Genomic DNA, 58,524 nt, shown 5'->3' with positions numbered 1-58,524 from the left:
TCCTTGACATGCCGAAGGCTAGAGACTAGTACGTCACTCTTGTCTGTTCACCCATCCTTGCTCTTACAAGTTAAGCTATTCCAAACCTGCTTATGCTAGCTCTTATTAATATAAGTTCTTAATTTAAATACTATATAAACCAATAAAATATGAATGTGAATGAACGTGAAATGTAAATACAAATGTGAAAAATGGTGGTTATTTCTAGAAAACTAGTTGAATACTTTGTACAGATTCAGTGAGGATAAGTCACTATGAAAATTTGCTGTCAGACAGCAAAGTGTGAGCAAGACAGCTGTAAAAAAAAAAAAAAAAATTGGATGCAAATCCTAGGAAACTTGAATGCTTCTCAAGTTTCTCTACATTTGCATTCCACTATAAAGAACCCAAAATGGAAATTATAGGCAATGGAGTCAGTAGTGATTTATACAAGAGAGGCCACTGAACTCCAATCAGTGTATCTAGACTTAAGGAAAAGGCCTTGGCCCTGCTTCAAAAGATTGGCAAATGAATGTATATTAATGTTTATTTAATTAAAATGAAATGCATACATTGTAATTTCTATTTTTCAAATGACTCCCCCTTCTGACTTTTTTGATTTACAAATCTTGTCAGCTTAGAGAGCATTTTGTAAAGACAGAATTTTGAAACAGAGAAAATAAGTGCTTTTCCAACATGAATGGAACCATTATGAAAGTTGGGAAAAGAAACCCTCAGGCAAACACCATGCGTGCATCACATAGTGCAGGATGGAGCTCACAGGCAGGAAGGCCAGCCAAGGATGATGGGTGTGGTTCCAGGTTCCCTCAGCAACCTCTGGAGACGTAAGCTTGGGCCATGGGGTCAGCCCTGCTAGCTCATTGCCAGACAACCTACAAAAATCCTGTGATCATCCAGTTAATGATCTGGTTTGTCTCTCTATAAGTTTTTATGACATTGGGCACATTCTCCACATGGCTAGAAAATTAGAAGTCACTATAGAAGAACGGAGAAAAAAGTCATTTAGAAATAAAACAAATCTAAATAACTCAAATTAGAAAAATCAAGACTAAAAATACGAACCATTTAAAATGAAGAATGTGCAACCAAAAGAAGTCAGTGTAGCCACACTTACATCATACAAAATAGACTTCAAGCCAAAAAGTGAAGCAAGAGACAAAGATGGATATTATATAATGATAAAGGGGAGAAGCCAACAAGAAGACATAACATTTATTAATATATATGCACCCCAAATAGGAGCACCAAAATATATAAGGCAACTATTAACATACTAAAGGAAGAAATTGAAAGCAATATAATAATAGTAGGGGACTTTAACATCCCACTTACATCAATGAATGGATCATCTAAACAGAAAGACAATAAGGAAACATTGGCCTTAAATGACACATTAAACCAGGTAAACTTAATAAATATACACAGAACATTCTATCCCAAAACAGCAGAATACATGTTCTTCTCAAGTGCACATGGAATTCTCAAGGACAGACCACATGTTGGGACACAAAACAAGTCTCAAAAATTTAAGAAGATTGAAATAATATCAAGCATCCTTTCCGACCACCACAGTATAAAACTAGAAATCAACTATGGGAAGAAAACTGGAAAAATCACAAATATGTGGAGATTAAACAACACACTACTAAACAACTACTGGATCAATGAAGAAATCAAAGGAGAAATAAAAAAATAAATGGATACAAATGAAAATGAAAATATGGCATACCAAAATCTTTGGTATGTAGCAAAAGTGGTACTAAGAGGGAAGTTGATAGTAATACAGGCCTACCTCAAGAAACAAGAAAAGTCTCAAACAAACAATCTAATCTTATACCTAAAGGAACTAGAAAAAGAAGAACAAATGAAACCTAAGTCAGTAGAAGGAAGGAAATAATAAAAATCAGAGCAGAAATAAATGAAACAGAGACTAAAAAGACAATAGAAAAAAAAATCAATGAAACTAAGAGTTTGTTCTTTGAAAAACTAAACAAAATTGATAAACCTTTAGCTAGACTCACTAGGAAAAGTGAAAGAAGGCTCAAATAAATAAAGTCAGGAAGAAAAGGGGGGAAGTTACAATGGATACCACAGAAACACAAAGGATAATTAAGAGACTACTGCAAACAGCTATCTACCAAGAAGCTAGAAAATCTAGAAGAAATGGATAAATTTTTAGACTCAAACAACCTTTCAAGAGTGAGCCATAAAGAAATAGAAAATCTGAATAGACTAATTAGAGTAATCAAAAACCTCCCAAAAAACAAAAGTCCAGGACTAGATGGCTTCACTAGTGAATTCTACCAAACATTCAAAAAAGATTTAATACCTATCCTTCTCAAACTCCTCCAAAAGACTGAAGAGGAGGGAAGACTTCCTAACTCATTTTACAAGGCCAACATTACTCTGATACAAAACCCAGACAAAGACAACAGAAAAAAGAAAATAACAGGCCAATATCTTACATGAACACAGATGCAAAAATTCTCAACAAAGTATTAGTAAACCAAATACAACAATAATTAAAAGGATCATCCACCATGACCAAGTGGGACTCATTCCAGGGATAAAAGGATGGTTCAACATCCTCAAATCAATCAACCTGATACACTACATTAACAAATTAAAGGATAAAAATCGTATGATCATCTCAATAGATGCAGAAAAAGCATTTGATAAGATTCAGCATCCATTTATGATAAAAACTTTCAATGAAATGGGTATAGAAGGAAAGTACCTCAACATAATAAAGGCTGTATATGACAAACCCACGGCCAACATCATACTCAGCAGTGAAAAACTGAAAGCTTTTCCTCTAAGATCAGGAAAAAAGATAAGGGTGCCCACTCTCGCCACTTTTATTCAAAACAATACCAGAAATGCTAGCCAGAGCAATTAGGCAAAAAGGAAAAATCAAAGGCATCCAAGTTAGAAATGAAGAAGTAAAACTGTCATTATTTGCAGATAACATGATTTTAGAGATAGAGAACCCTAATACTACACCAAAAATCTATTGGAAATAATAAACAAATACAGTAAAGTTGCAGGGTACAAAACCAGAATACAAAAATCTATTGCATTTCTATATACTAACAACAAACTATAAGAGAAATTTAAAAAACAATCCCATTTACAATCACAACAAAAAGAATAAAATACCTAGAAATAAATTTAACCAAGGACGTGAAAGACCTATACACTGAAAATATAAGCCATTATTGAAAGAAATTGAAAAAGACACAAAGAAATGGAAAGATACTCCATGCTCATGGATTGGAAAAATTAACATAGTTAAAATGTCCATATTAGCTAAAGCAAGCTACAGATTCAATGTAATCCCTATCAAAATCCCAAAAGCAATTTTCACAACAATAGAACAAAAAATCCTAAAATTTATATGGAACAACAAGACTCCAAATGGCCAAAGCAATCTTGAGAAAAAAGAATAAAGCCAAAGGTATCACACTCCCTTATTTCAAACTACACTAAAAAGTCATAGTAACCAAAACAGTATGGTATTGGCAGCAGACAGACACACATCAATGGAACAGAGTTGAGAGCCCAGAGATAAACCCACACATATATGGACAACTAATTTATGACAAAGGATCCAAGAATATACAGTGGAGAAAGGAAAGTCTCTTCAATAAATGGTGCTGGGAAAACTGAATAGCCACATGCAAAAGAATGAAAGAAGACCATTATCTTACACGGTACACAAAAATTAACTAAAACAGATTAAAGACTTACATGTAAGACATGAAACCTAAAACTCCTTGAAGAAAACCTAGACAGTATGCTCTTTCACTTCGGTCTTAGCAATATCTTTTGGGTATGTCTCCAAAAGGAAGACAAAAGTGAAAATAAACAAATGAGACTATATGAAACTAAAAAGCTTATGCACGGCAAAGGAAACCATCAATAAAACAAAAAGACTACCTACTGAATGGGAGAAAATATTTGCAAATCGCATATCTGATAAGAGGTTAATATCCAAAATATATAAAGAACTCATACAACTCAACAACAACAAAAAACGATTAAAAAGCAGGCAGAGGATCTGAATAGAGATTTTCCCAAAAAAGACATACAGATGGCCAATAGGCACATAAAAAGATGTTCAACATCACTAATTATTAGGGAAATGCAAATAAAAACCACAATGAGATATCACCTCATGCCCACTAGAACAGCTATTATCAAAAAGACAAGAAATAAAGAATGTTGGAGAGGGTGTGGAGTAAAGGTAACCCACATGCACGGTTGGTGGGAATTGGGAAGGTAAATTGGGGCAGCCATTATGGAAAACAGCATGGAGATTCCTCAAAAAATTAAGAATAGATCCAGCTATTCCACTTCTGAATATTTATCCAAAGAAAATGAAAACACTAACTTGAAAACATTTAAGCACCTCTATGTTCATTTCAGTGTTATTTACAATAGCCAAGATATGGACACAACAAAAGTGCCCACTGATGATGAATTGATAAAGAAGATGTGGTATATGCATATGCAGTGGAATACTACTTAGCCATTAAAAAGATGAAATCTTGCCATTTGTAACAACACGGACGAACCCTGAACATATTATGCTAAGCAAAATAAGTCAGACGGAGAAAGACAAATACCATGTGGTTTCACTCATGTGGAATATAAAAAACAAATGAACAAACAAAACAAAAACAAACTCATAGAAGCAGACAACAGACTGGTGATTACCAGAGGAAAAGGAGGATGAAGGAAGGGAGAAATAGGTAAAGGGGGTCAATTACATGGTGACAGATGGCAACTACACTTTTAGTGGTAAGCACGTTGTAGTATATACAGATGTCAAGTTATAATGTTGTACACCTGAAATCTATACAATATTATAAACCAACGTTACCTGAATAAAAAAATTGAAAAGATAAAAATACTCTTAAAATTCGATATTGTAGAATCTATTATGACTATAACAAAAACAAAAAAATAAAAAAGATAAAATGAAGAACGGTGAGTGCACTACGTATCAAAATTCACGGATTAACTTCCACTTCCAGTCAAGATGGAATAACAAGGATTAGATGTACCCTCCTGTCTGGAACAACCAGTACACATACAAGACAACAGACGTCAAGTACAAAGGACAGTGACCCCTAAGAAACAGGAAACTAATGAGGTGCGCCCTACAATTGCCTCAGTTTACTGCCTTGGGGGAATCTTCAGGATGCAGTGTGGTGGGGAGCAGGGCAGGCAGAGCCTGGCAAACTCCCTGATTTGAGGAGATAAAACTGGAAACCAAGAGAGTCCAGGAAACCAAGGCAGCTAGAATGTCCAGTGCACAGTGTTGAAGAGGATTGAGTTGCACAGGGAGAAAACACGCATCTGCACCTTTCCTCCAGTATTCATGACAGTATTGATCAGCATATAGATTTGAAGAAACTACCCAGGGCTGGGGAACGAATTGCCCCAAAGAATTAGAGGGAATACTACTCAGCACTCACACAGAACCCTCAACAGTATCTGTTCCCACTAGACAGACTGAAAAACTTCATAATTCATGAAGCACCTGTTAGAGTCTCCATGAGTCTTGCCTCAGTAATGAGGTGAATTAACCCTAGGCTAAATAGTTCTCAAATCCTGCCTAACAAATCTTTAAAGCATGTCCTGAAGGCATACAACTGTTTATAAGTAACTTAACTGTGCTCCAGAAGAAAGCTCAAGAATATTTATAGAAACACAAAATATCAAGCATCCAATAAGGTAAAATTCACAATGCCTGGCATCCAATCAAAATTACGAGGCATGCAAAGAGGCAGGAAAATACACCCAATAATAAGAGAGTGAACCGATAGAAACCAACCCAGAACTGACAAAAATATCAGAATTAGCAGACAAGGGCACTAGAATTACTATGACTTTATAGGTTGAAAATTTAAGTAAATACAGTGAAGATATAAAAAAGATCAAATTATGTGTTAACTCAATGAGGGAATCCTTTCACAATGTATATCAAATCATCATGTTGTATACTTTAAATGTTACAATTTTGTCAATTGTACCTCCTTAAAGCTGGGGGAGGGGCAGGAAATAATCAGAAAAAAAGAGACCCAAATAAAACTTCTAGAGAAAAAAACTACAACGTCTAGCATGAAGATTATATTGGAATTAATTGCTGATTAGGGGCTGCAGAAAAAAAAATTAGTGGACTTCAAGACATAGCAATAAAACTATCCAAAATGAAACAGAGGAAAATAATTTTAAAAATAAGCAGCACACCAGCGAGCTATGGGACAATAGCAAGCAGCCTCACGTAAGTGTAACTGGAGTTTCCAAGGAAGAAGAAAGTGAGGACAAAAAAATTATTTTTGAATAATGGCCAGAATTTTTCCAAATTTGATGAAAACTATGAACCCACAGATCCATGCAGCTCAATGAACCCCAAGCAAAAGGAACACGAAGAAAACTACATTAAGGCACATTAAAATCAAATCGCCCAAAACCACCCAGAGAAAAATGGCACATTATGTACATGACAGCAGATTTCTTACAATAAAAAAATGTGAGGACAAAGGAGTCACATTTTTAAAGTATTGAAAGAAAAGAAACTGTCAACTTAGAATTCTCTAGCCAGCAAAAAAAAAAAATTCAAAACTGGTGAGAAATTTTCAGACATACGAAAGCTAAAAGAATTTATCACCAGCACTGTAAGAAATATCAAAAGAAGTTCTCCAAGCAGAATAACAGATGGCTAAACGGATCTACAAAAAGGAACAAAGAGCTCCAGAAATGGTAACTATGGGAAAAATATGTAAATTTTTTTCTTACTTAAATCTCCTTAAAAGAGAACCTGTTTTAACCAAAACAGCAAGAAAACAAACAAAAAAAAAACAATGCAGTCTGGGGCTTATACAGATACAAATTAAAATACCTAACAGCACAGCCTCTAGAAGGTCTGAACAGAGTGTGGGAGGGAAGGTAAAATGTATGAGGAACTAAAACTGGACTATAACCAGAGAATTTTAGAAAAATTATAAGAAATCCATGTACAACAGTATAGCAATAAATTTGGAAAGACAGAGAGAATGATCTTTTAGAAAAGTATCAATTGTTCAAATTGACTTCTGAGAAAGTAGAAAGCCTGAATAGATCAGTAAGTAACCATAAAAGAAATTGAGAAGGTAATCAGTTACTTCTAAGACCCAGATAGTTTTATAAATGAGTTTAACAAGTCTTTGAAAAAACAGATAATTCCTATGTTATTCAAATTTTTTCGAGGGCATAGAAAAAGGTAAGCATACTAATTCTACAAAACTAGAACCATTAATTCCAAAACCAAACTGAGATATTTAAGAAAACCTCATGAATACAGATCCAAAACTTGTTAAAAATTTGAAAAATAGAATTCTAGGATGTATTAAAGGCACAATACATTGTAGTTGTCTTTATAATAGGATGCAATGATGGTTCAGGGTTAGGAAATCTATTTAAAAAGAAGTTTCCTTTGTTGAAGTCTCCTTTTTAATTCAATCATTTGCTAAGTGTTGCTTTGTTTATTCATCAAAAATTTAGCATGTATTATATATATGCCAGGCACTGGATACTGAGAATTCAATGATGTATAAGATTTGGTCCCATACAAATAAAATGACAATACAGTATAAAGGCTATGACAAGAGAAATACAGGGTACCATGAGAATAGATAAATTGGTACTTCAACATTACGATGCTGTTGGAATAATCTTGTTGAGGTGACAATTGTCCCTTCAAGGATAGTGGCAGTTGGTAGGGGGAACATGGGCCTACACAACATAATCAGAAAGCAGTACAAAAAATTCTGATGGTTGATTGGATGAAAAAGTGTAGAGTCAAAGATTCTTTGGGGTCTCAATATGTGTTATGTATAAAAGGGTAAACTAAAGGTCAATTAAATTTTGAAAATACTAGGTTAAGTATAAACAGACTTCTTCACTGTAGTACTTGTCAACAGCTTTATGGTGCTCTCTGTCATTCTCTAAGAGCAAGTCACACAGCGTTAGTATGTAATGTTTAGGAAACATTTGATTACAGAACCCTTATTTTGCAGAACACCTTGTGTTCTTGTGTTTGGTGCCCCAAAAGCCATTTAGAAAATTATTCTGAACCAGGATCACCTGTGAATCAATAGGAACGGCTCTGACCCATAGATAACTTGCAATAAAGCAGTATTAATCTTTGTTAATATCTGCAAATATTACCGGATAAATTTTCAACCTAAAAATAACAGGCTCATTAGAAACAAATACTTCTACTACTAAACTAACTGCTTAAGCAAACAGAAACTTTGACCTTAACTCTCTATTCTGAGTAATTAGACAGCTCACTTATCTAGACACAGAAAAACTACAAGCATTTAGAAACAGAGAAAACCTGAATGCACACAAACTCCTAGAGACCAGGGAGAGTCACTAAATTAGATTAGTGTTCAGAACCATAATCCATGTATCACTGAAACTTTGATTCTAAAATTAACATTTTGTACATATTAAGTTTGATATGTACAAAAGGTACACTTCAGCATGCACTAAGTAGCGGCCTTCTTAACACCAGGTGATCACTGATTAAAGCGCGTTGCTAACTTTGTGTACAATGTCTCTAAAGTTAGTGATGTCAAAAAAATAAGACACATCTTTCCTTTTCATGTTTTCAATATATTAAAAAGCAACATAGTACAAATGCTGTGGTTAATATTACAAAGGATCCAGATTTTTCAAGGAATGAATCTTTATAAACAATTTTTATAAACAAGTTGTACAATAAAAGGGAAACACTGTCTTGATAGATAAAAGTTTTTAAAATCAGAAAATGTTTAAGACTAAATTCTTTCAAATGTTCAAACAAAAGAGCAACCTGTACAATCTCCAAAATAAAATGTGTCAAGTTTGAGTGACAGAGGCAGCACCTAAAGGCTTTGTGAACCTTTTTTCCAAAAGAGTATACTTTCAGTAAAACATTTTACCATTTATCTATGTATTTACGTTTTTGTTACTCTTGAAAAGGGGATTTACACTAACACTGTATTTTTAATGTAAAAAAATACATTTAGAGATATTTAACTTCCTGAGTGAATTCAATCATACATCAAACATGATTTAATGAGCAATTCTAAAATTTTAGAATGAAATAGCATGTGTAGATTGATTACTTACATGTTCAATTTGAGTAAAACTCAAAAAAAGCATGTCACAGAACTTACACTTAAATTCTCTAAGAGGTTAAACAATATGATTTATCCCCAAACTTTACCAATAAGCTTTCTCAAATAAAATGTTAGTAAAATGAATCACTGAAATTACATTTTCTCATTTATTAACAAAATACTGACAGTCATTTCAGACTATCACCTTGAATGTTTTCTGATACACTAAAATCTGATTTGCTAACAAGAAACATCTTGCAATACAAAAAGATGACAGATAATTAAAATATTTGCTTTATAATACAACCAATCCATATAATATATCCCTTCCTCAACTGTCTAAAATGATTACGAATTGCGGCATTTTCTTTTGCATAAAACCCTTTCCTCTACACAAAACCCTGAGGTGAAAGGTTATTAATGTAATAAAACTGGAACCACAATTCTTCTCATTTCTTATTAGACTGTAACTATAGGTTTAAAAATCTTTATAAAGAAATGTGGCAACTTGTAAAGGCGCTCTGTACAGTTTTAACAAAACAGTCCCACACCAACTTAGCCAAAAGGGCCTAAAATGACCCTATAAAAACAACGTCCTTTCAACACTTGTTAGTGTCGAGATGAGCGCCATTTTCCATCTCTACCACTGTCTCTTCTGCTATCATAGTCATGGCTCCAGCCATCGTGATTCCTATCTTCATAGAAGAAATCATCTCTGCTTCCTCTGTAATAGTGGTCAGAGGAGGGATCAGAGTAACGCTTTTCACGGCTATAATGTCTATCTGCTACATAGGGATGAGAATTTTGTCTGACTTTACGCTGTGATGATGGCGTATCCTGGCGCCACTGGGAGCTTGAAGACTGGTTAAAAGTATGATTATGTGACTGAACTGATGGGGAAAATCCTGATTGATCCAGATGTGGAGAACCGAATTTCCCGCCATATGACACATGTCTCATAACACTGTTCATCTGAGGAAAGGGAAAAAGAAGGAAATGTTAACCACAAATATTTCCGATATCAAAGCCAACAGATATTTGGTCATGGTTAACCAAATAGATAATGACAGAAAAGCAAAATCACTCCTTCCTAGGCGGATCTTAAGTTAAACATAACTAAAAGTACAATAGCTTCATTCATTCTAATGTATACCTAAAAGATATCTGTACATAAGTACTACTCCTTGCCCTGAAGAATACAACTCAGAAGGGAAGAAGTTACACAAAATGACTATACTGTGAGTCACTGTGATGAACATATAAAGTCATGAGCTCAGTATAATTAGGAAAGGCTTCATGAGGTGGCATATGATCTGAGTATTAAAAGTATGGATGGAATATTTTAAGGAAAATATTTTAAGGGGTAAGTATGCCAAGGAAAGGAAATTGAGGATAGATACTAGCCAACGATGATTTTTTTAATGGCCTACAGCAAAATGAGGAAAATGAATACTACGTATATAAAAGTTGATATGCCTTTATATTGCTCTCAACTTTACTTCATTTCACTCATATTTTCACTCTGCAGACCTGTGAAATACAAAAGCCTAGGGACTGTAAGCCAAGATTATACACAAAGAAAATAAAAAGAAATGAATGTAAGAAAAAGAAAAAAATGAGGGACTTGGCAACTGATTAGAGACAGAAATGATACAGTAAAAGATACTTAAGATTTTAAGCCTAGTCTCATGGTGATATTATTACAGAAAGATGGAAAGTTCAAGAGGGAGCTGGTCTAGAAGACTCCCGTATATTAAAGTACTAATATTAAGTATTAAAGAGAGTATATAAGTCACTCAGCATAGGTTGCGAGAACATCAGAGAATGAATTTCCAGTATTTGAAAACACATCAATGATGGTAAAGAAAAATACAGATGTGAACTGTACTTCTATCTATTTTCAATCTTTTATATATATATTTCAGGCCAGTGAAACTAAAATGAGTGACCAATCTAGCTAAAATTTAAGTTAATTTATGAATTATCAGAACATTTTAACTAAGTAAGATTTTTTTTTTAGCAACTCAAGTTGAAAAATTATCCTACCACTGCTTGTCTCTGAAAATTTTCCGGAGAAGAGAAAGATCTCTGAATTTGCTGCGCTGATGGAGTCATGTTATCCACCGTCCTTTCATACCTGTGAAAAACAAGAAAACCAACATATAACCATTCATTCAACAAATATTTACTGCATACCAATCATGAGCAAGACACAGCTCTCAAAGGTAGGAATGAACAAGACAAGATATCTGACCTTGTGGAGCTGGGGTGAGGATTCAGAGAATAAGACAATTTCACGTGCTTATAAGGGATATAATGAATGAGTAAAGAACAAATAGAGATGAGAGAAAGAGAGTTCTATTTTGTCTTGGCTGGTCAGGGATGGCCTTTCTAAAAGGGAGACAATTGAAGTGAGAGCTGAATAACAAGATTACTTAGAGGCAAAACATTCCAGCTAAGGGAAGGACCAGCACAGGGGTGAGCTAACTATAGCCTGTGGGCTAAATCCAGTTTTTGTAAACAAAGTTTTAATGGAGCATAGCCAGTTCTTTTGTTTCGGTATTATCTACGAAGTGTTACAACGCAGAGGAAGAAAGTGCATGGCCTACAAAGTCTAAAATATTAACTATCTGGTCCTTTACAGAAAAAATTTTGTCAATCCCTGGGGTAGTGCAAAGGCCTAGACTGAAAACTAAAATGAAAAGGATTTCATCAATTAGATATACAAGATGAGGGAAACAGAAGAAATAAAAGATAAAACCTAGATTTTTGGCTTGAGCCAACAGGTAGACATTTACTGAGACAGGAAAGAGGAACAGGTTTCGGGGAGCAAGGAATTGAGAGTTCTGTAACATAAGGAGAATATTAATTTTAAGGACTTACACCTTATTCCTCACTTCCTAAAGAGGTAAGTTGCTCTACAGAAATACTCAGAAAATGTTTTAAATTAATTTTATTTTAGAATATGCCTTTGGAATCAAATCATCAGCTGATTTGTCTTATACTTTAGATCTTTTTACTTTAGGTTTTCTTACATCAGGCAATATATCTGTATGCTAAGGGGGTAAAAAGTATAATTTTACTTATAAAAACAGTATAAAAATGATGTACGCTCTTGCATTCGATTAAAATTATTTACTTGTATTTTCTTTTTTTCCACAAGAAATTCTAAGGGGGATGAAACTCTTTTTTCGCTCCACCTAAGATACCTTTGAAGGTTCTATAAAAGCGGTTGGAGATGCTTCAAGTTCCAGCTGCACTGAGAAGTATTTAAACACGATTACTTTCAGCTGGCACAAAAGGATGCTAAGAGGATACTTTTTTTTATACTATTGCTTTCTTACAATTTCGCCTTCCAATATCTGTTCACATCCAACCACTTCTCTCCAGCTCTTGGCACCACCCTCATCCAAACCATCAACCTCACCCCAATACTTCCTTGCTATCTTGCTACTAATACCAAAACCTTGCTACCAATAACTTTCGAATTGGTCTATTTTCACCCTTGTCCCCTCCAATCCATTCTGTCATTACAATCAAACACTTCTTTAAAATACAAACCTGTTCCTATTACTATCCTACTGAAAACATTTCAATGTCTTCCCACTGTTCTTAGGGTAAAATCCCAAAATCATAATATGGCCTATAAGATAGAGCCTCTATCATCCCTCCTCTCTCTACTTCATCAATATCATCCACTACTCTCCATTTTTCATTCATTATGATCTAGGTGCACTGGCCTCTTTCAGGTCCTCACTCATTTACATTGTCTGTCCTTGCTAAAACTTTCTCCAAGCACTTTGTACTCCTTCTTTAGAGAACTTAATATAGTCATTAAACAGGTAGTCACAAAATATATATAGTATGTGTCTTCAAATCAACTTTAAGCTCCACTAGGCAGCATATCACAGGGGCTGGGCTTGATCACACTGCCTGGGTTGGAATCTCAGCCCATTGCTTATGAGCAGTTGAAACACGAGCAAGTTAACTTCCAATCCTCATTTTCTTCATATGCACAGTAGAGATAATAATAACCCCCACCTTGTAAGACTGCTCTGAGGAATAAATGAGAGCATCAGTGCAAAAGACTTGGTTAAGAACCTGACAAATGATAGGGGCTGGCCTGGTGGTGCAGCAGTTAAGTGCACACGTTCCACTTCGGCGGCCCAAGGTTCGCCGGTTGGATCCCAGGTGTGGACATGGCACCGCTCAGCAAGCCATGCTGTGGTAGGTGTACCACACAGAAAGTAGAGGAAGATGGGCACGGATGTTAGCTCAGGGCCAGCCTTCCTCAGCCAAAAGAGGAGGACTGGCAGCAGTTAACTCAGGACTAACCTTACACACACACACACTTACACACACACACACACACACGAACCTGACACGTGATAGGCATTTGTTAACTCTTTCTTGAATGAAGCCCATTATGAGTGATAAATAGCTCTACGGATATACCAGGAAAAAACTGTCCCTGGTAAAACATCAGCTTCCCCAAAGCAAATAAAATTATTTAAGTAAATATATGGCAACTTTTCTAACCCACAGTAGCTGGAAGAGATTTTAGAGATCATTCAACTTCTCTTCTTTACAAATGGAAAGGTAGACCAGCTCTACAGAGAAACGAGACTAGCTCATGATCACACAATTAGTAGAGGCAGACCTAGAATCCAATTCTACAAACCCTTAGTCTAGTAGTCTGTTTACTAGTAGGTATTTTTAAACTGCAAGTAGTAACCAATTAGTGGTCATGAAACTAATTTTAATTTTTAAAAGAAGATAAAATAAAATAGAAAATAGAGTGTGCTGCAAGCAATAAGAAATGTTTCACGAAATTTTTTTTCAGTTAAATACAGGTATATGTGGGTGTGGGTATATGTCTTTACAAATGAACATAAATATAGTTACGTATGTATCCATTTTAAGGGGACTATTACAATGTGTCCGTCTACAGTCCTCTTAGAACAGACACATTTACACACACATAGGCATACCTCATTTTATTGTGCTTCGCAGCTATTGCATTTCTTAACAAATTGATGGTCTGTGGCAATCGTGTGTCAAGCAAGTCTACAGGTGCCATTTTTCCAACAGCATTTGCTCACTTTTTGTTTCCGTGTCATATTTTGCTAATTCTCACAATATCTCAAACATTTTCATTATTATTATATTTATTATGGTGATCTGTGATCAGTGATCTTTAATGTCACTATTGTAATTGTTTTGGGGCACCAGTCACAAGCGGCACCCATATAAGACAGCAAACTTAATCAATAAATGTTGCATGTCTTCTGACTGTTCCACTAACTGGCCGTTCCCGTCTCTCTCCCTCTCCTTGGGCCTCCCTATTCCCTGAAACACAATATAGAAATTAGGCCAATTAATAACTCTACAATGGCTTTTAAGTGTACAAGTGAAAGAAAGAGCTGCATGTCTCTCACTTTAAATCAAAAGCTAGAAATGATTAAGCTTACTGAGGAAGGCGTGTCAAAAGCCAAGGTAGGCTGAAAGCTAGGCCTCTTGCACCAAACAATTAGCCAAGCTGTGAAAGCAAAGGAAAGGTTCTTGAAGGAAATTAAAAGTGCTACTCCAGTGAATACACAAATGACAAGTGAGAGGCTGGCCCCATGGCCGAGTGGTTAAGTTCATGGACTCTGCTTCAGCAGCCCAGGGTTTCACCAATTTAGGTCCTGGGCATGGACATGGCACCACTCATCAGGCCATGCTGAGGCAGTGTCCCACATAGCACAACCAGAAGGACCTAGAACTAGCGTACACAACTATGTACTGGGGGGCTTTGGGGAGAAGAAGAAGAAGAAAAAAAAAAAGAAGATTGACAACAGATGTTAGCTCAGATGCCAATTTAAAAAAAAAAAAACAAAGAAAGAAAGTGAAACAGCCTTATTTGCTGAAGTGGAGCAAGTTTTAGGGGTCTGGATGGAAGATCAATCAAGCCACAGCATTCCCTTAAGCCAAAGCCTAATCCAGAGCAAGGCCCTAACTCTCTTCAATTTTGTGAAGGCTGGGGGTGAAGAAGCTGTAGAAGAAAAGTTCGAAGCTAGGAGAGGTTGGTTCATGAGGTTTATGGAAAGAAGCTGTCTCTATAACATAAAAGTGCAAGGTGAAGCAGTAAACGCTCATGTAGAAGCTGCAGCAAGTTATCCAGAAGATCTAGCTAAGACAATCAATAAAGGTGGCGACACTAAACAACAGATTTTCAATGAAGACAAAACGGCCTTATACTGGAAAAAGACGCCATCTAAGACTTTCATAGCTAGAGAGAAGTCAATGCTTGGCTTCAAAGCTTCAAATGACAGGCTGACTCTCTTGTTAGGGGCTAATGCAGATGATGACTTTAAGTTGAAGCCAATGCTCATTTACAATTCTGAAAACCCTAGGGCCCTTAAGAATTATGCTAAATCTACTCTGCCTGTGCTCTGTAAATGGAACAACAAAGCCTAGATGACAGCACATCATGTTTACAACACGGTTTACTGAATATTTTAAGCCCACTCTTGAGACCTTCTGCTCAGAAAAAAAAATTCCTTTCAAAATACTATTGCTCATCGACAATGCACGTGGTCACCCAAGAGCTCTGATGGAGATGGACAACGAGATGAACGTTGTTGTCATGCCTACTAACACAACATCCATTCTGCAGCCTTTGGATCAAGGAGTAATTTTGACTTTCAAGCCCTCTTATTTAAGAAATACATTTCGTAAGGCTATAGCTGCCTAGACAATGATTCCTCTGATAGATCTGGGCAAAGCAAAATGAAAACCTTCTGGAAAGGATTCACCATTCTAGCTGCCATTAAGAAAATTCATGATTCATGGGGAGAAGTCAAAATACGAACATTAAGAGGAGTTTGGAAGAAGCTGATTCTAACTCTCATGGATGACTTTGAGGGGCTCAAGACTTTGGTGGAGGAAGTAACCGCAGATGTGGTAGAAATAGCAAGAGACCTAAACTACAAGTGGAGCCTAAAGATGTGACTGAATTGCTGCAATCTCATGATAACACTTTAACAGATAAGGAGTTGTGTCTTATGGATGAGCAAGGAAAGTGGTTTCTAGAGATCAAATCTACTTCTGTTGAAGACTATTGAAACGACAACAAAGGATTCAGAATATTACACAAGCTTAGTCGATAAAGCAGTGGCAGGGTTCGAGAGGACTGACTCCAATTTTGAAAGAAGTTCTCCTGTGGGGAAAATGCTATCAAATAGCATTGCATGCTGCAGACATTGTTCATGAAAGGAAGAATCAACTGATGTGGCAAACTTCACTGTTGTCTTATTTTAAGAAAATGCCACAGCCACCCCAACCTTCAGAAACCACCATCCAGATCAGTCAGCAACCATCACGATCAAGATCCTCCTCTACAAGCAAAAAGATTACAACTTGCTGAAGGCTCAGATGATGGTTAGCATTTTTTAGCAATAAAGTATTTTTAAGTATGTATATTTTTTTAGAGACAATGCTGTTGCACACTTAATAGACTACACTATAGCATAAACATAACTTTCATATGCACTGGGAAGCCAAACAATTGTGACTTGCTTTACTGCGATATTCACTTTACTACAGTGGTGTGGAACCAAACCCACACTATCTCAGGGGTGCGCCTGTATCCATAATCCCACAAAGCAAATACTATAGCAGAAGAATAAAGAGGAAGGAGCATAAAGAAGGAAACCAATCATTCATTAAGTGTTTTGAGATCACTACCTAAAGAAATTCCTAATAAATGATTTTAACAATAGGTAAGAAATATTACCTGCTAGGAGATGTGGAGGTAGGGCTTGAATTTCCAACATGATGCTGGGGATATGACAAACTGACATCCTGCGAGGCATGGCTACTTCCTAAAATGAAACAATTTGAGAAATTCTTGATAGAAAATTTACTTTGAAATTTTCTCTTCCCCCCACCCCAAATCACTCCAAAAAGGTACATAGAGGCTAAGAGAGGAAACCCAAATTTCAGTAAGACTACTTGACAGTTGCATCAGAGTGAAAATTCTAAGTGTTTAATACCCGATATATCCAAAACAAAGGGTTCCAAATAAGGTACTATCCAATGTATAAACATCCAATCTGGCCATAATATTCTGGTCGCCACACTAAATCGTAAGACTAGGTACACAGAAAGTTTCATCCTCACATTATCAAGAACCAAAATTTGTAAAAGTAAATTACAAAGCAACCAGGAAAAGTATTTTCAGCAAATAATCCTTGCTCCTTTCAGAGCGTGGACCCAAACCCACATCTTTCTAACAATAAAGTTTATGTTCATTTCACCAAGCCAAACTGAAATTTTAAACTCAGTTTTAGAATTACAACTTTCAAAATTCATGCTGTCAACGTTACCTATTTTCAGGAATATATGAAGTTTACTATTCACAAAGCTTGAAGTATTTTCATCCAAAAAGAGGTTCTTAAAACCTAATAATAAAATTAAGAACAAAAAACAAAGCAGCAAACGACCCCCCTTCCCCAAACAACATCATTGAATAGTTACCTGATCTAAACTGAATTTTGATGGGCCTTCCAAAAAGTTTGATTCCATTAAGCAGATTCATTGCATAAGGAACAGATACTTCATGTTTGAAATTCACAAATGCAAATTGCTTTGGTTTACCATCCCTATCTTTTGGAATTTTCACTTTTATTACTGGCCCAGCCTATAGACAAAAAAGTGTTGAGAATTTAAATAAGGCAATTTCAGGAAAACACTCAAATTTTACAAACAAAGTTTTAAAACAACAGAAATGTAATCAGGAACTCTACAAAACAGATACCCACGGATTCCCACTGAGGTTAAAGAGCCAACAATTTGAATGAAAAGTAGATTAATTAATTTGGGGGTAAGGGAGCCCATAAGGAACTGGAAACACAATCACTGCATTTACATTTCACAGCACTTCATGACTTTTTAACGAGGCGACCAACATCCGTCATTTTCCCATTCCATGGAAATTAACGTTTATCAAAAGCAAGAGACAGTGGTTTTCTCGGACTAAAAATTCATTTTTGTATCGATTAATCAAAAATTACCAGTTGTTGGAGGATGGAACTGGAGACAAGAAGATACTTTAAGTTTTTAACACATTTAGTACAGAAACACTACAATGCTGCTTTTCCACGGAGTACTTCCTAGTCTTTTTAAAATATTTTAATGCTGCAATTTTAGAGGAAACCTATCTACGGAAAACAAACACAAAGAAATTGAAACGTAATTTACCAGTCAGATGAACTAAAGACAAAGTGTCCTAAGAGGAAGATGAGACGAGGAGGAGCAGGAAAAAGCTCCGCTCAACCAAGTAGGAGCCCTGAATCTTCTCCTCGGGATGCTTCACTTAGCATCCCTCCACCACCTTTAGCTGTCACTTTGGCGGGAACTCAATAGGGTTCTTCTAAGAAGGTGACACCCAGCGAGCGCCTCACTTCCTAAGCGCGAACTCCAGCCCCAACCGGCCCACCTGTCGGACGCCCGGACCGACAGCCAAGCCGGCGCGCAGACAGCGAGGACGGCCGCCGGGCCGGGCCCCGAGCGAGCCGGAAAACGAAAGGGAAAGGCTGACCTCGGCCGCTTACCTGGTGGAAGAGTTCGAAAAGGAGCTCCTCTGTCACTTTAGTTTCAAGGTTGCCCACAAAGAGAGTGCGATCCGCTTCCGCCGCCGCCGCCCCCATCGCAGCGTCGCCCCCTCCCTAAAAAGGCCGAAGGGTCGTCGCCGGCGCACCTACTGCGCACTCTCGGGAACCCCACGTCCTCGCGCTCCCGGACGTCACTGACGTATACGTCAATCACGCTCGCTCTCGGCCGGCGTCTACTTAGGCTGACAGACTGCGCATTCTCGCGAGGAGAGCACTCCTTAAAAGCGTCGCCTTGCTCCGCCCCCGCACTAGTTATGGCTTCCGGGGCTTTTGGTCAGCGTGTGCGGTGCGGGCGTGACTGATCTGTGGAGCCGCGAAGGGCCTACCTGGGCCGAGGGACGTTGCGGGCAGTATTTGAAGATGGCTCTGAACTACGTGTCCTTGTCCGCCGGCGATCAAGCGAACAGGGTGGCCTACCGCTCCTCCCACGGCGACCTCAGGCCGTCGGCCTCAGCGTTGGCGATGGTCTCCGGAGATAGCTTCCTCGTTGCCAGGCCGGAGGCGACCCCTCCGATTCCTATTCCTCGGCAGGCTGGGAGGCCGAGCGTTCGTCCCGAGCGCAGTCGGGCGGCTGCTGGCGGTCGGAGCCCGGCCCGCGTTATAAAGGGGAGGGAACCGGATGGGCGGAACCGAAGCCGCCAAGCTCGGTTCTCCCCGTACCCGACCCCTGGGGTTAAACTCGATCTCTTAAGGAGTGTGCTGCAGCAGCGTCTGGTTGCCTTCGGGGGTGTTCTCGCAGCCCGGCTGTTGGCGTAAAACCGGGAGCCCCCTCCGCCCCCTGATTAGCTTGTGAACAAGGCTTCTCTGAAATGCTTTCTTGGTGCAACTGCAGTGTTATTTTTAGGGGGATGAATTTCGTTTTAATATAAAAATACGTAGGAATCCAGTTAAGATAGCCCAGCATAAAGGGAATTTTTACTATTGCACAATTCAGATGTTTTTAAGCGGCCAGAATGGTTAGTTCGGGAAGGAGATAGAAGAGATTTTTTTTTCTTAAGTAGTCACAAAGCTGAGCTGGAGGGACCACCCTTCCCAGAGGACAGCTAAGCTTTTGTTCACCCTTTGTGCACTCCATTCCAACAGTGGATCCACATGTCTGCTTTCCACAAGTCTTCCCTTCCCTCGCTGGCAGATTCTCTACCTTGGGATTTGTATTTCAGGCTTCCTTGACTGCCTCCCTTTCTACCTCAGATGACTGCCTTTACCTTTACTTCTGTTGGCGAAAAGGAAAGGCTGCTTTTTACTACCCTGGCTTGTCCTTCCACCTATGGCCCAACACTTACCCTGTCATCTTGTCCTCAACACTTAACCCTCTTCCATCTTCCATCTCCCTTCTTCGCTTTTTCTTCAGGAATATCTACAAACTTCACTCTCAACCGTACTAAGAACAGCAAAAGCAAAACCTAAACCTTGCTACTCTTTCAAATTATTAAACCAATTTTATATTTCTTTCTTTGCCAAAGGCTCCAAGTGGATTTTTACACTTAAATTTGTCATTTTATTATTCTCATTCAGTCCTGGCTTCCTGAATCTGAATCTCTTGTCCCCAAATACACAAAAATTGGAAACGTTACTCACAGTCTCCTATCAGGAAGCGGTTCATCTGTTCTCTCTAGCATCTTCCTTGAACTTTCTTGTTTGTCTTTACTCATTCAACAATATTTGAAGATCTTTCTAGTGGTAAGCACTGTGGATGAACTTTCCATAGTCCTGCCATCAAGGAGATAAGGAGTGTATTCTAAATAGAGAGGCCAATAAGTCGATAGGTGATCACACCGGACTGTTGATTAGGAGCAGTGATAAGAACATGCCCTGATTGCAGCGGCCTTCCGGAGTACTGCACTGGTTCTTTGACCTGGCTGATTGCTCCTTTTTTGCTAATATTTTTGTTCTCTTAACCATGCATTCCCCAAGGTTTAAAGGGTGGTTTTGGAGAAAGTTAGTGGGTTTTGTAAGTGCCACTTCTTTATGTAAGCCAGTAGACTAGCTTTTTCCCAGGGAACTCTTGTCTGTAATTATGTTTGGACGAAGCAGAATTACCATACCCCACACAACTGAGTTGTTAAAACTACGTCTTAAGAAAAATGTTGCTAAGCCAGAGAACTTCCATAAGAGAGATTAATATAGTAAGAGATCTGGAAACCAGGTTATAGGAAAAATGTTTGAAAGAGTAACAATAGCTGCCTTTTATTGAGTGCTATGTGCAAGGTTGTGTGCTAAGGGCTTTTATTCATTGTTTATTCAGATGTTTATTGAGAACTTATTCTCTGCCTGCTGCTACCTGTGTTTGGCACTTAGAATAAAGCGATGAACAAAATAACTTTTCTGCTTTTATGGAGCTTTATGTATGTCACTTAATTCTCACAGCAGCCCATAAGAGAGGTATTATGCTTTGATTTTATTGCTGAGAAACCAGGGCACAAAGAGATGAAGTAAACTTTCCAAGGTCATACAGCTAGTAAATGACAGAGCTTGTAGCCTTTCAACCCAGGTTTCTCATTCGAACCGTGCAACACAAAAAATTATTTCAGTTGACTATTTTCTAAATTCTCCCAAAGATAGTATCTAACTAATACTATTCTAGATATCTAAAAAGAAGTTAATTCATAATATATGATGGATGCCTTAGGCTGGGCATTACAATACCCGTGGTTGAGAAAGGAATCCAAAACCTATATTCTAAGAAGAATCTAAATAAAATTAAGGCCGAAGGTAAGAAGGATGTTCGTAAAACTTAGAGATGCCTAATGGTGGAAAATACCACCTCACAAGGTAATGAATTAACTGCTCAAAGTTCAGGCAGAGGCTTAATCCTATTAAGTGTGAAATGGGATTAGATCATGTCCAGTTCTTTCCCATTTAACCTGTAATTCTATACTTTAAAAAGTAAACTTTGTTAAAATTGGAAATGGAGAATTGGGAGATGAGAAAGAGGAAGTGTGATACTTAGGATGACCATATTTACTGTGCAAACCAGGACACTTGAGAGCAGAAGAGGGGGCGTCAGTTATGCTGAGGCATAAAGAGGGGCTGTCCCAGACAGTATAACCCTAGCATATGGTAACAGCATGAAATACACCCTTGAAGCATACTCCTTAGCTTCAGGGAAAGGAGACTGAGATTTGTGAACAAAAGAACAAAAGTCTGGTTTGAAAGCGCACGAGAGGAAGGGAGGATCCAGTAGGAGTGACTTCATTTCTGTGTGTTCTGGCATGGGGTCATCAGGAGTAGGGCTTTGATTGAATAATAGTGTATGTGCCAGAAAAAAAGAAAATGGTGTGAAGAAAGAAAATGATTATGTTTTGTTTGACAAGAGGAGAACCTTGTTCACATAAATGCTCCATCATTTTAAATCTCAGTCAATGGATGTCTAAATTCTTGTTCTTAACGTCTGCAGTAGTGTCCAAGTTACAACGTGTTCCTAGAGTCACAAAACTGTATCGTGGAAGCAAGAACCAACATAAACCTCTTTCAATGAAATTTTCTGAAGCAGGGACAACTAAGTTTCCCCAAGAGCTGTTCATGTTGTTAAAAATCTATATGTTAGTGTACAAAATTAATTTTTATTCAGTATCAGTGGTTAAGTATAGCATATTATCATTCTTAAAAATAGATGAACTTTCTAAGAATAATACAAAAAATAGTCCAAAAAAATTAACACTTCTGTAAGTTTTTAAAAAGCATTCTAACTTCCTCTTTGTTTTTATTGCCCCTTATTTGTTATATCATACTAAGCAACTGACTAGCATGTGTTGAAATGGAGTCTTATTAGAATATTTACTTCCTCTACTCATCAGCACTAAAACTCTTAAAAAGAATGCCCATTTGGGGTATAAAAAAAAGGAGTCCAACAAGATTGTTTCCCTCAGTAGCCAGATTTGGTGATCAGCTTAACTCTAAGGGCATCCAAAGGAAGAAAGGAAGAAAAGGAGGGAGGAAAGGGAAGAGTAAGTGAACTTCTGATGGTCAGAGGTTCAACTGTCTTGCGAGCAAAATTAATTGTGTGTCTTTCATTCTTTCAGTGAATCTATTCAGATCTCACTCAAGTGCAGCTTTTGTCTTCCCAATTTCGGTGGAAAGTACTCTCATTTTGCTAACCAACCAGATGTTTGTTTGAATACCTGACTTCGTACCACTTATTTCCTGTCCTTATTGCTTATATCCATTCAATTGTGAAGTCCTGCCCATTTTATCTTCACAGTGTATTTGTTGTTTCTACAATCAGTTTCATCACCTGGACTGTATTTCCTGGAAATTTAGCCTATTTTCTTTGCCTCTACTTCATCCTAAAGGTATATAGCCCCCAGACTAATGAGCCTACAGCATATCTCTGATCACATAGTTACAACTCCAGTGTTTCCCATAGTATATTCCAAGGGACCTCCGCTAGAAATACAAGGTACTCCATTAAAAAAAGACAAGAGGTCAATAAATTTGACAAGTGGTGTATGTTTTATCATCCTCTTAGGGAGTCATAAAGTGTAATAACATGTTAAAAGTTCTGATGATTCCTTTAGAAAAAGAACATGCTTAACTTCATTTTAACCAGTGTTTCACAAATCTATTTGACCATAAATTTAAAATTTTTGCGTATCACTTACCTTCCTGAGGAGCCTCAGTTCTACAGCAACAATTAGAAATGCTACCGACTTAAAAAGTTCCAATTGTTCCCCACTTCAGGTATCAGAAACGGATTTTTATATAGTGTAATGGAATTTGGTAAGTTTCCAAAATGTCAGTAGGCAAATTGTTGGGTTTCCTCCCTCCTGGTTTGACAAGGTTCAACCCGCCCTTTATTCCACATCATGACTGGTGCCTGTCAGTGTCTTTGGCAAGTGGGTGGGAGGAGGGAGGCAAGCATTCACCTGCAGATTCCCTAGCCGCTGAGGATCAAGACTGGCATTTTTACTAATGAAAGGCGTTAGGAACAGCCTCTGATGAAAACAGGTAGATGTAATTATTTCCTAAGGATGCTAATTACATAGTGTTAAAAAAAAAAAGTAATGGTTTATTTGCCTATTTCACTGGAATATCTGAAAGCAGCCCTACTTCCAAATACACTTCTTCTAAATCAGAGGAGAAAAATAATTGCCATCAGCTTCCCAAAGACCTGAGAGTAACTGAAGCAATGTGACGCTAAAAGATTACATACTCCATAAGCAGACTTTTAAGACTTTTCATAATCTGACCAACCTGTATTGCCAGCCTTTCTTCTTCATAATCACGCTAGGTGGTTGCTGCTCTTTCCTGTCTCTGCATCTATTCCTAATCCTAGTCCTTTTAACTAAAATGCTTGTCCTGCTCATTTTCTGCCAGTTAAATTTTCATCCTATCCAGATTGGTCAAGGTTCTTTTGTGCTGCAAAGGACACACCCATTTTAACCAGGTTAAGCAAAAAGTGGACTGTCTTGACTCACAGCTGGGAAAGTGTGGTGAATATCTGATGTCCCATCTACCTAGCAATTATTTATCCTTCATCTGTAATAGCACTTTGGTTTTTCTTTTCCTTGGAGCCTCCTCCCTCATCCTCTGTTCATGTCTTTGGAATGAGGCTTAAAACCTTTGGGGTGAGGCTCCAGAGATAGAGGTATGCCCCGCATCTTATCTCCCCAACTATATTGAAGCTCCCTGAGGGCAGACAACATGTCTAAATTTATCTTTATGTTTATTTGTACCTAATAAGTGCCCAAAGATTAGATACTCAATGAATGCCCGTCAAATGAATGAATGAACTTCACCGAGGCTCGCTCTCCTTGGAATCAAAATCCAAAAATGGAATATTCCAGGATGGCAAGGACAGGAATTGTAGTCTCTTTGGTCTAAAATTATCTGGTTGCCTGGGCAGATAAGACTAAATGGTCAGACAAAATACATTTGTTTACTGGTTTACTTCAATTTGAAATCAGTCTGCCTCGAGGAACATAACCTAAAGATAGATCCTAATTTAAGATGTGGACAAATATTTATGCACGTAAATATTTAACACATTTAAAATTTTTCCTACTTAGAAAAATATGGAAACAATCTGTATGTCTAATATAGATGATAGGTAAAGAAAAACAAATTGGTGCTTACTATATGCCAAGTTGCTGCTAACCACTTTCATAAGGATTATTTTATTTAATCCTTGCAATCATTCTATTACAGGAGTTGGCAAACTTCTACTGTAAAGAGCCAGGTCGTAAATATTTTAGGCTGTGTAGTCCAAGAGGCACAATCAAAGCTGTTATGTAGGTACTCATATAACAGAGAAAACAAATTTCCATGAAACTTGTATTGATGAATTTCAAAACATAATAATTGATGCAATTTTTTTGTAGTGCCTACACTATTAATGAGCATATGGAATTCTCTTTTGGGGGGATAACACTTCGCTTAACTGGTGTTCAAAGTTAGTGCTCCCTATCATCAAAATCAGCAAATGCTCATCTGTTAATGCTGACTTTTAATGAGATTTTATCTTTGAAAATGTCTTTGAAATTTTCTTTTCACAGATACTGCCAAATACCGATATCAGTCCATGAGCATATGGTTTTAATTGAGCATATTCATGGCTTGGAAGGCATTTATACAATTCTGTTAAATTCTTCTCTTGATATTTGCCTTTTAGCATGTCATTACATTGCAGATTAATTGAAGTTTAGGTGGAAGCTCCTCAATTGCACATTTAAACACATTTTGAAATATGGAAATTTTCTTTGCACTTACCTCCAGGTCCAAAAGACACTATTGGAACTGTAGTTCGAACTCAGAAAATATATCCACTGCAAATTTGTGCAGGTATGGAGATCTTGCTTCTTCATTTGTTAATAGCACAGGAAAGTATATAAAGCGGCTTGAGATTACTTGTGATTAAACAATATTAGTTGTTGAAATGACTTTACCACAGTGTGAGCTGGTGTGTAAGTGACGTTTTGCCTTATAGCGGTAGGTTTTAATTCAATGAGGAACATTATCAAGCCTGCAGCAAAAACTAATTTCCAGAGCCATTCCCAGTTCGAGAGCAGTTATTTCAACCACTTAAAAATGTACGTACTGTTCTTAGTTGGAGGGCTGTACAAAAATTGGCAAAGGGCTAGATTTGATCTTCACACCTTAGTTTGCAGAGAATTTTAGTAACAGAACAAAAGAATAAAACCATTTAGTGGTGGAGTGGGGATTCAGATTTGATCAGGCAGCCTGGCCTCGGAGCCAGTACACTTGGTGGCTGTGCTGTACTACATATCATAGCATAGCTGGCAGCCAGTGGTCTAATCCAGAGAGGAGTTTTCTTTGGCTAATAGGTTTTTCTCCCTTAAAAAAAAAGCATTATACCATATTTAATATGTACAAAACAGATAAGTAAAATGAAGCAATTCCTGTGTACTTACTACCCAACTTAAAATATTGCCCCACTCTTAAAATTTCTTCTGTTTACCTCACTTTGATAACTTTGTGCTCACATTACTTCCTCTCTCCTGATGTAATCGCTGCCCTGAATTTGGTGTTTTGTATTCCCTGCTTTATTTTTTAATTTAATTTTATTTTTTAAAGATTGGCACCTGAGCTAACAACTGTTGCCAATCTTTTTTTTTTCTGCTTTTTCTCCCCAAATCCCCCCAGTTCATAGTTATATATTTTAGTTGTGAATCCTTCTAGTTGTGGCATGTGTGTCGCCGCCTCAGCTTGATCTGACGAGCGGTGCCATGTCCACACCCGGGATCCGGACCAGCAAAACCCTGGGCCTTCGAGGCGGAGTGCGCGAACTTAACCACTCCGCCACGGGGCCAGCCCCCCTGCTTTATTTTTTAAAACTCCTTTCATTACAGGTGTATCCTAGTGTATCTCTAAGTGTGATATGAAATTGTTTTACCTTTTTAAAACAATATAAACAGTATTGTACTGCACATTTTATTCTGTGGCTTGCTTCTTTTCTCCACTTGATTTTGCCAGCACATATTTAAAAATAAAACTAAATTTCAGTGCCTTTTCTTGGGATATACATTTTCAGTTGCCACCACCCCCTATGTCTTATACCCATCCATTTCATGTATTTTACTTACCTCCCTGGGTCCTGAATCCATCCACACTTGCAACCCCTGATTTAAGATGGCATTCCATTTAGCTATTCAAATATGAAGTTTTAGTAAAATGGGAATTTATCTGTGTTAAAATGACATTTATGTTATATATGATGAAAACTGGATATAAAATTGTATATATTATATGTTTCAACCTATATGAACAAAATATGTATAGAGAAGACTAGAGGTAATTTTGCCAAAGTGTTACTTTTGGATGATGGTATTTTGTGTGATACATGCTGATTATATTTTTCCAAACTTACAAAATAGTTGATTTTTATCAGAAAATGTTTTTAAAATATTTAAATCATCTGTAAAATATTTTAGTAAGGCCATTATTGTTTCTGTTTATTCTTTAATCATATTAACTTCAATTAGGTTATGTTGATATTTTTAACTACTTAACATAAATCAATCAATTCTTCTATTGTTCTCCAAATAGATCCTTTCAAAAGGATCATGGATGATATGTGGGGTTGACAGCCAAATACAAGCTAGAGTCTAGACTAAAGAACAAATGTATTAGCTTTGCTGAATCATTTGTCTTAAACCCTATCAAACAAAGATTGCATTAACAGAACGCAGAGCCTATATGGTATTTCTTAAAAAGCAGTCTAATAGGCAAGAATTTGCCAGGTTTTCTCCTGCTGAAGGAAGAGTATGCCCCAATATGAGAACTCCAACAGCTAATCTGTAGAGGTGGATACGAGGCAGAGGCCGATAAAACCCACAAGTGAGAGCCATCAGCTTTTCTTGCTCTGGTTCCCAGCTGTCCAAGCAAACATCTGTCTAGCATGTCTTAGGGGAGAGTGTACTCACGAGGTCACCTGAGTCTTCCCAGTCCCATGGTTATTGGCATTCTGCTTAATGTACCAGCTCCTTGTGAGTGTAGTTAGCATGAAACAGTCCCAGAGAATCTGATTGCATTTAGAAGCCCTTACAGAGAGTTCCTGACATATGAAGCCTGAAGCTTAGATCCTGGAACATGATGTCCATATCAATGTACTGCTGTTCTGGGAAGTCTTATCCAGACAGTCCCCTGGTTCAGCATCTCTTAGATCACATTCCCTTCACATCTTCTGTGCTTCACAAGTGCAATGATAATACCTCAATTCCATTTCAGTTCTTCAACTTATTAACAAGCCTATATGGCCAAAGTGAAGACTTGGCAATCTCAGATGCCAATTTAACTATTCTCCAATAAAATCCTTCCTGTCTGTTAACTGGGTAAATGAACACAATGAGGCATTTTTCACCTGGGTTGTCTAGTTATATCTGGCTTCTGACAGTATTTCACATATAAATTATTATTCATAGCCTACTTTATTTCAGGCAAAGCGAAAGACGTTGCCACCCCACAGAGAATTTCAAGATTGTTGTGGGGGAATTCTACAAAACTTGCCAAATTAGTACATGCTAGCAATTTTTTAAATAATCCATTATGTTGATGTGGGAAGACTGTGGATATAAATTCTTTAATTATCTCTCCCTTTGGCTTAATTTTAGCTTTGTGGTGTGAGAGTAGATCTGCATTTGCACTGCTGCCATAATATTTGATGGCAGTTCCACTTGGCTCCTTTCTCGGCCTGAGTTCAGGGCAATATGGCAGTTCTGTGATGTGGACACAGTTTCTATGCTAAAGCCATCCATTTTAATAAAGTAAAGGTCTGGCCCATTGAGCCTAGTTGAATACAGCTGTTGCATTGATCTCTTCTGAAGCTACAGCCGTTGAGTTCATTTCCTTAATCACATTTTCCATACGGGTAAAAGCATGAAGCTGCTTGGTATCTTCCAGAGTGCATGCATTCTAATTTCAGAATCTAATCAAACGGAACTGGCTTCCTGACAGAGTAAACCGAGCAAAATACTGTATCCAGACCAGCTGCCAAGCTAGCAGCCTGAATTTATTTTTCCTTGCTTTGCTAAATGCATCTTGAATTTTTGAAAACACAGTCCAGGTTCTGGAAATTTAGCATTTTTGAACCAAGACCAGTCACCTCTAATATTCTTCTGTAAACACATCCATTAAATTTCAAAAGTCAGGTAGCTGAGTTAATCCTTTCTTACATGTCTATGGCCAAAAATAAAACATAGTCCTCTTTTCTATTGAACACAGGGATTGTGTACATTAGACCCTTGTCATTTGGGCTAATCTAATGGTAAAGAGCACCTGTAAATATCCATGCATGTCTGTCCTGATTACGACCTCTGTACTTCTTATTTGATCCTTATAATCTAACTCATATCTGAAATCTTTCCAGGTGTTTTCTATGCCACTTTTTATATATCATTTCATATATAAATATCAAAGCTTTATTTGTAATATAGACTCAATGTAGCAACCAGGACGCATTCAGAGAAATGAAACGGTTAGCTGGGTAGACAACCTATTTCTCAAACCGCTTGGCTTGTGAAAGAGGGCTTAAGGAGGTGCAGAATGTATTACCAATTCCTTTCTTGTTGCTAATTCTAATTTTTTCACCTGCAAAACAGACTCTTTTGTTGCACATGTCTTTTATCAACCGCAAATATTTTGTTTATATTTATGCTTCGGTTTTGTTTATCTTTTACCACTATACCAAGGATGGCCTTTGGAGGAGGTGCGTATATGGGCTGAGAACTTTATCATTCACTCAGGAGATACTTAGAAGTGCACATAACCTCAAATCAAGTGGATACCACCTTCCACAAGTAGCTTACTTACACCCTGACTTCCTGAAGGCCCTGCAATTCTCCCTTCCCCCACTCCAGCTCACATCTCCAGCCCGTTTTCTAGGCTAGCCCCTAGTCATGTATCAACATTTAGCTCAGCTATCACTTCTTCCCAGAAGCCTTTTTTGCTCTCTTCTCTTCTGTTTCTTCACACTCTTTCTTGCTTTCAAATAGCATCCATATGCCAAGGACTCCCAAATGTAAATCTCTAGTCCAGCTCTCTTCTGAGCTTCAGACATTTATGAATAACTGTTTACTCAATATCACCACTTACATGGCAACTTAAGCTAAACATGCCCAAACCAAACTCATCACCCCTCCTTCAAAACACCCGAACATGGCACTAATGTTGAATTAGTTGTCTGTCGCTGTGAAACAAATTACCACAAAATCTAGTGGCTGAAAACTACAATAAACATTTGTTATCTCATGGTTTCTGTGAGTCAGGAATTTGGGATTCACTTAGCTGGGTGATTCTGGCTCAAGGTCTCTCATGAGTTTGCAGTCAAGATGTTGGCCAGGGCTGCAGTCATCTGAGGGCTTGAATGAGCATAAAAGATTCCCTTCCAAGATGGCTTACTCACATGGCTGGCAAGTTGGTGCTGTCTGTTAGTAGGAGACCCCAGTTCCTCCCCACGTGGACCTCTCCATAGGGCTCCACGCAGCTGCTTGAGTGTTCTCACAACATAGTGGCTGGCTTCCTCCAGAGCAGGTGACCCAAAAGAGAGCCAAGAGGAAGCTATAATATCCTTCATGACCCAGCCTCATAAGGCAAATGCCATCACTTTCTCAGTATTGTGTCAGTCACACAGGCTGGCCATGATTCAGTGTGGAAGGGTAATACACAAGGATGTCAATACCAGCAGACAAGGATTATTAGGACCATCTTGGAAGCTGGTTTCCACCACTGTCTTTCCAGTTGCTCATAACAAAAACCAGAGAGTCATCTTTGACACCTTCTCTCTCAGCCACCTCCAGTCAGTACCAAGTCTAGTCTGCCTCATCTATACTTTGGCTCTATCTGCTGTTATCACTCTGTCGTTTTCATCTGATGAGATCACACTAAGACTATGCCATCTCACTGCATAAGAGCTAAGAGCTGAAGGGGAGTGTGCAATCTCTTCTCTAATCCTGCTTGATATTTTACAGCAGAAGCAGTCCTGGACGATCCCTCAAGAAACCGCCCTCTTGTCTAAGCACTACTACCCCCTCCAAATTCCTTATCTATAGGATGTTGGAAAATGAGGGAAATTAATAATTGTTGAGTGCCAGGCACTTAACATGTTTTATATCTTTTAATTATTACACCAAACCTCTGAGAAAGGGTTTTTTTTAATCTCCATTTTACAGAGCAGGAAACTGAGTCATGAAGTGATTAGCCCATATTGTCACAGCTAGAGAGTAGCTAAGCTGGGATCTGGATCCAGGTGCATCCACTGCAGAGCTCATTTCAGCTTCCGCCTCCCCAGAATTCGTCCTTCCAGGCACCTGCCTACAGTGAAGGCACCTACAGCAGCCTGTCTGATTAGTGTGCTCCTTTCATAAGGAAGTTTCTGTCTTGATAGAGAATAAAGTGAAAGTAGGAGTTAGAAAAAAGCCTTCAGATCTTTCTTTCGCCTTTAAAGAAGTAAATGACATTTGCCTCAAAGAAAGGTCAAGTGATCACAGGCTGGGAGGAGAAACTGGTCTTCAGGAGAATCAAGGCCTAGGGCGGGGGGAGAACTTACAGAAAAGATCAGAAGCCGACGTAAGTGTGTCAAACAGAAAGTTGGGAGAAAAGGAAAAGATTTCTGCTTCCAAAACTGGACTGAAGCATTCAGACGGCGCCTTGTTCGGTACAAACTTGTGAGTGGGTGGGTTGCGTCTGAATCAGAAGTATGGTTGGTGTGCAGCTTTTCTGGAGAGGGCAGCAGTGGCAGAATGCCCAGATCAGAAACGAGCTTGTCTTTTACTGCACCCAGAAGTCTGTGCTCTCTTTTCCCTTCACTTTGGGGGGCTGCTGGGAGAGATTCTGTCATTTGCACTGCTTAGTGACAAACAGGAAGTCGTGATGAGGAGACAATAATACAGGAAAAATGAGACCACCAGAAAAGCACCGGAAGCAAAAATCTGTTTCTCAGGAGGTGAAATTGCAGTAAACGGAGAGGGTTTCAGAAATTGGACCCAATTAATGTTCTTGACTTGTGTCCTCCTTATCTCTGGGGACCAGGTGTGGTAAATTGGAAAGGGCAGGCCTGGACTTTACGGTGGCAGAGAAATGGGTATAACAGAATAATGGTATAAGGGTATAGTACAGTAATCCCCGTTGAGTCATTTGTAGCTGGGTGTTCTGTGAGCCCCTCCCCCGGGGGCTCAAAGCTGCCATTGTGACTCAATAGCTTAGGTAAAAATGAAAAGTGTGAGCCCCTCCCCCAGGGGGAGCTTTTTCCGTCTTAAAAAAAAAGAGATAATTCCTAGGAAATACAAAGGAACGAGTCTCTAATCACTGACAGTGGAAATGCCAAGTACCTTGGCCCACCAGAGGGCAGAAAGGACTCTCCAGGTAGAAGGTGGGCTGAGCAGCCCTGGTTGGAGGCAGGTTCCCCGGGGCAGGTGTGCGGAGCTCTGGTCTGTTCACCGACATGTTCCTGGGCTGGCTAATTCCTTCCCCAAACATCTGCTTGCTGTCAGATTAGGAGAGCTACACCTGCTTTCCCCCTCTCTCAGGGATGTTGAGAGTTATCGTGAAGGGCCGTAATGAAGGGAACTGGGAGATTCTCGAGACAGATATTGTTTAATTGCTTATGTTGGCTCTGTGAGTAAGCTCAGATGTGGAGAGCTGACAATTGCCTGGGGCATCAACCAAGGTTCTTGGAGGCAAAGGGCAGGCCGCAGGCACAGTCCGGTCAGCTGCTGAATACCCTGCAGCGTGATGGACATGACCTTCAGCCATCTTCCTATTAGGCTGGAGACCGTGCAGAAGCAGGGCGATGGGATGTGGCCCCTAGGGCTTGTGACCACCACCTCTTAAGACTCCCCAAAGAGAGGAGGGGTGTGGACAAGAAGAGAGGATTGAGATCAAACACCTGGATAGCAACGTGTCTCTTACCCTTGTTTAATTTGCTAAGTGTAGTAAGATTAGGCTGGGTAATTCAGTTTGGCAGGAGAATATTTTTAGTTTTTCGGAAGTGTTGCTTTCATTGACTGCTCATTCAATTATGTGGCAACCATAATCTATGGTTCTAGCAGTTCTGTGAAATATACCAGCCTTGGATAAGGTTAAACTTCAGGGACCCCAAAAATGCAATAGCTCAACAGATTGGCTCAGCAGGCAGCTCGCCTCCCCATAATTAACCAGGGACCTGGGTTTGTTTCTTTGTCCAATTTTGAGAGGGCATCTCATCTGGGTTGCAACCAGTGGGAAAGGAAAACCGTATGACCTCTTCTGATCTGGTCTCAAGACACCAGGCTGGGAAGGGGACACATCACTGCCATCATACTTCACTGGAGAGAACTTAGTCACATCTTCTGCACAGAAGGTGGTGAAAGGTCGCATAGCCGGTCAGCCCTGTGCCTTGCTACATTTCCGTTACTATGGAAGAAGGGAAGAATAAAGCCAGCAGTATGTGTCACACTTCCATAGGTCAGTACTAGTTCCTCTTTCTGCAGAGGAGAAAACAGATTAAGAGAGGTAAATGGGCTCATCCAAAGGCACACAGCTAGTTAAGGGATAGCATCGGAGCAATAACATGGGTAGTTTGGCTCCTCGGTTCTTTTCTTTATCCCTACCATTCTCCCAGGACAGTGGGGCAGATCATTTGAAATTAGCACTGCCCTGGAAAAGCTAGGATGTATAATTAATATCAATATATGGAGCCCACAGGGATAAGTGCTAGGCAGTGACAGTACTGTGTCCAACTCCTCTGCCTTCCTCTCTAACCCCGGGTACAAAGTCTCTGAGGTAATAACTGATAACTGCCCTGCCTGCTGGGATGCCAGCCTATGGAGAGCAGATGTGTGCAGACACAGAATCAGACAGAAATAGTGATAACACTCTCTCTTCAGCCTTCTCAGTTTATCTACCTCCACCACAAATGTTTTTCTGTGACCATTCCGGTTCCCATGGGCTTCTGTTATTCTAGAATTCCTTATGCTGTTGGTTGCTCCCTCCCCCAGTGTGATCAGTCTATGGAGAGTAAGAATTCAATGGGCGCGAGAGACCCAGATTGAAGCAATTATTTTTGTCATCTCCGCATTGGCATGCACAGCCACTGCCACCCTGGCCACCTCCCTCCCACCAGGACTTCTACAGGAAATCCCTGACTTTGTGTAATGTGAATCAGATCTCTCCAAGTATCACCAGCCTGTGGGCTCAAGCTCAGGATTCCTTAAATTCAGAACTAAATCTTCTTAGTTCTTGGTCTGAATGATTCATAAAAGCATGTCTGGTTCTTTGGAAAATCCCAGCCCCAAAGCCCTTCTGGGAGTCTCTTAGTGGGGGCAAGGGTTTCTTACATATGTTCTTGATTCAGGGCCACCCTCTCTGCCTCTGTTGCTCTGACATGCACCCACTCTGGGTCCTCTGTCCTGCCAAGGTAAAGACACTCAACCCACATTGCTCCAAGTCCTTTCTGTCTCAAGCCCCCTGATCTGCCAAGAGTTGGACCAGAGAAACACTTCCTCCATCTGTTTTACTCACTTTGGGGCATGACCACAGCAAGGTTGCTTGGGCCCCAAGGTGTTGCTGAGTCCAGTGAGATGGCTCTTTCAGTTATACACACTTCCCAGAATGTACTTATACCTGTATACGTGTTGACCCTGGGCACAGATGCTCATTCCATATGTTCTCTCACCTTACAATGAATTTTTGTGTCCTGCTCCTCTGTAGTTGGCTTCCTTAGAGTGTCCTTCCACCCCCAAGTTGTCAGACAATTCAGTGTGTATCCGATCCTGAGGCACTGACAAGATTTACGTTCCTTTTCCAGGAGGAACCTTGGGTAATAGAGCCCAGGGAAGGAGATGAAGTCACAAATCCTTACTCAGAGCTGTATCCAAATCTAACTCCAGTCCATCACATCATCCGTGCCCCCCCACCCACAGGTCTCCACTCAGAGGAATGCCTTCCTTTAATGCAATGCTGTATTAGTGTTTTAGATGCACAGCCTTTCAGTCATAGCTATTGCTTTCTTTCTGGGCTGCATCCTCAGATACATTGAAATAAAGGAGCTATTTATGCACAGACTCTATGGCTGTAGAAATTATCCAGTAGCCCAGATGTCTGTCTTTATGGAAAATTATTAAATTGTCCTGTCAATTTCCAAAAAGACCACCACAAAAAACCTTTGATGGAGGAAAGCTAAGTTTATTAGACTCACTGCCATAAAGGAGAGTACTACTTTGACAGTCTCAGTAGTATCTCAGAGAGGGAAATCGGGGAAGGATATTTTTAGTATATTAGACACAGGGCTGGGTGATTTAAGGCGGGTCTTACAAGGCAGACAACTAGTTAGGATTGAGTGGAGTTTCGACATGAAAGCTTTACATTGATGATTACACAAAGCAAGGGTTTTAGAGTATTGATAAGTAAGTTGTTAGTCTTGATAAGTGAGCTGTTTTAGTTGGTTCACAGTGCTAACTTCCAGAAACAACTCTTTTCTGGAACAAGTAGCTAAATTACTCTTGCCCAGTCCTAGTCTTATTTAGCAAAGAAACAGGAAAATAAATTTCAGTTCCAAAAATTTTGGCACGTTTGTATCACACATGTAACTATAAGTTGTCTTGTATTTTTTTTCCATTAAGTTTCTCATGATGGCACCTCCAAGTTCTTGGTAATTTTGCGGGACTTTGTTCACACCACTGTTTTGGTGCATGGTTCTTCCAACTTTTCTCCTTTACACTCTCTTGGGAGAGGGGGTCTTTGGTAAAACAGAGTCAAGAGACAAGGACGTAATTCATTAAAGTTAATCCTTGAGAAGCTATCATATTAGCAAAAGAAAAAAGGTGATTTATTTATGAATCTGAAGGAACCAAAGCCTCTTCAGCAATTCCAAGACATGCGGGATTTGACGCTGCCCCTCCAGATGGAGCTGGATCTTGGGGGGAAATTAGAGAAGTTCAACAAAATCAAGGATACTATAAGGAAGAAGAGTAAGAGAGACCAGAGAAAGAAAGATCACCTGGTTACTGATAGGCAACTGATGAGTGACTTAATGGGAAAAGTAGAAGAATATTCTGCTTCATCCTTTGGAACTACACACAATTAGCCTGTGTGCCTGCCTGTTCCTTTGCTAGATTCTGAGATCCAAGAGGGTCTTCATATCCCTATTGCCTACCAAGGTGACATCCCTTCATAATAAGGAGTTTTGAACAGACTTGATTATGAGGCCGACTTCCTCCACTTACAGAGGAAGAATCAGCATTCCTGTCAACTGCACGCAATTGGATACATTTTTTGTTTAGATGTCCAAAATTATTCAAAGGTGGCTGTACCCCATTGTATCTATCTTCGTGGTCTAAATTTGGCAGTCATATATATTAGCCTGTAATCCACCTCTCTTAGTCCTTCATCAGGTGTCTCTTCAAAATGTCTTTTGAAGTGCAGCATCATTATATCATTTTTACTAATACCAGTCTCAGGACCGATTTTCCCTCTGGCAGTTTCCGTAATTGGTGATTTGGCAACACTGGGTTTTTTCTTCCAACCTGCTTGTTTCCTTCACTTAAAGCAAATTCTGTCAAATGAATAAGTGCCTATAGCACAATTACCAAGCATAAAACGAAACCACAAATAGGCATTAGCTTACCAGGGTAGTGCCTAGTATATTAAAAAGAAAGAGACAGGCATATGAGATTGACAAGAGAATAGAGCATTTCATTTTTTCATTCTGTTTTATTGCTGCAATATCCAATTTGATGGCCTCCAGCTTTCACAGCATCAGCTTCCTGCAATGACACTAATGAAGAAATGCTGCTTTTTGTTTATTCTTTAAGCAACTGTGTTGCTCTTTAATGGGAATATGGCACTTTCCCCCCATTCATGCAGAGTTATGAGCAGTTGAGTCTCTAGGCTCCCTCTGATGTGTACAGCACTCTGTTCCCTTTAAGATTTCTCTGACTGGATGGTAAGTACACTTTTCTGTCAATAAATTCAATGTTCTAGATATTTCAAAGTGTGGGCAGAAATGAGGATCTTTTCCAGCTTGGAAAAAATTAAAAAGTCCAAGAAGGAAGAGGGATCACTTTATTTTTTATCTCATTTCTCTGCTGTGTGGGATATACTGTTTTAATTATTTCCTAATCATTTTCTTCAGTCTGTTCCCTATGAAGGCACTCACATTTATAACCATTTTGGTTAATCATTCGCACGTGACTGACTTCCAACTAGTTTCTCATTTAAGCAGAAAGTTATTCTGTCACTTTGCCAGAATGTTCACTCTGGCTTGATTTCCCATGGGGCTCATTTAGTTTCTTCTCTGCTTTCTTCTTTGGGTTCCTTCTGCTTGCCCAGAAGTGTCGAATTTGATCTTATGTCAGCTCTCAGAGACTCCAAAATAAATGAAGGCTGGGTTTAAGCTGCCAGAACAGTGAGGGCAGTGAGGCACACCTACCGTTTTCAACTCGGTTTGATCCCCTATCATGAAATGTAGCTGAGTCCTAGGCTTGGTTCAAACCAGCTGAGACATAACCCAAAGTCACTAACACAGCAGAGCGGCTTCAAGATCCAGGAACAAAGGGAATATCTTCCAGAGAGCAGGAAGCTAAGTAGGTTACCCTTTTCCCCAACTTGGGAGCATTTTATTTCCACAGGATAATGGACAGATTTTGATGTTTCCACACACAAAATTAATCTATCCCACAAATTAAATAGAAATGGATGGGTATTTCAAATGAAACTTCTCATATTACATCAAAATAGGTAAAAAGATTAAGAAATTTCCTTTCAGTTGTGGGAAGAGAAAAACTAATACAATGTTTTAATAAAAAACTCTATTTTTCAAATGTTACTGAAACTGTTGAGTATTAATGCCTAGCAAAGTCTTTCTAACATTATTATCATGATTACTATTGCTGTTATTAGCAATTCAAATTAACAAACATTTATTGAGTCACTGTTATAAAAGATGGGAAGAAAATAACAAAATTAAATGACTTAGTCCTTGAATTAAGAGGCCAGCAAGACTACGGGAGAAAGGAACATGTAAATGGCTAGCTATAGAGCAATGTGGAATGGCCTAAGTTCTAAGTAGGTAACCCAGAGGAAGGAATAGGCAATTCTGACTTGGACTATTGGTGAAAGGAGCCATTGGTAAGCTGGGCATTGAGGCATGCAAACGGTTTTGGACGGTGAAAATTTGTTGGATTTTTAGATTGAGAGGATTGCATAACTAAAGCCATATGGGCAGGAAAGTGAATCCACACATTCAGGGAGTGAGTGGTAGCCTGGTGTGCCTGGAGCAGAGGGTTGTAGAGGAGTGGATAGACAAACAAGGCTGGAGACATAGCTTAGGGTTGGCCTGAGTGCCACTCCAGTACTCTGTTTTTTAAGGGGGTACCTTGATGTGCTATAAGGAATGTAGCAGAGTGAGCAAGATTTCAACTTCCAACTCCAGCATTTGATAGCTTCGTGAACTTGGGCACCAGTTTTTGGATCCCTAAACTGAAGATAATAATAGTAGTTACCACCTAAAGTGATAAGACCAAAGATCAAACACATATGAAAGAACTTAGCCCATTTCCAAGCACTAAGTAAGCTCTCAATAAAGAGCAGCTATTATTACTAGAATTACCTTAATATGATAAACAGATGATTTTAGCAGATATTCAGAATTAATTGGAAATACAAGCAAGGTGAAGAGAAAACAAAGAATTGCTTTGGAAGTTGTTGCAATGGCCAAGATGTTGAAGGGAAAGTTGGATAGGGGATAAAGATAACACAATTTGGTGACTTATAGGATGTGAAGGGTGAAGAAGAGTATAAAATAAATCCAAGTTTTTAGCTTGAACGATTGAGAAGACCATAGACTGTAATGCTATTATTTGAAAAAGAACTTAGGAGAAGCAGCAAGTTTGGATTATTGATGAGGAAAAGGGATATTCAGTTCAGTTTCAGACATGATGAGTGTATTCGTTTCTTAGGGCTGCTGTAACAAAGTACCACAAACTAGGTACCTTAAAATAACAGAAATATATTGTCTCATAGTTCTGGAGGCTAAAAGTCTGAAATCAAATGTCAGCAGAGCCATGCTGCCTCTGACACCTGTGGGTAAGATTCCTTCCTTGCCTCTTCTAGCTTCTAGCTTTGCCAGCAATCTTGGCATACCTCTGCTTGTAGCTTCATCACTCCAATCATCGCCTTCATCATCACAAGGCTGTCTCCTCCCTGTGTGTCTATGTCTCTTCTCCTCTGATAAGGACACTAGTCTATGTATTAAGGGCCCACCCTACTCCATTATGACCTCATCTTAACTGGTCTCATTACAATGACCCTATCTCCAAATAAAGTCACACTCACAGGTAGTAGGGGCTAGGACTTCAACATATCTTTTTGGGGAACTCACTTCAACCCATAACAGTGAGTTTCAGATACCTATGGCGATCAAGGTAGAGAAGTCCAATGGGCAGTCAAGATATGCAAGTCTGGAGCTCAGGAGAGAAGTCAGAGATATAGATGTGTAGTGGAAGAATCATCACCTTGAGGTGACAGTTGAAACATGGGAGTGACTATATGAAATTGGTCAGAGAAAGAATATAGAGTGAAAAGAAGGAAAAGAGTACAACCTCGTGTAATTCCTCTAATAATTAATGGCAGCCTCTGTTCCAGGACAGGCCAAGAATTGCTGAGGGTGGGTTTGGTGGAGGGTAGTTACTGAGTGAGGACTGAACCAGAATTGGCATGAGATAAGGGCTGACAGCAAGAATAAGCCCTAAGCAGTCTACCTAAGATATGGAGTTGGATGTGACATCAAGATTTGTGAGTAACAGTAAGTCACGTGGACCAGAAAACCACATGTACAACAGAAAGCCAATTTCTGCTTCCTGAAAAGAGCTGGACCAGATAGTTATGCAGAGCAGTGGTTCTCAAAGTGGGTCCCCTGGACCAGCAGCAGCAGCACCTGGGAGCAAGTTAGAAATGCAGATTCTCAGGCCCCACGCTAGACCTACTGAGTGAGAAACTTGGGGCCAGGGCCCAGCAATCTGGGTTATAACAAGCCCTCCAGGTGACCCTGATGTGCACGGAAGTCGCTAAACCACCGTTGTCAGGCAGTGTCAAGTCCCGGTTCACGGCCTGAGAAACCAAAAGTAAGAGGAGCACTGCTGGGTGGGACATTTCACAACAAAGTGCTGCCCAGTGGGGAAGTCCAGGGCTTTGAAGATTATTTTCTCTCTAAGTCCAGCAGAGTTTTAAGTTAACAAAATGATTAATAACAGCTGAAAATTAGTGCGATGGCGTCTGACTGTATCTTTGCATTTTAACTTATTTTCATATAAGGGCAAGCACGGTTATTAGAGATTAGTTTTTATTCTGTTTATTGGTATAAACAAGGCCAATATTATAGGATAATGTAATTGGGACATAAGGTCATTCCTTTAGACAAGTGCGAATGGCATATCCCTGGAGGGGTGCGAGATGATCCATTTGGGGAGTGAAAAACTATGTCAGGACTTATCTATCTCAAGAAATAAGGAAGCGATTCAGGTTAACTAACCTTTAATATACAAATCAACCTGGCACCCTCAGTTAGTCTGTCAAATGAACGCATTCCTCTGGTTTTTCTAGAGAGGAAGTGGGAATTCCATAAGGCCAGGGGTTAACAGTGGAACCCTCATTCATTCAGTTCCATTCATTTTGTTCCAACAAACTGCAGTTTACATGTGCCTGGTTAAGTGGATTTTTGGACTGCATTGTCTACTTTTACCTAAAGTCATCGTACCCTAAATAGACAAGTTACTTTCAAAAAGAAAGTGTGGACTGAAGTTCAATTTTAATAGTGAAAGTGTAAGGGAATAGTGAAAAAAGTGAGAGCAGCAGCTTGGTTCAGTAGATAAGAACAAGAATTCTGGACCCAACCACCTAGCAACTGTGTGACTTTGGGCAAGTTACTTAACCTCCTAACCTCTCTGTGCTATAGTTTTCAAATGTGTAAAAAGGAGATGATAATAGTACCCACCCCCCAAGGCTTTTAGGAGAATTACAAAGTCAATATTTTTGAAACACTTAGGAAGGACAGTGCCTAGTATAGAGCAAACTATACGAGTTTGTTATAATAAATAGCTTGAATTCTTTGCCAGCAACATTACAAAATAAAAACAAGGATCTAGTTAGGTCTAATAAAAAGTTAGCCAATATTTTTTCTAATTATCAAGAAGACTATTGGAATTATGGATTTAAATCCATTGTCGTTAAACTATGAACCTAGCCCTAGTGTATATCGCACTTTTAGATCTTGGGCAATCATAGTATGAAGTCATCACAGTTAAAACTATACTCGAGGGGCCGGCCCGGTGGGGCAATGGTTAAGTTCACACATTCCGCTTCGGCGGCCCGGGGTTCGCCGATTCAGATCCCAGGTGTGGACATGGTGTTGCTTGGCAAGCCATGCTGTGGTAGGCGTCCCACATACAAAGTACAGGAGGATGGGCACGGATGTTAGCTCAGGGCCAGTGTTCTTCAGCAAAAAGAGGAGGATTGGCAGCAGATGTTAGCTCAGGGCTAATATTCCTCAAAAAAAAAAAAATTATACTTGAAAGTGTTATTTCATCTATATCTCATTTTTTTAAAGGTCTGTTTTTGTGTATGTCTTATAATGTACACAATATATTAGGACGTTTGTCCTTTTATACAATTTATACATAAATAAACGTATGTTGGTGGTATGTATTTAAAAGTGTTTTGGGTTCGAATGTGTGTGTATTTGGTTTTGTTTAAACTGATAGCATACACAATAAACAAAATTAGAGGAAACTCCTGTGGAGCAGAGGTTGGTTGGCACACTGTGTCCACGAGCCAAATCCAGCCCACTGCCTAATTTGTAAATAAAATTAATTGCAACACACACACACTCATTTGTTGTCTGTAGCCACTTTTGCCCTACCATGGCAGAACTGTGTAGCTGGGACAGAAACTGTACATCCCACAAAGCTGGAAATATTTACTCTGTGGCCCTTTACAGAAAAAGTTTGTTAACTCCTGGGCTAGAGCACTCTTTGCCTACTAGTAGCTTCATTGAATTGTGGTCATCAAATCTAGGATGAATCAGATAACCTCAGAAAATCCAGCCTTGCAAGGACAAACCTGCAAACTTGTGGCAGACATCACACCCACACAAGTGAAGGCTGTGACACTGCGGCGGAGAACAAACATCCCTTGTCCCCAGCCACCGGCTTCTCCGTGGGGAGGAGAGCTACTCTAGCGACTGAGAAATTGCAGAGTTCCACACTGTCCTGGGCTTTTCTCTGGAGCTGGAAAGGTGCTCCCTAAGGACTTCTTTCATGTTTGCCTTGCAGGCTGTCAGCCACAGAACAGTGATCTGCTTGGACCACATGTAAGGAAGAGTTTGAGCAGGTGTGGGCGGTTGGCAGCAGGAAGGTTTGTTCCTTTCATTATGATCGTACCTGAGGCACCAGACTAGAAAAACATGCCCAATCCTTTGGATCACTTATTAATAGGACAGTTCAGATCACAGATACTGTCCCGCCACCATATGCAATCAAAGATAAACTGGAAAGACAGGAAGTGAGATTTTTGGCCATGTCTCTGTGTGTTTTTTGTGGAATCTACTGTTTTAGAGTTATTTTTGTTTTACTAACGGCCTTGGCCTGAGAAATCAGTCAAACACAAAGAAAATAAGAATTGTTTGTTAAAAAGGATTGACAATTCAGTAATGGATGGGTCGCTTGGCACTATGGCCTTTAGGCGACTGGAAAAGATGAACCAGCTGAAGGACTTGATTCAGTGATGCCATATCCATAGTCTGCAGCTCCTCAGAAGTTGGTCTTCCAGCACTCAGATAAACAAAACCAGGAAATTCACCTGAAAAAGCAACCACTATATCCCTCAAACGTTAACCATAGAGTGGTTTGACTTTTATTGTCAAAATCCATCATTTATTAGATAGCAGATCTACAAAAACAAATCATTTTTTAATGTATACAATCTTTTTTTTTTTTTTAAAGTTTAGCTGTGTACATTGAATGTTGAGAACCAAGACTTCACTGAGTCTCAGGATGCCACAGATAACATTGTCCGTGACATAACGACAACATGAGACAGCTAAAAAGCATGAAAAATGAAAACTTCGGGATGTCCTGGTTACTGGCAGTGACAAGGATACTGTTTGTGAATCCTATAAACAACACGACTCTTTCTCTACAGGTATAGAAGATTGGTTGTCTAAACTCGGGAGAAGACACCAGAGCTAGTATAAGAAAAGGCTAAAGTATCAGGCGTAAGCAGCACCTGGAAGGAGCTCCATTTCTTAGGCTCTAACTGTCAGCACAGGGAATGGGCTTTGCTCCTGAGAGAAGCTGTTTGCTGTTTATTCCTAATGATGGTTAATGTGTGAACAAGCCAGACTCCCAGAGCTCTAACTGATATCATCAATGATGCTGGTACACAAACAAAGACGCTAATGAAGCGGAGCCACGTGACTCCTGCTTTGAAAACGCCTGTGGCAGAGGCAGGAGGGGAAGAGCTTGGCTAAATGAAGTCATTTCTAAGAGCAGTAGATAACAGGTTAGCATTAGAACAAAGCAATGGCTGCAAACCATTACATATTTAAATTCCCTTCACTTTGTGTGGCAGGAAAATTTTACTTTATCACTTTCTCCTCTGACATGTCAAAATACATAAGCTTTCGAGTCCTTAGGGCCTGTGTTCTCCGGTCAAAACATAAGAGGCCGGACATCCAAGGGGGCATTTTGATGCCAGGTGATGGACAAGTAGGACATTCAGCAAACAGCTCTGTCGCTCATCCTTCCTCCGTCCACGGAGATGATTGCATACGTCGTCTGTGCCAGTCTCTCTGCTTGGCTACGTGCATGTTCCATGTTGACGCTCCTGCCTCAATGACTCATTCTGCCCAAAGACCATTAACGTTCTGGAGAGCTATAGAAATGGAGCTATTCCGGTGGCCGGGTAGGGGGTGGGGGAGCCTGAATCTCTGCATGTTTTGCCACCCTCAAGAAAATGACTGCCCCTAATTATAAAAAATCATGGGGAGAGCAGTTGACTGAAACCACTGCAGATGGCAGTTATTTCTCTGAACAGCCTAAAAGAGTAGGTCACCCTAGCTAATACACTAACAGCATACTTTTCTGTATATGCAATTTCCATCACATTCTCCAAATGCTTGCGTGCTGACTGATGTCTGCACTGAGCAAGAAAAACAGCTTTTTTTGTCTTCCTGTGGAAACCTCCAGCAATGCATTTATATATAGACTCCATGATTTGTTCTAGCAAGTAAGACATGCGTCTGTGGTAGGAAGAAAGAAGGCAGGTTTGGGTTAGAATTTGAGGGATGTATGAGCATAAGCATAGCGGTATGCATGTAAAGAATTAAACAGGAGAAATCATGTGTCTTCTCTGTCTGCACCATGTATGGGACAGTCTGGAACTGTCAATAAATGTTGGCTCCACTCTGTCCCAGGTGTTTCAGCCCCTCTCATTTCAATCTACTTGACAAAGAAGTAAGGATGGTGCTGGAAAGCAGGTCATTGATTGATTTCATTGTCATCTTAGCTACAGATGCCTCCCCCAGCATTTGCGGATGTGCTACTACATCAGAACTTGGCTAGAATCGAACAAAAATCCAGTCCTGTTTGTCACAGAGCATGTAGTAGAGCTGGGGGTTTGGAGACCCCAGCTCTTGTCCTCTTTAGGTCAATGGCTCCATCTCCAGGAGCAGCAGCAGTGGTGAGGCTGTGGAATGGCTGCCTCAGGGGAGCCACCTTTGTCACTGGGGTCACAGGGCCATGGGAGGGAGCAAGTTTCTCTGTCCCTAAAGAAGGAGCCGCAGAAACCACTCTAGGAGTGCAGCTGCTGCTCTTCAGGGTTATACAACAGGATCTTTGGGGTCACGTTTATTACAGTGCAATTCAGTTCAACAAACATGTATGGGGCATCCATTAGGGGCTAGGAATGGTAAGAGATTAAAACAATAACCATGTTCTTAAGATGGTGTTTCTCAAGTGCTATAGAGAGAGGGCATGTCCCCTATACTTTCAACATCCTCCTCTGTTAAGCAAGTGACACCTGTTACTGCGGCCAGGGGAGGTGTCCCACTGAGTGGAGGATAGCAAAGAGCCTAACAATGCCTCCCACTGGGAGCAGCAGTCCCGGATGTCAGCTCACTGCATAGTTTGCAGGTATTGTGGTCATAAAGAAAGACAGGACTCACACAGGCACTGGAGAGAACAAGGCTTTATCCACACAGAGAAGACACAGCAAGATCAGGTTCAACAGTGTGCATCCGTCAGCCATGGCCAGCAGGTCTCATCCCACGGCCGATGCAGGGGGATGGTCTGCATACACCCATCTTGTGCTGCAGGCAAAGGACCCATTTCCTCTCATTAGAAACAGATAGAGCGTTAGGGTTGGCCCGGTGCCATTAATGCACACACTGAAGCAGAATAAAGGAGAACACGTCAAGCCCGGAACCGGGAAAGATTCGCCCAAATGAGACTGTTCTAGGGATTCTCCCACACAAAACTGTGAGGGCTCCTTATCTCCACATAAGAAAATGTTCCAGGCCTGACACGCACTCTTTATTTATTTATTTATTTATTTATTTAAGAAGATTAGCCCTGAGCTAACATCTGCTGTCAATCCTGCTCTTTTTGCTGAAGAAGACTGGCCCTGAGCTCACATCCATGCCCATCTTCCTCTACTTTATCCGTGGGAACACCTCCCACAGCATAGCTTGCCAAGCCGTGCCATGTCCGCACCCCGGATCCGAACCTGAAAACCCCGGGCCACTGAAGCGGAATGTGAGAACTTAGCCTAACCGCTGTGCCACTGGGCTGGCCCCCCGAGGCACACTCTTATGCAGACATGCAAGGGTCAAGCAAGCTCTGCTTGACTGCCTTTTTCCAACATCTCACACACGTCAAAGGCAGCAGGTTGATGGGGCGGTATGTATATGAAAAAATACCTATTGTTTTTGTAACATAAATAACAGAAAGCGAAGATCAACGTAAGCTTCTTAGCTGGTGAGGACATAAATAAAATGCAGTGATACTCAAGGATAGCAGTATATCCAGCTGGAAGGGACACTATGTCGTGGAGGAATCTAATAAATAAGCCAATGGAAGGCAGACTGAGATCAGTGCCTCTTGAAAAATGTACAAGAAGTTGCCTTTTACAATGGCTTTTAAGAGTAAATTTTCCAACAATAATACTCACCAGGAAAAAAAAGAAAAAAGTCTTTGTGCTACAATATAAAGATATAGGTATTTGTCTACACACACACACTATGTATAACATATATATGTATAGCCAAAACTTTTCCAGCATCGTTGTACCATTGTCCATTTTCACCAGCAATCTATGAGAATATCAGTTACTCCCCCTGTTCCCCACATTTGGTACTATAGGGGAGAAAGACATTTCCTCTACCCACTCTAGGTCCTTCTGCTGGCCAGGCTACAAATTAAATTCACATGAGACAGAATAACAGGAGAAAATTAAACAAAGCTTTATAACATGTGTACATGGGAGAGGCCCAGGCAAACTGAGCAATTCACCAAAATGGCAGAATCTCTCACCTTAAATACCATCCTCAGCTTAAGACAAAGGAGGATGTTGGGGGTGGGGGGAGTCAGTTATGGGAGATTATCAGAAAGGTACAGTAAACAAGAGTAAGATTATTATGCAGACTTAAGTCCTTGCCTGCCCCATTGATAAGTGTTTCTAGAGATAAGGTCATCCCCCCTTCTTCCTGGTACAGAGAGGGAGACAGCTTTACAGATGGAGATTTCCTTTACAAATGTAAATGTCTCTTAACAAAGGGTAAGTAAATTCTACTTTTCAGAGTTGCTCTCATGTCTGCAGTTTTTAAAAGGAATCAGCCCAAAATAATCCTCATGCCAAAGAGAGGTATCTTGGGGTGGCCAATTCCAGTCCCCAGAGTACTGTCAATCTCTTTAACTTTAGCCATTCTAGTGGGTATGTATGATGCGGGGTCGGTGAGCCGAGGAGTCGAAAGAAAGATTTCTTAGACTCTCAAGATCTGGCAGTAGTGCTCTTTTATTTAGAGAGTAGAATAGCATGGGGACAGGACCCACGGGCAGTCAGAGCTCCTGCTGCTGCCCCGAGTTGAGGGTTAGGGCTAATTTTATAAGGCATAGGTATATGATTCATCTCTTTGCAAGACAAAGGAAAGAACATGACAAAAAGTTAAAATGGTATCAGTGCGGGCGGGGTCTGGTCATTGGGTGATCCCATGACTTTTAGACAAGAATCAAATCGGATTAAGTAAAGGTTAGAAAGGTTAGACGCCACCACCCTAAACCAGTTACATGAGATTGCCAGACAGCAACCAACTTAAGTTCTTGCCTTCCCCATTAAGAGCTTCTAGAGATAAGACCATTCCCCCTTCTTCCTGGCACAGAGAGGGAGGCATCTTCACAGATAGAGCTTTCCCTTAGAAATGTAAATGTTTCCCAACAAAGGGGCAAAACAAATTCCACTCCTTGGAGCCTGAATCTCATCTGTAGTTTTAAAACTAACCAGCCTAAAAATTCTCGTCATAAGCCATTTTAAAATTAAGCAGCCTAAAAATCCTCATCATGTAGTGTTATGTAATTGTGGTTTTAATTTGCAATTCACTGATGACTAATGATGTCGGGCACTTTTTCATGTGTTTATTGGCCCATATATTTTTTCTCATGAAGTGTCTGCTTTAGTCTTTTGCCCATTTAAAAAATTGAGCTGTTTAACACTTTTTTCATTCCATCGTATTCTAGATGTAAGTCTTTTATAAATATATTCCCCAGTCTGCAGCTTGCCTTTTCACTTCTTTCCATTTGTTTAGATCTTCTTTCATTCAGTCATGTTTTATAGTTTTCAACATAGATATTTTGCATATCTTTTATTAAATTTATTCTTGAGTATTTTACTTATTTTTAACACTATTGTAAATGGATTAAAATTGTTTTCCAAATTATTCACTGCCATTTTATAAAAATACAATTGATTTTTATATGTTGGTCTTGTGTCTTGAGACCTTGCTAAACTTATGTTTAGTTTTAGTAGTTTTTTGCTTGTTTTGTTTCCTTAGGACTTTCTACATAAGCAATCATGTTGTTTGCAAATAGAGAATGCTTTATTTCTCCTTCTCCAATGTTAGTGTCTTTTCTTTCTTCTTCTGACCTTTTTGCACTGGTTAGGACCTCTGGGACAATATTGACTAGAAGTGGTCAGAGCAAACATCTTTACCTTGTTCCCAATCTTAGTGGGAAAGTGTTCAGAGTTCAGCTAATTTGACGTTAGCTGTAGGTTTTTCATAGATGCTTTTCATCAGATTGATGAAATTTCCTTCTATTCCCAGTGTTCTGGGAATTTTTATCATAAATGGATGTTGAATTTTACTACTTGCTTTTTCTTCATCTACTTAGATTATCATATTGTGTTTCTTCTTTATTTTGTTAATATGGTGGATTACATTGATTGATTTCAAATGTTAAACTAACCTGTATTCCCAGAATGAACTCCATTTTGTCATTATATAGTATCCTTTATGTATATTCTTGGATTTGATTTGTTAATGTTTTTGAGGATTTTTGCATGAATCCACGAGGAATTTTAGTCTCTAGTTTTCTTTTCCTGTAATAGGGGTTCCATGTTTGTGAATAAGTAACATGGAAGTGACTAGGCCCATGGGGAGTATACTGAGGTTGGTGTGCTTTTTGGTGACTCTCAAATTATGCCAGTAGACAATCAATCACCCACTCTTAAGACACACTTTATATATAGGATTTCTTTAAACATTGCTATAAAAATATAGTTGGTGCAGTATCTTAGGTGATTTCATTGACTCAATCCAATTCATTGTGATGTGGATTAAGGCTGCCCCAGCTAGAGAAGCCCAAGGTGACCTGGCCTACATGCCAAACTATACAACCCAGTGGACTTTTTTTATGGTATGAATTAGGACCGCCCCAGGGAGAGAAGCCCAGGGCATCCTCACCTACATGCCGATCTATATGGCCAGATTCTTATCTAAAGTTATATGACCGCACAATAACCAGACCCCATCTGCACTGAAATCACTTAATGACTTTTTACATCATCTTTTCTTTTCTCCAGTAAAAATAAGTCACGTACCCATGCGTTATAAAATTAGCCCTAACCCTCAACTCGAGGCAGCAGCAGGAGCTCTGACTGCCTGTGGGTCTTGTCCCCACACACCAGCTCTGCCTGCCCATGGGTCCTGTCCCCATGCCAGTGGGGGCAGCAGAAGCGGCGGCAGCAGAAGCTCTGACTGCCCATGGGTCCTGTCCCCATGCTATTCCACACTATTCTCTAAATAAAAGAGCACTACTGCCAGATCTTGAGAGTCTAAGAAATCTTTCTTTTGACTCCTCGGCTCACCGACCCCACATCAATTGCACAGAAGACTTGATAAATTGGTCATAAAAAGTCACTAAATTGGAAAAGAAAGGATTCAGCCATGTATACATATATAGAGAGAAAAACTTGGGGTTTTCTTTTTCCATTTCATTATCATTTTCTCGCATTTAGATTTGTAAATTTCAAAATGAGGAAATTCAACTTATTGGGATTGGAAGAGAAATTTTGGGGGTCATCTCAAAAATCCTCATGCAGAGAAGCACCTAAACCATTGGCAAATTCTGTCTGTCAGGTTCTTATTAATGACAAGTCTGGATGGGTTTTTTTTGACAGTTCTTTGGTTTAGTTTTCATTTGAGGACCTCCATTTAAAGACCACTGTCCCACATCACTGTCTTAACTGAGGGAAAAAAAGATATTCATATCTGGCTAAGAACTACCAAAAAGATAAAAGCAAGCAAATTGATGGAAAAGAGACAAGATGAGTGTCTCACATTGTTTTCGGATGTGAAGACAGTGGGAAGAATATGGCACTAATGTGTTAAAAACACACATGTTTTGACAAAACTGACACAAAATCTTTGAAGAGGGCTGCTTCCTAAGACAAAAAGCATCCTTGTCCATCCTTAGGAAGGACAATTTTGAAATCAGAGATGTGGACGAAGACATATGTACAAGGCTATACTTTGAGAATATAATAGCAAATTTTCTAACAGTAGCAGCGTTGTTAAATAAATAATTATAGAGCCATATGATAGAATATGGTGCAACCATAGAAAGTCATATTCATGAAGTATATGCAATGTCACAGGAAACACCAATGATAAAATGTAACAAAAATTTCAGATACACAGACATCCAAATGCTGAAGGGCAAAGAAAAATAATTAATTAAAAGTAATTAAAAAGAATAACCTTCAGACACTAGATATATGCATAGAATAAATGCCAGAAGGAAACTGCTAAATTGGTAGTGGGGGCTATTTCTGTGTGACAAAAATAGATATGATTTTGTGTTTCTTATGGTTTTCTGTACTTTCGAATTCTTTTTTAAAACCTATATTATTTTTCTAATAATATAGAAAAATTGAGTTTTTTAGACTTGGTTTGGGAAGTGTGTCACATGTCATATATGACACAACAAAATAGTTTTCCACTTGGCTTCAGAGATGTGCTTGTGAAATAGCCAGGATGCAAGCTCAAGGGCTAGCTGTGTTTCAGTGCAGACAGCTTACTTGGTCTTTTACTGTTTCGGTGATAGTTCTCATGAGCCAAGTTTGACTTTTGAAGGAAGGTTCAGGCAGCCACATCTTAACAGCTTGACCACTCTCATTTCTGGCATGAGGGCTGCCAACTTCCTCACCCCCAGTCCTCTGAACACCACAAGCTGTCAGTTCCCAGTGGCTCTGCACTGTTGGTAGCTTTGTAAGCAGGCTGCTATGCAGTAGACTTGTGTCCCTGATAAATACTAGGTACTGTTTTACACACAGGCCAGGTATACACTAGACAATCGACTCATTTTGAAGCCAGTACATACACATATTTGATCCCACTACCTAGACATACAGTAGAGAGGAAAACATTGGGAGCTTGGCACAGAAGACCTGGATTTAGAGTCTCTGCGTGACTTTGGGCGAATCCCTAACTGCCCAGGGCCTCACTCAGCTCAGCTATGAATGGGTAAGTTAAATGACATTTTCTGTTTCTCTGTGACAAAATTGTTGTGAATTTCAAAAAGTGTGTGTGTGTGAAATTGACAAATTAATTCTAAATTTTATATGGAAAGGCAAAAATCCCAGAATAGCCAACACATTATTGAAGGAGAGGGACAAAGTCAGAGGACTGACACTACCCAGTTTCAAAACTTACTATGAAACTGATGTTGGAGAAAGAATAGATCAATGGAACAGAATAGAGAGCCCACAAATAGACCCACACAAATATAGTCAACTTCTCTTTGACAAAGGAGCAAAGGCAATACAATGCAGAATGGATAGTCTTCTCAACAAATGGTGCTGGAAAAAATGGATATCCACACTCAAAAAAGTGAATCCTAACACAGAACTCACACCTTTCACAAAAATTAACTAAAAGTGACTCATAGACCTAAATGTAAAATGCAAAATTATAAAACTCCTAGAAGATAATATAGGAGAAAATCTAGGTGACCTCGGGTTTGGCAATGACTTCTTAGATACAACAACAAAAGCAAAATCCATGAAAGAAAAAAGTTGATTTTGGACTTCATTAAAATTAAAAACTTCTGCTCTGCTTAAGACACTGTTAAGAAAATGAAAAGACAAGCCTCAGACTGGGAGAAAGTATTTGTAAAACATATATCTCATAAAGGGCTGTTATCCAAATATACATATAATTCTTAAAATTCAACAGTTAGAAAACAAACAAATAAAAAGTGGGCAAAAGATCTAAACAGACATCTCACCAAAGAAGATGTACAAATGGCAAATAGCATATGCAAAGATGCTCAGCATCATATGTCATTAGGAAACTGCAAATTAAAATAACGATGAGATGTCACTACACGTCTATTGCAATGGCTGAAATCCAAAACACCAATTCTAACAAATGCTGGAGAGGATGTGTGTGCAACAGGAACTCTCATCCATTGCGGGTGGGAATGCAAAATGATACAGCCACTTTGGAAGACAGTTTGCAGTTTCTTACAAAACTAAACATACTCGTAATATATTATCCAGCAATCATGCTCCTTGGAATTTACCTAAAGGAGTTGAAAACATACGTCCACACAAAAATCCGCCCACAAACGTTTATAGCAGCTTATTCATAATTGCCAAAACTTAGAAGCAACCAAGATGACTTTCAATAGGTGGATGGATAAACAAACTGGTATATCCAGACAATAGAATATTATTCAGTGATGAAAAGCAATGAGCTAAAAAGAAATGAGCTATCAAGCCACAAAAAGACATGTAGAGACTTAAATGCATATTGCTCAGTGAAAGAGGCCAATCTGAAAAGGCTACATAATTTATGATTCCAACTATGTGACATTCTGGAAAGGGCAAAACTATGGAGACAGTACAAAGATCAGTGGTCGCCAGTGATGAGGAGGGAGGGAAGGATGAATACGAAGAACCCAGGGGATTTTTAGGGCAGTGAAACTATTCTGTTTCACTGGTTTCACATAATGGTGGTGTCACATAAACAGTTTCACTGGTTTCACATAACAGTAGATAAATGTCACACATTTGTCAAAATCCATAGAATGTACAACACAAAGAGTGAACCTTAATGTAAACTTTGGACTTTACTTGGTAATAATGTATCAATATTTGCTCATCAATTGTAACAAATGTATCTCAGTAATAGAAGATGTTATAGCAGGGAAAACTGTGTGGGGCGGGCGGACGTGAGGGAGTGTATGGGAACTCTCAGTACTTCCTGTTCAGTTTTCTGTAACCATAAAACTACTCTCAAAACTAATGTCTATTAATAAAAAAAAAAGTGTGTGTGAAAGCCATTTCTAAGTAAAGCTCTACATGAGCATATTTTGGCTGCAAGTGACAGACGACTCCATTAAAAACAGCTTAAATTGGTGGTTTTATATATTTCTTGATTGTGCATACCTAACAGCAAAAAATGTTTGAGAATACACTCAACAGTTTATACAAAAAATATGTATTTACTTGTATATAAACTATATACATTACCCATACAAATGTATTTTGTACATTTTATAAATGTATACAAAAATAGAATCTTTAACAGGATAAGTAAAAGACAAAATAAATACTCTTTAAAAATAATTATATTTTAGTACTAGAATTTTTCCACAGGAACACTATGCTTTACCATTTTTGAAACTTGAAAAATAGTATTTTGAAAGTTGTGAAAACTCCATTTGGATGTCTAATTTTAAGTTGCTTGTTTCTATATTAGATTTTGGTGGCTATCAGTGTAGAAAAAGATCCTTTACAATGTTCATAGAAGTTCATAACTGGTTGTGCTTTCTAAAGCATGACGCCCTATTTCAGTCCCCCACCTCAACTGCAAAGCTGAGCAATAAATTCCCAACTTCCCTGATGAAAACCATTGTTCTTGAAAACTAATCAGAATTTTAGTTTTTATTTTTAACAAATGGGTTCAAAACCTATTGAAATGTTCCATTAAAGAAGATTTTTTAAAAAGTTGGATAACTTTCTGTTCTTATGAGTGATGACACACTGACATAATTTTTATCAACAAAATATGTAACAATTAAAACATTTCCAAACATCAATTTAAAAAATACTCTCCCAGGGGAGAAGATCCAAGATGGCGCTGTGAGTAGTCCTCTTTGTCTCTCCCCCTTCGAGTCTACAATTATTTGGACACTCATCGCTTAACAAAGGATATCCAGAAAGCATCTCAGGACGTCTGAGAGACCCACACGACTATACATCGGAAGGCGGACGGACTTCCCTCCTGGAGGAGGTGGAGATAGGTGAAAACTCTCCGACCCTGACTGAACAGCCTAGTGCCTGCAAGCGGCTTTCTTCCAACGGACGCCCCCAGAAGATCAACACACACCTAGGGCAGGAGCGAGCACACACCAGAGGAGTGACGGTGGAAACAGGTGACCGGAACCCTACCTAAACCCCCCGCAATTACTCCTAAACGCAGAGGGAAACTCTAGAGTTACACACCTGAGCCCATGGGGAGAGTCTCGCCCCGCCACTGGCGGGGAGATCCCGCCTGGTGTCCACGGCACCCGGAGGGTCCCAGAGAGAATCACAGAGGGTGTGGCGGCCCCCTGGCTGCCACTGCCTGCACGGCCGGGCAAGGGATTGCCGGAGATCTCGGAGAGGACTGGGGCTAGGTGAAGCTCCAGAGGCCGGCACTGCGGCCCGGAGGGGAAGCTCCAGAGTTCCGCCCGGGCAGCAGACAAAACTCTCTGTCTGCCATTAGCAGAGGGGCCACGCCCAGCATCCACAACACCGGGAAGATCCCGGAGAGGAGAATATCAGGCAGGGCAGCAGCTGACCAGCTACCACTGAAATCAGGATCTCCGGCTATCCCCCAGTCAGGGCAAAGGGCTCCCCGAGTTCCTGGGGAACAGGACTGGGGCTGGGTGGAGTTCCAGTGACCCGGCTCCGTAGCCTAGGGGGAAGCCCTACAGGCTCACAGCAGCCTCAGCGAAAACCTCTGCACAGCACTAGTAGAGAGCACCCGTCCGGCAGCCACAAGGCTGGAAGACCCCGGGACAAAAGTAGCATAGCTAGGTGAGCTAACCACAGACCGTAGAAGATGCCAATAGCTCTGCTGCTACCCATAGTGGACAAGTGAGATTTTGCGGGTGCCAACAGTGACAGAGCGGTAAATATAAGTGATCCTACCCCTGGCCGCTGGAAAAGCCCATAACACCATTACAGACCCCAAGGAGGGAGCACGTCTAGGTGGGCTGCAACAGTAGGCACCAGCAGCCTGAAGCCCCCCCGTGACGGCCCCCACGGCAGAAGAGGGAATCCAAAGGACCACTGTGACTATGAGGAGGGGCCCAGGCCCAGTTAGCAACTGCGGATAGGGTTCCTGGTTGGTGCAGTATAAACAGCTGCTCCCCCACCACACCAGCAGAAACAAGTGGAAGGAGCAACTAATCTCTATCTCTATGCTGAGGCACAAATCTACAACATCAAGCAATATGAAAAAATACATTAAATCTCCAGAAGAGAAGGAAAATAACAAATACACAGACAACAATCCGAAAGAAAATGAAATATATAACCTAAATGACGATGACTTCAAAACAGCCATCATTAAAATACTCAATGAGTTAAGAGAGAATTCAGATAGACAACTCAACGAGTTCAGGAGCTATGTCACAAAAGAGTTTGATACGATAAAGAAGAACCAAACAGAAATACTGGAAATGAAGAACACAATAGAGGAGATTAAGAAAAATCTAGATGCACTGAACAGTAGGGCCGATAATATGGAGGAAAGAATTAGCAATTTGGAAGATGGGAATATAGAAATGCTGCAGGCAGAGGAGGAGAGAGAAGTAAGACTAAAAAGGAATGAAGAAATTCTCCGAGAATTATCAGACACAATTAGGAGATGCAACGTAAGGATTATAGGTATACCAGAGGGAGAAGAGAAGGAGAAAGGGGCAGAAAGCCTATTCAAAGAAATAATGGCTGAGAACTTCCCAAATCTGGTGAGAGAGATGGATCTTCAGGTGACAGAAGCCAATAGATGTCCAAACTTTATCAATGCAAGAAGACTAACCCCACGGCATATAGTAGTGAAGCTAGCAAAAGTCAACGACAAGAAGAAAATACTAAGGACAGCCAGGCAAAAGAAACTAACCTACAAAGGAACCCCCATCAGGCTATCAGAAGATTTCTCAGCAGAAACTTTACAGGCTAGAAGAGAGTGGAATGATATATTCAAAAATCTGAAGGACAAAAACCTACAGCCGAGAATTCTCTACCCAGAGAAAATATCCTTCAAATACGATGGAGAAATAAAAACTTTCTCAGACAAACAAAAATTAAGGGAGTTCATTGCCACAAAACCTCCTCTTAAGGAAATCCTCAGGAAAACCCTCATTCCTGAAAAATCAAAAAAAGGAAAGGGGCTACAAAACCAAGAGCAGAGGAGATAAGTAGAAGGACAACAACAGAGAGTAGCAGCTCTACATCAGAACAGATTAAACCATGGGACGAGAAACAAAGGAAATTGAAGAAAACCAGAAAACAAGACATAAAATGGTAGTGGTAGGCCCCCACATCTCAAAAATCACTCTAAATGTAAATGGATTGAACTCCCCAATCAAAAGACACAGAGTGGCAGGATGGATCAAAGAACAAGACCCAACAATATGCTGCCCCCAGGAAACACACCTCAGCCCCAAAGACAAACACAGACTCAGAGTGAAGGGATGGAGAACAATACTCCAAGCTAATAATGAACAAAAGAAAGCAGGTGTCGCTATACTAATATCAGACAAGGTAGACTTCAAAGCAAAACAGATAAAGAAAGACAAAGAGGGACAGTATATAATGATAAAAGAGACTTTCCACCAAGAAGACATAACACTTATAAATATATACGCACCTAACACAGGAGCACCAAAATTTGTAAAGCAACTCTTAACAGAACTAAAAGAAGACATCAACAACAATACAATAATAGTAGGGGACCTCAACACACCATTAACACCAATGGACAGAACATCCAGACAGAAAATCAACAAGGAAATAATAGAATTAAATGAAAAATTAGACCAGATGGACTTAATAGATATATATAGAACACTTCATCCAAAAACAGCAGGTTACACATTCTTCTCAAGTGCACATGGAACATTCTCAAGGATTGACCATATTTTGGGAACCAAAGCAAACATCAATAAATACAAGAGAGTTGAAATAATATCAAGCATCTTTTCTGATCATAATGCTATGAAACTAGAAATCAACTACAAGAAAAAAGCAGAGAAAGGTGCAAAAATGTGGAGACTAAACAACACACTTCTGAACAAACAATGGATTATTGAAGAAATTAAAGAAGAAATCAAATATTATCTGGAGACAAATGAAAATGAGAACACGACATACCAAATCATTTGGGATGCAGCAAAAGCAGTCCTAAGAGGGATATTCATCGCAATACAGGCTCACCTCACTAACCAAGAAAAAGCTCACATAAGCAACCTCAAACGACACCTAACAGAACTAGAAAAAGAAGAACAAACAAAGCCGAGAGTCAGTAGAAGGAGGGAAATAATAAAAATAAGAGCAGAAATAAACGATATTGAAACAAAAAAGACAGTAGAAAGGATCAATGAAACAAAGAGTTAGTTCTTCGAAAAAATTAACAAAATCGACAAACCTTTAGCCAGACTCACCAAGAAAAGAAGAGAGAAATCTCAAATAAATAAAATTAGGAATGAGAGAGGAGAAATCACAACAGAGACCAATGAAATACAAGGGATCATAAGAGAATACTATGAAAAACTATATGCCAACAAATTGAACAACCTGGAAGAAATGGACAACTTCCTAGACTCCTACAACCTCCCCAAACTGAATCAGGAAGAAATGGAGAATCTGAATAGACCAATCACAAGTAAGGAAATAGAAACGGTAATCAAAAACCTCCCCAAAAATAAGAGTCCAGGACCAGACGGCTTCTCTGGAGAATTCTACCAAACATTCAAAGAAGACTTAATACCTATTCTTCTCAAACTATTCCAGAAAATTGAGGAAGATGGAGTACTCCCTAACAATTCTATGAAGCCAACATCACTCTGATCCCCAAACCTGACAAGGACAACACAAAGAAGGAGAACTACAGGCCGATATCACTGATGAACATAGATGCAAAAATCCTCAACAAAATTCTGGCAAACCGAATACAGCAATACATCAAAAAGATTATACACCATGATCAAGTGGGATTTATACCAGGGACACAGGGACGGTTCAACATCCGCAAGTCAATCAACGTGATACACTACATCAACAAAATGAAAAACAAAAACCACATGATCATCTCAATAGATGCAGAGAAAGCATTCGACAAGATCCAACACCCATTTATGATAAAAACCCTCAATAAAATGGGTATAGAAGGAAAGTACCTCAACATAATAAAGGCCATATATGACAAACCCACAGCCAACATCATACTCAATGGACAAAAACTGAAAGCCATCCCTCTAAGGACAGGAACAAGACAAGGGTGCCCACTTTCACCACTCCTATTCAACATAGTACTGGAGGTGTTGGCCAGAGCAATTCGGCAGGAAAAAGAAATAACAGGAATCCAAATAGGTAATGAAGAAGTAAAACTCTCGCTGTTTGCAGACGACATGATCTTATATATAGAAAACCCCAAAGAATCCATAGAAAAACTATTAGAAATAATCAACAAATACAGCAAAGTAGCAGGGTATAAAATCAACATAAATAAATCAGTAGCATTTCTATACACTAACAATGAACTAACAGAAAAAGAACTCAAGAACTCAATCCCATTCACAATTGCAACGAAAAGAATAAAATACCTTGGGATAAACTTAACCAAGGAAGTGAAGGATCTATACAATGAAAACTACAAGACTTTCTTGAAAGAAATTGACGACGACATAAAGAGATGGAAAGACATTCCATGCACATGGATTGGAAGAATAAACATAGTTAAAATGTCCATACTACCTAAAGCAATCTACAGATTCAATGCTATCCCAATCAGAATCCCAAGAACATTCTTCACAGAAATTGAACAAAGAATCCTAAAATTCATATGGGGCAACAAAAGACCGCGAATTGCTAAAGCAATCCTGAGCAAGAAAAACAAAGCCGGCGGAATCACAATCCCCGATTTCAAAACATACTACATAGCTACAGTGATCAAAACAGCA

The 58,524-nt window shown here is 39.5% G+C and overlaps 2 protein-coding genes and 1 long non-coding RNA gene across 3 annotated transcripts; 1 reads left to right on the top strand and 2 right to left on the bottom strand.

The window, feature by feature from the left end:
- Positions 1–8,649: 8,649 nt before the first annotated feature.
- Positions 8,650–19,390, bottom strand: RBM7 (RNA binding motif protein 7). The gene is made up of 5 exons (XM_001502176.6): positions 18,755–19,390; positions 17,679–17,841; positions 16,936–17,023; positions 11,205–11,295; positions 8,650–10,130 (listed from the first exon to the last, which is right to left on the bottom strand). The coding sequence occupies exons 1-5, from the start codon at positions 18,848–18,850 to the stop codon at positions 9,768–9,770; spliced, it is 801 nt and encodes a 266-aa protein (XP_001502226.1). The 5' UTR covers positions 18,851–19,390; the 3' UTR covers positions 8,650–9,767.
- Positions 19,175–21,134, top strand: C7H11orf71 (chromosome 7 C11orf71 homolog). Its single transcript, XM_005611579.4, has one exon. It carries the CDS (start codon positions 19,175–19,177, stop codon positions 19,568–19,570), a length of 396 nt encoding a protein of 131 aa, XP_005611636.1. The 3' UTR covers positions 19,571–21,134.
- An 11,209-nt stretch (positions 21,135–32,343) lies between these two features.
- LOC111774104 (uncharacterized) lies at positions 32,344–38,967 on the bottom strand. The gene is made up of 3 exons (XR_002808949.2): positions 38,888–38,967; positions 34,422–34,560; positions 32,344–33,231 (listed from the first exon to the last, which is right to left on the bottom strand). It is a non-coding gene; the product is annotated as an uncharacterized lncRNA (long non-coding RNA).
- Positions 38,968–58,524: the final 19,557 nt, after the last annotated feature.

This window comes from Equus caballus, chromosome 7 (assembly GCF_041296265.1).
Source record: "Equus caballus isolate H_3958 breed thoroughbred chromosome 7, TB-T2T, whole genome shotgun sequence".
Lineage (NCBI taxonomy): Eukaryota > Metazoa > Chordata > Mammalia > Perissodactyla > Equidae > Equus > Equus caballus.
This window is presented reverse-complemented; position numbering and strand designations above follow the sequence as displayed.

Excerpts from the sequence above, each read along its gene's own strand:
- RBM7 (XM_001502176.6), bottom strand. The coding sequence starts at position 18,850 with ATGGGGGCGGCGGCGGCGGAAGCGGATCGCACTCTCTTTGTGGGCAAC. Across the intron at positions 11,296-16,935 it reads ACCTCCACATCTCCTAGCAG|GTATGAAAGGACGGTGGATA; the intron begins GTAATATTTCTT and ends TGTTTTTCACAG. Across the intron at positions 10,131-11,204 it reads ATTTTCAGAGACAAGCAGTG|ATGAACAGTGTTATGAGACA; the intron begins GTAGGATAATTT and ends CCCTTTCCTCAG.
- C7H11orf71 (XM_005611579.4), top strand. The coding sequence starts at position 19,175 with ATGGCTCTGAACTACGTGTCCTTGTCCGCCGGCGATCAAGCGAACAGG.